Below are 72,089 nucleotides of genomic sequence, written 5' to 3'. Positions count from 1 at the left end.
TTGTTTTCTTCTATTAATACTGCTTGTTGTTTGACCATGTGCCTGGTGGGCATTTTTGTGAAGGCACCCAGTGTTTTTTTCAGGCCTGCACTTGTTCTTTGTTGTGGCCATGTCTCCTTGCTGGTTTTTGCTAGACCATGTGGCTGACGGCCATTTTGTGTAGGCAGCCAGTGGGCCTTCAAGTGTTCTTCTTTGTTGTGGTGGCCATACCTCCTTGCTGGTTGTTGTTGTTTGACCATGTGGCTGGTGGCCATTTTGTGTAGGCAGCCAGATGGCCTGTATGTGTTCTTCTTTGTTGTGGTGGCCATGCCTCCTTGCTGGTTGTTGTTGTTTGACCATATGTCTGCCGGCCATTTTGTGTGTGATACTTGGGGCCTAGTAGGTCAATGCTCATTACTAAATGTACTGTATGAACTATGTTTTATAATTAAATTATATACTTTTTTAGCGTTTTTCACCTGCCCCACTCCCTGCCTCCTGAATGCCAGTGTTTTTTCATGGTAGTCCACTTCCCCTAATACTTCAGCAATTGTATATTTTTTTTTAATCATTTGTTTCACAAACAGTATTTCATTAAATTTAATAATAATAATAATAATATTTGATATATTTGTTAAATCATTTTTAATGTATTTTTTTAATTAAATTTTTTTAACACTTTAAATGTTTTCCCATTTTCACCCTCAGCTCCATGTCTGCCTTAGACACACAGCTGCGCAACATTATTTAAGGATTATTCCTTTTGTAACAAGCAACTCTTTGACTGCCACATGCCATCTTGATGCACATCAAGCTAACAGTTACATTCTTCATGTTATGGTTGTTGCTCTTTCTTAACCTTCCTGAGTGTACATGATGATGAAAGTTAATGTTGGTGTGGTTTTACAAATGGATACACTGTACTCTTAATTATTATTTAATTAAAATAACCACTAAATGATATTGTTTCTACTATTTCAACTGCACCAATGCCACCTTTCAGTGATGTTCTTCTTACATGTTTTCTTTGAGGTTCACCCACAGTACTTCCAGATAGAGGGCCTGTGCACATTAGACACATGACCACGCTCATAACATGGTCATCTCTTCAGCTCATAAAGCTAAGTGCTACTGCCAACTGACAGCTTCAAGCTAAGTGCACAACGTGACACATGACCACGTTCATAACATGGACATCTCTTCAGCTCGTGAAGCTAAGTGCTACTGCCAACTGACAGCTTCAAGGTATCCCCAAAGAAGGGTGCTATCAAGAAAGAGGCCAGTGAAAGAAGGAGATCTTTTTCAGGCAAAAATGTGTGAATGACACATTGGTGTCTGGGGAGCCAGCTGAGAGCAACAAACCCACATCAGCAACCCCACTCCAATCTAGGCCAAGTCCATGTCTTTCACAGAGGCAACCTCTCTAAGCACGGCAACGCCGGCAAGCAGTGATGTTCAATTGGACTTATCTCTTTTTCAAAGTAGTAACCAGTCATTGCCAGAAACTGAGCTCAGTTGACAACAACAGCCAGCACTAGTAGTTCTCCCTGAGTAAGAGCACATCAGGAGGATATTGAGCTTCAAGCTGAGGAAGTTGAAGAAGCCCCTACTTCACAAGATTCACTGTCTTACATATTCCCGCCATTTTTGGAAAATGGGTTATTGGTAAGGGCAGGTAGGTACCTATACTTAGCAATAGGCCACTAACCTCCACTTAGGCCCAGTTAGGTCTCAGTAAATTAAACCCAGCTCAACCCTTGGTAGCTTGGCAACGAGCGACAAGGCTTAACTTAGGAGACAGAGTGTAAAGCATTTAAATATCACAAAACAGAAATTAAATCAAACACAAGAAACAGTTTAAAAATGCAAAACCAATTTATACAAATAGATTATATTTTTATCTTTAAAATGACACAAAAACGAATAAAACCGGATAAGGGGAACCAGAGATATGAATTTTTAAAGAATTATAGTTTTTTTACCGCCTAGAAACAAAAAGCATCAATCGGGTCATCTGGTTGCACCTTGACTGGGGCAAAGTCAAAGTTTAAGACCGACCGCGATGGAGCCCGACTCGGCTACAGGCTGCGGGAGGCCTCGGTCAAAAGTTTACATTCGCACTTAGTCATTTTTCTGAAGATTTTCTTCAGCAGGACAAACCTGCCAATCCAATCCAACCTCCTGGAACCCTTCTCCAGATACGCACCGCGGGAATCCTCGGTGGAGATTTTTACCTTCGGACGGAGTCATTTTTTCAAGGTGAAAATCCTTTGACCGGGGTAAACCTGGATCTTGAGCCGACATCCTTGGAGCCCTCCTCGGATATGCTGGCTGGGAGGTCCTGGTCAACTTTGTACGTTCTGACTTAGTCTCTTTTTTGGAGATTTTCTTCACCGGGACGAACCTGCGAATCAGGCCGGGTTGCAGTTGAGGCAAGCCGGCAGAGTTGCCGCAGCGGGTGGGTCCCTCTATGGAGCTTTTTTTCAAAAGTTCTCCAAAGTTCTCCAAACTTCTGGATCTTCTCCCAGATGTTCATTTAAGTTTTTTGTGGGTCCACAGCTCACTTCAAGGATCCAGAAGCTCTGAGATGATCCTTGGGGGTGTGGACTACAACTCCCAGAATGCACCTGGCCCAAACTACTTTTTGACCACTGGGCAGTGGTCAGCTGGTTGATTTCTTCAGGATTTGGTGCAGGGGACTCTGCTTAGCAATTTTTCACCTGTAGCAAACAGGGAGTCCCTTCTTGAACCAGTTGAAGCCAGGCAAAGTCCTTCTTGTGGTGAAGCCCAAGTGTGCAGCTGGTGCAGTCCGCCAGAGTGCAGGTTCCAGGTGCAGGCCAGGGGTCCAGCAGGGCCGTCCTTCTTCTCCTTTGGTTCTTCCTTGTTGGAATCTGATGTGGATCTTAGGTGTGGGTGCAGATCTTCCAGTTTTATCCTTGCTCCTGGGTGAAAAACAGGGGGGGGGGTCCTGATTCTCCAATCAGGTGCAGGGTCCTTCCCCCTGTGATGACCACTTCCTGGGAAGTGTGGCAAAAATGAATCCCAGGAGGCAACATTCTTCAAAAATCCGTCATGCTGAAAATGATTTTTGGAGGTTAAATCTGGCTGAGCCCACCCACTGGTGTGGCTAAAAATCATAAACACACCCCTCTCCTGCCCTCTCCTAATCTAATCAAGGGGGCACCTAGTTGTCTGGGGTTGCAGGATGTTGGGGTGTTGCTGGGTTCCTCCAGATGTCCTTCTCTGCCTTTGAAGACCAGTTTGGCAGCCCTCCCCTTCCTGCCTCACCATCTGCTGAGGGGAGATACCCTCTCACAGGCACATCTATTTGTGTGCAGCCAGGCCACTTCACACCTCATCAAGTTAGCCTGGCCAGGCTGCCAGAGGCTGGCCAATCGGAGCACAGCAGCAAAAACAATGCAGGGCTGAAATTGGCAACTTTTCAGGTAAAGTTGAAAACTCTTTACCTGCACAAGTTATATTAAATCCAACAACTGGAAGTTGTGGGATTTATTATAACAATAATTTTGATACAAAACTCTTTGTATCTGTCATTTAAGGGGACTTTTAAAATAAAAATAAAGTCTCAACATTCCAGCCTATAAATGCCATTTACTACAATGAGGGGAAAACAAATGTGGCTGTTTTTCCCTTACCAGGGCTTATAAAAATACTTTTATAAGGTCCCTGCTTATAGTTACATGGCACCCAGCCCTAGGGTCATATACGGCACACCTTAGGGGTGACGTATATGTAAAAATAAGGTTGTTTAAGACTTTGGAACTACTTTTATTTCTAAAGTCGAATTTGCATATAACTTTAATTTAAAAGCAGCCAGCAAGGCAGGCCTGCCTTTATAATGACACTGGGCACCTCAGCAGTGCACCTACGGGTGCACAACCTATGCTGTGGTCCCTAAACCTACATGCCCTACCATATGCTAGGAACTTATAGATAGGTTAACTTAGCCAATTATAACTAGCCTAATTTGCATATCCACTTTACACAGAGCACTGGCCCTGGGACTGGTAAGCAGTACCCAGGGCACAGCCAAGAGTCAGTAACCACCAGTACCTGTCCAAAAAGTGTGGGGGTGACCAGGGCAAAGAGGATGACTTTCCTACAGCCATCTTCTTCTTCAAGCTCCCCTTCTGATGATCAAGACTCCACTTGGATGCCACCTCAGTCTGAGACAAGCCAGGAGAGGCAAGGAGTGTAAAGGAAGGTTCCTGAAAGCCGTAGATGTGTGGATGAAGAAGAAGAGTATGACGATGAGCCAGTCATCATGGATGTTAGCTCAACTCCAGTGAGTCCAACATTACCCCATCTTCTCAACCTGCTCTGAGGGACGTGGCATGGCTTCCACTACCACTGCCAGCCTCCATAGTTACAAAAAGGCCCCAGCTGCGATGTACATCCACAGCCACCTCAGTAGAAATAGGCACTGAAGAGAAACAAACATCATCAAAACACTCACCTACTGACACTTCTTCCGACATTGGCAGTGGCACTAGTATTACAAAATTTACCTCCCCAGTTTGGGACTTCTTTACAGTTAGTGAAAAGGAGCAATTGCAAATGTTAGTCAGGGTCAGCTTGGTACAAACTATGGTTCTAGAGGTCAAACACCTCATTTGAGAAAACACCATGCCATCTGCTGGAAGGTGCACCTTAGCGGCCAAAAACCTGCAAGTGGTGTTGATGAAGGTGGTGAGACCATGGAATCTGATCTGATCATGGTGGAAGGTGAAGGTGAAGAAGAGGGTGACATTTCCATTACACAAATCAGCCCTGTCCCCTGCAGTGCAATAGTATTGTCGCCAACATCAGCAACATCGCAATGGGAAAAGAAGACTCAGAGCCAGGTCATGACACCAAGGCAAAAACATACAGCGGCTGCCTGCTAAGACACACATAGAGCATACCACTACCTTCTGCTCTCAAGAAGACATCTGCATTAGTGGCACCAGTAAAATAAAATAAAAAATCAGGTTACTGTTAATGTCATGATTAGGCAGGAGGGGCAGTACAAACACAACCACCCAATGGTAGGTTTGTAGAACTGGAAGCTTGCTAAAATGTCAGCCCTGCACCTCCTCCCTTTATCTTTTGTGGAAGGAGTGGGTTTTCTAGAATTTGGGGAGGCCATCTGCCCAAAATGGAAGGTTCCCAGCCGAACCTATTTTGCCAGAGTTGTTATTCTAGTGCTACAACACAATGTGCTGGAATTGGATAAGCTTCGCAACAGAATACTGTCCACACAATCCACCTGGCGACAGATATGTGGACCAACTGCCAAACCACTGCACACTGGATTTCTTTTGTGGGGGTTAGCGAAATGATGTCTGCAGGCATTGACACTGCTGAAATTTTTAATGGTTCTTGGAAGCATGCAACGATAGCTATGTTCACTATGGAAAAATCTCATACAGCTGCAAACATCCTTGATGACTTTAACAAACAACAAGGTATTTGAATAGCTGCACCCCAGAGGGCTTAATATTGGATTTGTTGCCACAGACAGTGGCAGTAATGTAGTTAAGGCAATGTCAGATGGTGGCTGTTTCAAGGTCCTGTGTTTGGCATATTGCATCAACATCATTGTATAGGACTTTTTTAAAAAAGAACCCCGAGTCAGCAACTTACTGTCCACATGCAGAAGAATCTGCACTCATTTTAGCCATTCTTTTAAAGCCTGTAAACTGTTGAGGATTATGCAGCGCGACAAACAAATATCAGTTACAGCACTTAAACAGGAGGTGCCAACATGTTGGAATTCAACTTATTACATGTTGCAATGTCTGTTTGAGCAGTACAGACGGATTATTGAATATGTCATGCAAAGAGGAGTGCAACTGTGAAAGGTAGGATCATTGAGATTGACCAATGAGGCCTGGTCAAATGCCTGACAGAGATGCTGCTTCCTTTTGAAATTTTCTCACAGGAAGTCAGCAGGGAGGACTGTACCATGGGACAAGCTATCCCATGGCTGCATATGCTGTAGAAACAGCTAAAGGAGGTGTCTAAAATATACGCAGATGTGGATGAAAAACAGATGCACAGGAGTTTGCCGAGAGCTCAATCCTTTGCTGATCTGTTAGTACAAGGCTGCAAAGAGACATAGGGCCTCATTACAAGTTTGATAGAGGAGATTACTCCATTACAAACATGACGGATACCCTGTCTGCTGTATTGCAAGTTCCATTATATCCTATGGAACTTGCAAGACAGAGGGTGGGATATTCGTCACATTTGTGATGGAGTAACCCCCGCTGCCAAACCCACAATGAGGCCCATAATACCAACAAAACATTGCATCTGTGCCACAATTCTTGACCCATGGTACAAACAATGACTGTTCACTTTCATTCCTTTTTCGGACAGAGATGTTTCAACCTACAAGACATGAATTGCTGGTCAAGCCAGCAACATAGAAAAAGAATGGCTTGGAATTAGAGGTCCACTCAAGGGCAAAGGTCTAGGATGCAGCCTACAACTTCCATAGAGCCTGTGGACAGTGCTGTTGGGTCACAGCAGCCAAACCCAACACCAGCAACAACAGGAACAGGACCAGCAGCCCTAAAATCTGTATGTGATTGCTTTCTAAAGACAGGGCTTAAGTCCATTGCAGAGGCGAAGGCAAAAGAGGTCAAGCAAGGTGGAACACCAATGACTATTGAGAGGATGTTCTAGGCCTACCTGGATGACCCAACGGAGGTCTATCTGGATCAAAATCCATTGGTGTATTGGAATGGGAAGAGGAACCAATGGTCAGTGCCATCAGCATGTGTTCAGTGCAGCCAGCACAAGTGTCACAGTGAGAAGGACTTATCTCTCACCCCAAAATATCTAGAGGTTGACCATGATCAAAATAAATCAGCACTTTATACCCCCATATTACATCATACCTGAAGTACAACAGGAGGCGGATGAGGGTGATTGGTCAGACTCAGGTCATGGTAGTGTGTTAACTGACCTACTTCTGGGTAAACCACCTGAGTTTGAGGACAAACTCTATTTCCCTGAAAGCTGAGCAGACCTGGGCCACCATAGAACTTTCTTTTTTCTTTTAATGCCGAACTGATTTCAGTAAATAAAAAGATATAGCTAACTAGGAGAACATTATTATTATATATATTTTTGTTTCTGTCTTAGTGACTAATGAGCTGACACCGTTGTAGACACATGTATGGCCGGAATGGAGTTGGACCAGTTTGCTGTGAAGAAGCACCTCTACCCCAAAATCACTTCAATGACATTGGAGAGACAGTTCCTGCCTCCATCTTGTGTCGATCCTCTCTTTTATCCCTAGCAGAACTGTCCCAGATATTTGATGTACAACTTACTGGCCAATGTGTGTTTTGTTTCGTGAATTAAAGAGGATCAGCAATGTACTACCATGCTTGATTGGAACAGGCAAGTAATGCTATGCCCCAATGAGTGATATGAGGGATTCTTGTTTCAGTGATGAGATGGTTCAAGTTACTCATGTCTAGTGGTGGCAGATGGTAAGAGTGGGTATTTTTTTCCTTCTCCTTTGACACTTAACAAGATTTGTTTGCTGGCAGTTTCACACTGCTTTGTTTTCTGGTTCCCATTTGTCAAAGACCCAGCCAGTCCATTTAGCTAACAACTCACATCTAGTCTACACAAATAAAACCTACTCAATGTTTCTCTTGTTGTTAAACATAGCAGTGCACTACAGGTCACTCTAACTCAACTGGGTTAGGAGAATGTGACTCTCGGGGGGAGTTGTTAATGAGTTGGACATAATCTTTATTCAGAGTCAGGAGGATGATGGAAGTATTCAGAGCCTGAAATGACAACTTAAACAACTGCCAGAAGAAGGAAGTTATCAACTTAATGGAAATCAACATGGTTGATGATGAGTCTAAGAGGCCTACTCCAATCTGTGGACCGGTGTGAGGTGTGTTGATTGCTTGATTTGGGAAAAGCAGTACTGCTGCTGTGTGTGTGCTGGCTGTCTCAAATTTGAAACTATGTGTTATTGTAGGTAAGTGGAGGAAATAGACATGTGATGGATGATGTCACATTATGCATGTGCTCTAGGCCAAATGTTATGATGATCATGACAATTGAGAGTTTGATCTTGATGATACATGAAGTCACTTATCTGTGATTGTTGGATGTTTTCATTACTCTCACTTAATAGATTGCACATTAGTCATTAAATGAAGGATTGCAAAGGAATTTGCTCTTGCTCTGTCACCTTTGAGTCTTCTTGGTAAACTACTCCTCATAAAGCTTACCTTTCATTCTATCCTTCTTGATATCATGAAAATCATTTCTGATTTACAATTCCCAGGCCTTCTTATCTCTTCTTCTACACCATAACACTCATGCTTACCTCATCGGACCCCTTCAGACAGGCACTCAAGACTGACTGGGCAATCCAAGAGGAATGTACCATCCAATTTGCCAATACAGTGTAGTTTAATTTTTCTTTCAATAATCTAATTTCAGAACTATGGGGGTCATTACAACATTGGCGGTAAAAGCCGCCTACCGCTGTGCAGAAGACCGCCAACACAGCGCCGCGGCCGCGGAAATCTGCCACAGCTATTATGACCCACACAAGTCCGCCACACCAAAGGTCAGTGATAAACTGGCGAAAACAAAACCTCGACCATCACGCCAACTGAAATACGCCCACACTATCACAACACACGATTCCACGCGGCGGTCTTTCAACCGCGGTATTCCATTGGCGGTACACACCGCCGTGCTCAAAACACACACACACATACAAAACACAGCACATTGGACAATTCAAAATACACACACCTGATACATATACACACACAATACAATATAAAACACACACCCACATCACCCACAAACCCCTACAACAACAATTGAGAAAGAAGCACAGAGACACCACCATCAACAATACTAGCATCCACAGGCACACCAGGACATCACCCACATAACTTCCACGCACCTCACACAACACCCCACTACATGTCAGCACACTTATCACCACACACACCACCCCACACATCACCCACACCACCCCATGGCACGGCAAAGACACCCCAGGGTCTCGGAGGAGGAGCTCAGGGTCATGGTGGAGGAAATCATCCAGGTAGAGACACAGCTATTTGGATCACAGGTGCAGCACACCTCCATTGCAAGGAAGATGGAGCTATGGCGAAGAATAGTGGACAGGGTCAACGCAGTGGGACAGCACCCAAGAAATCGGGATGACATCAGGAAGAGGTGGAACGACCTACGGGGGAAGGTGCGTTCCGTGGTCTCAAGACACCACCTTGCGGTTCAGCGGACTGGCAGCGGACCCCCACCTCCTCCCCCACAACTAACAACATGGGAGGAGCAGGTCTTGGCGATTCTGCATCCTGAGGGCCTCGCAGGAGTAGATGGCGGAATGGACTCCGGTAAGTCAAATCTTTACTATTATATCCCCCACCCTACCTGCATGCCATCACATACCCCCACCCTCACCCCCATCACTCCAACTCCTCACAAATGTCCCAACAATACAAAACAAACATCCCAACACCAAGCCCTGCATGCAACACCAAAGCATGGACACCCATCACCAAAGCATGCCCACTGCACAAACCCATACACCCCCCTGAACCATCATCAGACAAGGTCCCACACAGGAATGCAATCACTGGGGTACACGGTCACACACCCATTGCACACCATGCCACACACAGATGTAATAAACATCCTTTTATACCCCTGCAGGACCCCTACCCAACGTCACCGGACAGGAGGGTCCACACATGTCCACACCACCAACAGAAGAGGACCTGTCCAGCAGCTCTGTCCAACTGGATCTAGATGACCAGCCCGGCCCATCGGGGACCTCTGGACAGTCGGTTCCCATCACACAGTCACAGGCCACTACAGACCTTCCCCCCTCTGGAAACACCAGCACAGCACCCACCCAGCAGGCCCATACCTCTGTCCCCAGTACACGTCAATCAGCAGTGTGTCCACCACTACAGGGAACCCAGGCTAACCCACCACCCCAACAACAACAGGGAACTGGGGGCAGTGGCAGTGGGCACACGGTCCAGGGGACGGAGGCCCAGGAACACAGGGGAACTGGGAGGGCTGCTGTGCGACAGGGGGAGGACAGGCCCAGGGCGCCCACTCTCCACAAGGCCCTCTCCTCAATCATGGGAGCCTACCACCACTCCCAGGGAACAATGGCAACGGTACTGGCCAAGTTTCAGGAGACCCAGCGCCTGCAGGAGGAACAGTATTTGGGGTTCAGGGAGGAACTCAGATCCATCAATTTCACCCTGGGCACCATTGTAGGGGTGCTGAAGGAAGTACTCAACACCAGGAGGGACACTGTGGCACAATAAGGGGCCCCTGACACTAGCCTGGACGATGAACTGCCCACCACCTCTGCCGGTGCTAGTGGACAGGAGGCACTGCCACAGGACCACCACACCAGCACCCCACCCCCTGCACAGGGAGAACCACCCCGCAAACGGTCCCTGAGATCCAGGACAAAGACAGAAAACGATGCCAAGACCCCCGCCAAGAAATGAGACCACCCTGGATGTCACCCTGTCCATCCTTAAACTGCCCCAGCTCCACTTCCTATGCCCATTTAGGCAATGCACCTGTGAGACTAATAGACTGGACTCTGCCATGGACATTCCTCCACCATCACCCCTCACCATTTTGCAACCCCCTCCAATATTTTGCACTTAAATAAACACCCTTGAAGCACAAAACAATCTGGAGTCAGTCTGTGATTTCGGAATAGTGTATTAGCAATTACTGTGGCAAAAAGGTCTTTCAAATGTAATGTCAACATACCTATGTCACACAGCTCTAGTCCATGAGGAATCAAAGCATCGGTGAAATCGTAAGGGAAAGTGACAACTCAGTGACCATACACTGGGTGAAAACGACAGACAGTAGAAAGGTAGTAGTGTTAAAGTACATGTAGTAGGCAGGTTTGTATTCTTACCTGTGTCTCACTGGAAATATTGCAGGATCACTGAGTCCCTGTTGTCCATGTCCTCTTCTTCTGCATCCTCGTCTTCACTGTTCACAGGCTCCACAGCTGCAACAATACTGTCATTTGGACCATCCTCCTGCAGAAAAGGCACCTGTCATCACAAAGCTAAGTTGTGAAGCATACAGAAGGCCACGATGATCTGGCACACCTTATTTGGTGAGTAGAATACAGATCCACCTGTCATATGGAGGCACCTGAAACTGACCTTCAGGAGGCCGAAGGTCTGCTCGATTATCCTCTGTGTTCGCCCATGGGCCTCATTGTACCGTTCCTCTGCCCTTGTCCTGGGATTCCTCCCTGGGGTCAGTAGCCATGACAGGTTGGGGTAACCAGAGTCACCTGCAAATGGCGAGGGACAACTGTTAGACACACACTAACCTGTAGGGATAACCCCAGACCCAGACAATCATTCCCACTGTCTTGCTTCCAAGTGCTCACCTAATAGCCACACACAGTGCCTCTGGAGTTGCCCCATCACATAAGGGATGCTGCTATTCTGCAGGATGTAGGCATCATGCACTGATGAACCAGGGAACTTGTCATTCACATGGGAGATGTACTGGTCTGCCAAACATACCATCTGCACATTCATCGAATGATAACTCTTCTGGTTTCTGTACACCTGTTCACTCCTGCGGGGGGGACCAAAGCCACATGGGTCCCATCAATGGCACCTATGATGTTGGGGATATGTCCCAGGGCATAGAAATCACCTTTCAGTGTAGGCAATCCTCCACCTGAGGGAAAACGATGTAGCTCTGCATGTGTGTCAGCAGGGCAGACAACACTCTGGACATTACGTTGGAAAACATAGGCTGGGACATCCCTGATGCCATGGCCACTGTTGTTTGAAATTACCCACATGCAAGGAAATGGAGCACTGACAGCACCTGCACTTGAGGGGGGGATTCCTGTGGGATGGGGGATAGCTGACATCAGGCCTGGCTCCAGCTGGGTACACAGTTCCTTGATTGTGGCACGGTCAAGCCTGTATGTGATGATCACATGTCTTTCCTCCATTGTCGACAGGTCCACCAGAGGTCTGTACACCGGAGGATGCTGCCATCTCTTCACATGTCCCAGCGGACGGTGCCTATGAAGGACAACAGCGAGCACAGAGTCAAACAACTCAGAGATACGTACCCACAGCTTACACAGAACACAAATCCTAATCTGATAAGTGGCCTGTACGTGTATTGAGTCTAGGCTTAGGTATGTGTGACACAGTTAAAAATAAAGCCATGTGGGCCCCTGAAATGGCAGCTGTCTGACCTCTAAAGTGGGACAATGGGATGTGAGGTAACTGCGCTGGCGTTGTACACCATTGCAGTAGGCGGTCGAAGACTGTGGCGCAATGCTGCATTGGTTAACATTGGACCCTATGGGTCCCAGGAGCCAATGACGATGTACGCTGGTGGTGACGGTACGCACCGCCACGGACGTGACCACCATTTTCTATCTGTTCAATCACTCGATACCTGATCTTCGACAGGAGAGGACCTACACTGCAAGTGCTGCTGTGACCTTGGTCTGGAAGAGACAATGGCTCGAGTGTCTGGGGAAAGGGCCCCTGCCTTCACATCGGAGGAGTTAGAGAAACTCGTGGATGGGGTCCTCCCCCAGTACACGCTACTCTACGGTCCTCCAGGTAAGTACACTGGGAGCATGCTGTATGGGCTATGCCTGTGTGGAGTGGGGTGGATCTAAGAAGGGGTGGGGAGATTGCGGCGTGCATGAAACGAAGGTGAGTGCATGTGCCACATGGCAAGGATAGGGATGGGGGTGAATGACTGTGATGGTGCAGTTGGTAATAACTTTTCTTTTCCCCATGTACAATTCATGTAGGTCAGCGCCCACCAGAAAAAAGATATTTGGCGTGCCATCGCCAAGGACATCCGGACCCTGGGGGTCTACTACAGACGGAGCACCCACTGCCGGAAAAGATGGGAGGACATTCGCCGCTGGAGCAAGAAGACGGCGGAGGTTCAGCTGGGAATGGCATCCCAACGTGGAAGAGGTGCCCGTCGCACCATGACCCCCCTGATGTTCAGGATCCTGGCGGTGGTGTACCCGGAGTTGGATGGGCGCTTGAGGGCATCACAGCAGCCACAAGCGGGTGAGTACACCCTCATCCTGCTGATTTTCCACGCAGTGGAGGTGTCTGGTTGGGGGAGGTGGTCTGTGGGTTTCCCTAGGCCAGGGCGAGTTTAGTAGGCAAGGCCCCTCCGTAAGGCAGGCCATGTGGCACCCCACCCCACCTCTGTAGAGTGCCAAGTACACCTAGTCATGCCCCTGTGTCATCCATGTGTGCAGATGTCGTCCATAGCCTAGTAGGCCATTTCCCAGGAATTGAACAGTGGAGCCCAAGAGCGCGGCGTAGTGCAGGGGGCTTCTGTGTCTGTCGTGTCCACCAACGGTAGCGGTAATGCATGCACTGAACATGTCTTTCTTCTGTCGTCCCCCCCCTTTTTGTGGTCTCCCTGTTCTTGTGTGCATTAGCATCATCAGACGGAGGATCAGTGGCACCGGAGCACGAGGGAGCTGCATCCACATGGCCCTGGAGGGCGACACTACGGAGTCTGAATTCACCAGTGGGATGGAGGGCGAGGGGAGCTCCACAGCAGGGACAGGAGCTGAGACCAGTGACACGGACTCGTCCTCTGATGGGAGCTCCCTTGTGGTGGTGGCAACATCTGTGCCCCCCGCATCTACAGGTACAGCCGCCACCCCCCCTACCAGCACCGCCCTCCAAGCAGCCCCTTAGCCTTTGCCCCATGCCCACTCACCCAGGAGGGTGGGCATCACCTTCGTCCCAGGCACCTCAGCCCCTGCCCCAGTCACCCCTGCTGCCCTCAGTGAGGAGGCCATTGACCTCCTCAGGTCCCTCACTGTTGGGCAGTCTACCATTTTGAATGCCATGCTGGGTGTCGAAAGGCAGTTGCAACAAACCAATGCATTCCTGGAGGGCATTCATTCTGGTCAGGTGGCCCTTCAGCGAGCTTTTCAGACTCTGGCCTCAGCACTGATGGCAGCCATTGTCCCTGTCTCTAGCCTCCCCCCTCCAACTTCCTCCACCCAGACCCAATCCCCTGTACCCCAGCCTATCCCAAGCACACCTTCAGACCAGCATGCACACACGTCAACAAACAAGGGAAGCTCAGGCAAACATAAGCGCCACACATCCGACAGGCACTCACGCAAGCATCACATACATGCAGACACACCAACATCCACTGCCTCCACTGTGTCCCCCTCCTCCTCGTCTCCCTCCTCCCTCCCAGACTCGTCTACACTCACACCTGCATGCACTACATCTACAGCCACTACTGCCATCACCAGCACACCCACCACCACACCCCGCTCACGTGCAGTCACCACCACACTACCATTCACACGTCCCCTATGTCCTCTCCCAGTGTGTCTGTGACACCACCTCCCAAAATACACAAACGCAGGCACACACCCACCCAACAGCCATCCACCTCACGACAGCCTCCAGCACATGCACCTTCACCCAAAGTCACCAAAGTCCCAGTGTCTCCCAAAAACTTTTCCTGTCCAACCTTGACCTCTTTCCACACCTCCCCCACCCCGTCCGTGTCCTAGGGCCCGACTGTCCAGATCCCAACCTAGCACCTCAGCCACATCTCCGGGACCAGTGGTGCCTGTAGTCACCGGAATCTGCAGTGCACCAGCCACCAGGGCAGCCAGTGTGGCACAGAGCCACAGCACGGACAGTCCCCCACCTGTCAAGCATCAAATGTTGGCCAGTGCCCGGTGGGAGATGGGGAAGACTCCAGCCACCAAAGCCGCTCCCAGGGGTCCCGGTGGGAGTGTGGAGACAGCTGCGACACTTTCCAAGGTGGGGAAGGGCCACAAGAAATCCAGAAAGTCTAGGAAGAGCAACATGGCGGAGGAGACCGCCATCATCCCCACTGCCCAGGAGGCCACTGCCATCATCCCCGCTGCCCAGGAGGCCACCACCATCATCCCTGCTGCTCAGGAGGCCACCGCCAGCACAAGCCCCGCTGGGCTAGAGAGGTCCGCCAGCACAAGCCCCGCTGGGACAGAGAGGACTGCCAGCACAAGTCCCGCTGGGACAGAGAGGACCGCCAGCAGCTGAGTCACTGCAAAGGAGGCAGCCACCTCAGGCACCGCTGAACAGGGCACCGCCACCTCATGCACTGCTGAACAGGGCACCGCCGCCTCAAGCACCGCTGAACAGGGCACCACCGCCTCATGCACTGCTGAACAGGGCACCGCCGCTACAAGCACCGCTGAACAGGGCACCGCCGCTACAAGCACCGCTGAACAGGGCACCGCCGCCTCATGGACCGCTGAACAGGGCACCGCCGCTACAAGCACCGCTGAACAGGGCACCGCCGCTACAAGCACCGCTGAACAGGGCACCACTGCCTCATGCACCACTGAACAGGGCAACGCTACCTCATGCACAGCTGAACAGGGCATTGCCGCTACAAGCACTTTTGAACAGGGCACCGCCGCTACAAGCACTGCTGAACAGGGAACCACAGCCTCATGCACCACTGAACAGGGCACCGCCGCTACAAGCACCCCTGAACAGGGCACCGCTGCCACAAGCACCACTGGCCCATGAGCACCAAGGGCACTGACGCTACTGAGTCCGTCATGAGCAGGATGAGGCACTCTAAGCACCATGCCGCCTCCAGAACCAGTGGAGACTGTCATTCACTACCTCTGTCCTTAGCAGGATGAAGCACTCTGGGCACCATGCCCCCTCCAGAACCAGTGAAAAGATACATCCACTACCTCTGTCCTTAGCAGGATGAAGCACTCTAGGCACCATGCACCCTCCAAAACCAGTGGAGAAAGACATCCACTACCTCTGTCATTAGCAGGATGAAGCACTCTGGGCACCATGCCCCCTCCAGAACCAGTGGAGAAAGACATCCACTACCTCTGTCCTTAGCAGGATGAAGCACTCTGGGCACCATGCCCCCTCCAGAACCAGTGGAGAGATACATCCACTACCTCTGTCCTTAGCAGGATGAAGGACTCTGGGCACCATGCCCCCTCCAGAACCATTGGAGAAAGACATCCACTACCTCTGTCCTTAGCAGGATGAAGCACTCTGGGCACCATGCTCCCTCCAGAACCAGTGGAGACTGTGATCCACTACCTCTGTCCTTAGCAGGAAGAAGCACTCTGGGCACCATGCCCCCTCCAGAACCAGTAGAGAGGTACATCCACTACCTCTGTCCTTAGCAGGATGAAGCACTCCGGGCACCATGCCCCCTCCAGAACCAGTGGAGAAAGACATCAACTACCTCTGTCCTTAGTGGGGTGAAGCACTCTGGGCACCATTCCCCCTCCAGAACCAGTGGAGAGATACATCCACTACCTCTGTCCTTAGCAGGATGAAGCACTCTAGGCACCATGCCCCCTCCAGAACCAGTGGAGACTGTCATCCACTACCTCTGTCCTTAGCAGGATGAAGCACTCTGTGCACCATGCCCCCTCCAGAACCAGTGGAGACTGTCATCCACTTGAGAGACTGTGGCTTTGCACTCCCCAGGATGGCACAGTGGGCAACCCACCCACTGTAGAGACTTGAGAGACTGTGGCTTTGCACTCCCCTGGATTGCACAATGGGCAACCCACCCACTGTAGAGACTTGAGAGACTGTGGCTTTGCACTCCCCAGGATTGCACAGTGGGCAACCCACCCACTGTAGAGACTTGAGACACTGTGGCTTTGCACTCCCCAGGATTGAACAGTGGGCAAACCACCCACTGTATGGACTTGAGAGACTGTGGCTTTGCACTCCCCAGGATTGCACAATGGGCAACCCACCCACTTTAGAGACTTGAGAGACTGTGGCTTTGCACTCCCCAGGATTGCACAGTGGGCAACCCACCCACTGTAGAGACTTGAGAGACTGTGGCTTTGCACTCCCCAGGATTCCACAGTGGGCAACCCACCCACTGTAGAGACTTGAGAGACTGTGGCTTTGCATTCCCCAGGATTGAACAGTGGGCAACCCACCCACTGTATGGACTTGAGAGACTGTGGCTTTGCACTCCTCAGGATGGAACCGTGGGCAACCCACCCACTGTATAGACTTGAGAGACTGCGGCTTTGCAATCCCCAGGATGGAACAGTGGGCAACCCACCCACTGTATAGACTTGAGAGACTGTGGCGTTGCACTCCCCAGGATGGAACAGTGGGCATGTGGCCCCCTCGTGGATTTGGCATCGTGCACTCAACCGGCTGAGGTGCCTCCCCTTTCCCTCCCCCTGAGGTGCCTGTTTTCTTGCTCTCTGATGGCCCTGCAGTGTTCTCTCCATCATGGTCGGGGATCTTGTGTGGGCCTCGCCCATACCGTGTAGGCCCAGTGTTCCACGGACTTCATTGGAGCACTACATGGACTACTAAGCTTGGTGTATATTTTGTTTATGGTGTAGATATATATTTTTGCTTGCTTGATTTTAATATATTACAATGGTTACACTCATTTGCTTTTGTCTTTGCATTCTTCCGGGGGGGTTGAGGGGGTGTAACTATAATGTATAAATATGCATTAGTGTGTGTGTTGTAGTGGGTGAGGGAGGGGGTGGGGGAGTTGCGTGTGTGTGTCTCTGTTTTTTCCCTCCCCTCTCCCCTGTGTCATAGGTGCAGTACTCACCGTTGTCTTCGCCGCCGGCGTTCGTGCTCCTGGTTGAGGAGCAAGAAGATGAGGGCTGGCAGGATGTGCAGCTCGGGTTCCATGGTGTCCGGATTCCTCATGGGGTGTGTAGAGGTGAGCGTTTTCCCTTCGAGGTCCTGTTTCTGCCCTGTTTTTGTTTGTGGGGAATCCGCCCCAGAAAAAGTGGCGGATTGGTAGGTTGTGATACTGTTGGCGGTACTTGGTATTCCGCCTGTCTGTTGGCGGTGACTGCCAAGCTGTTTGTCTGTACCGCCATGGCTGTCGGAGTGTTAAAGTTGCTGTCTTTGTTGGCGGTTTCCGCCACAGTCGTAATTCCAATTTTTTTACCGCCGGCCTGTTGGCTGTCTTACCGCTGCTTTAACACCATCCACCACGGTTGTAATGACCACCTATGTGTGTTAGCTTTACTCCAACATTATATTGACTATTTTGCAAACCTGAGTGAAAGAACATTTTTAGATGTACAATAACTTGGGTCTCTCTGCGGCTGTCGTAATGTTAAGTTAACTGTCCCATACTCATTTCTTTCTCTAATATTTCCACAACAGGTTGCTGATCATTGCCCAGATGTGTTTGTGTAGTGTTTGTCTTTTTGTCACGTTTCACCAAAACCCTTTCCCATCCATTCATCAAATCCCTAACCATTTTCCCAACGGCTATGTGATTTTTTGAGATGTGACAATAATTTACACCATTGATTAATCACGTACTTGGTGGGGTAGATGTGGTGGAAGTAATGCCACCTCAGCGTGCAGGATCTTCATTTGAGTTCACCTAGGTGGAGTGGGACCTTGTGTCCGATGACTTTACTGTTAGTGTGCTAGCATGCTACTAATACACCACCATGGCACCTTGGGAAACCAAGCAGTGCACACTTCATCTATTCAGGTACAGAACTATAGAGCATTATTGTACTTTTAGGCAATATAATAGGCTATGGCAAATCTCCCCCCCACTCCTTATGGGTCTAATATAGTTGCAGAATACAGTACAGAGACTCAGAGAGTAGTAAGACAAGGATACCTAACCACATACGTAAGTGTTATACACTATCAGCAGATTTGGAAAATACGCTGTGTTAAAAGGAAGCAGCGCAAAGTAAAACACCCCAAAATATTTTAGGCATAAACATTGTTAAAATAATTTTTGTATTGACCCTGTCCCTAGCAACAAGAATATAAACCCACAACTGGCCCATCACTCTCCCCAAACAAATCTCCCTGTCCCCAACCAAAGTCCAAAAAAACTATAATGTCCATGAATAAAAGAAAACAAAGTCCAAAAGTCCCAGTCCCAAAATCCTATTCCCACCATCTCCACCCACAACAAGTCCCACCCACCAAAACAAATATTTAAAAAGGGGCAGAAGAGGGCACTAACTGCCGACCAGGAGTTGTTTGAGGAGCCCCTCTATGCGTGCCTGTCTGGTTTCTATTTGCACCAGTCTTCTAAGGATGCAGCATTGAAAAGCAATATCTGGGGGGGCAGCAGTGAATGAGTGGTGGCTGCCCTGGAACCGCATCGCTTTTGTTGACCATGGGCTAAAGGCATTGGGGGCTGGCTGGGGCTCTGGGCATTGGCAGTGGCTGCCGCCTCCTCCTCGAGGACCAGCAGCTGCAGACATTCTGCCCTGATGGCCTCCGACACTTATTGCCACAGCCAGGCTGCTATTTCCTGCTAGATCAAGAAAGAAAAAAGATAAATTGTAAATAATGCTCTGTGCAAAACAATTGTTTAAAATCATGTAGTTGCACAGTAACAATACATTTGCTGGTAACCCAAGTTCATTCGATTTTGAAGTAATTAGAGTCACAGCCATTATGCACCGTACAAGTATTCCTCTTTCTCATACTGTGTTAAATTAACGGAGGCATGCTTGCTCAGCTGGTGCCCTAGTCGTACTGGTTACTGTCTGCAGCTTAGGCAGCTGTACTAGAAAATTATCTTATTCCAACGGCCCTGCTCTTCTCCAAAATTCCTTTCAATGTTACCCTGACTATTAGGCAGATGAATACAAAGAATGATACATGCCACATGCTATAATGAAATCAATCAAGCAGACATCCTGTCTGCCTTAAGTAGATGGTGGGAAAAGCGATGTACTTTAGTACATCCATCCACCATATTATCACGCACACATACACACACACACACACACACACACAAAACCGACAGAAAACAGCCACAACCACATATTCGCCAGACCCACTGAACGTGATAAACTGTTGGTACCACTACCCATACTGTTAAGCCACCAAAACAACGCCCACCAAATAATGACACACCAATCACCACAGCGGACATTCAATGACGGTAAACCATTGGCAGTGAACAACGTTGCGGCAGATAAGGCCATCCAAAGACAAAAAAGACAACATTGGCCAGAACCAGAAACCCACACCTGACACAAATACACACGCCCACCAACAGCACTATAAAACACCCACCCACATCACCCACAATCCTTTGCAAGCACGAGAAGACTGCTACACTCTGCTATTCCAATCCTAGAGGCAATGGCACACACATTTCACAGCTACCCATTCACACACCACACACACCATCACTTCACACATCACCCTCTGCACAACACACCCCACACAACACACATGTCCCCACAAAGGCAGCCCAGGTTCACTGATGAGGAGTTGTGGGTCATAGTGGAGGAAATAGCCAGGGTAGAGCCACAGCTGTTTGGAGCACAGGTACAGCAGATCTCCATTCCAGGAAGATGGAGCTATGGCGGAGAATTGTGGGCAGGTTGAACCCCATAGGACTACATCCAGGCACAAGGGACGACATAAAGAAGAGGTGGAATGGCCTATGGGGGAAGGTGCTTTCCATTGCAGCAAGGCACCAGCTCGCCATCAGGAGGACTGGTGGTGGACCCCCGCCTCCTCCCCCACAGCTGACAGCATGGGAGGAGCAAGTCTTGACAATACTGTATCCTGAGGGACTCACTGGAGTAGTCGGAGGACTGGACACTGGTGAGTCAACATTTACTACCTATCACCCCCCCCATACCTGCATGCCACCACCCTCACCCTGACTCCCATCACCCCAATCCATCCCACACAGTGCACCACCCAATTACCAAACCTAATGCCAAGCCCTGCATGCCATTCCCAATGCATGCAAGTTGCTTCCAGCTCTACATGCACACCCACCACCAATGCATTCACAGCATGTAGAACTACCTATCCCACAATCCATCACCATACACAACCAGTGTTAGGAGGGCAACAGCAATAACAGTGGGAAAGCTAACAATGCAGAATATTTCACAGGCATGTCTCATAATACACAACTTATGTCCCCACAGGTGCCCCAGCCAATGTCAGCGGCAAGGAGATGCCACCACTACCCAGTCTCCCCCCAGAATATGCCCCCAGTGATGACAGCAGTTCAGGAGCTCTGGATTTGGAGGAACTCCATGGCCCATCTGGGACCACTGGCGCTTCAGCTACCTCATCCCACAGCCAGTCCACCACAGGGTCCCCCACTCAGAATCAAGCACCACAGCAGCCAGCCAACGCCCCCACACCTCTGTCCCCAGGACACGTCAATCAGTAGTGTGCCCACCTGTACATGGACCCGAGCCCATACCACAAAGGCAAGACAATAAGGGCCCGGTGTCAGTGGGAGTGGGCACACCGTTCAGGGGACATAGGCACAGGGGGCCAGGGACATACGCAGGACAGCTGTGCTCCAGGGGTAGGACAGGCCCAGAGGACCCACTGCCCAGGAGGCACTTACAAATGTCCTGGGTGCATACCAACAATCCCAGGACAAGATGGGCCAGGTGATCAACATCATGCAAGAGTACCAGCGGCTGCAAGGGGTACACTGCCAGGAGGTCATGCAGCAGTTGCAGGGTCTAAATGCCAACATGGCCTCCATTGTAGGGTTGCTGAGTGCATGGCCAACACCATGCGGGAGGACAGAGCACACCAGCTACTTCCCCTAGCCACTCTACCCAGCAGCCATCAACATATGCTGCAGCTAGTGGACAGGAAGCCCCGCAGGCCACCAGCACACCTCCCCCTGCAGAAATGGACCCACCTGCAAACATTCCCTGTGACCCAGACAGACACCAGAGACAGTTGCCAAGACCACTGCCAGAAAATGAGCCCCTCCTGAATGTCCCCCTTGTGTTACACTGTGTCACCTTGTCCACTTTGAACTGACATTGCTCCCATTCCTATGGGCCTTTGGACACTGGACCTGTGAATTAAGCAGACTGGACTACTACACTGGACTTGTCCCAACCACCAACCCACTCTATTGCACTTTGCATTGTATACCAATTTTTAATAAACACCCTTGGACACAACTTGAGTAATAGTGGTTTATCTGAAGTAAATGTACAATCTATTTTACTGTAATAAACTGCATGATCCTGTGCAAATGTCCAATAATATGTTGATCCATCATACAAATGTGTCTCAACAGTCTGTACACATCACAGCATTACACTGTTGTAACCACACCAACTTCTGCAATAAGGGAAGGCATAGGTGACAGTCAGGTAGATGCAAAGGTCGTGACTGGCATTATGCTATAACCACACAGCACAACACTGAAATGGAGAAATGTGTAGTTCAACAGTCTTACTTGAGTGTCATTGGAAGTACTGCTGTATCATATGTATCCTGTAGTCCACATCCTCCTCTTCTTCCTCCTCACTGTCCACTGTTGCCACAGGTGCATTGTCACCCCCCTCCTCCTGCAAATAGGGCACATGGCGTCTGAGGGCCAAATTATGCAACATGCAGCACACAACAACAATCTTGCAGGTCGTCTCAGGGAAGTAGCATAGGGATCCACCTGTTAGATGGAGGCACCTGAACCTGGCCTTCAGGAGACGGAAGGCCCTTTCCACAATCCTGCTCGTACACCCATAAGCATCATTATACCTATTCTCAGCCCCTGTTCTCAGATTCCTAACAGGGGTCAAGGTCCAGGACTGGTTTGGGTAGCGGAGTCACCTGGAAGAAGTGAGGGACACACATTAGCCTTGCAGTATGACTCCTGAAGGCATACGCTCACATACGTTGGGTGGGGACTCAGGCTCACCTATAAGCCACACTCTGTGCCATCAGCTGTGGGACGCTGCTATTCCTCAGGGCAAAGGCATCATGTACCGACCCAGGATGCTTGGCAGTGACGTGGGAGATGTACTGGTCAGCAAGGCACACCATCTGCACATTGAGTGAGTGGAAACTCTTCCTATTCCTGTACACCTGTTCATTGGCCTGGGGGGGAGGACTAAGGCAATATGGGTCCAGTCAATAGCCCCAATCACAAGTGGTATGTGTCCCATTACATAGGATCCAGCCTTCACAGTGGGCAATTCATCTACCTGGGGGGATGTGATGTAGCTGCACATGTGTTTGAGCAAGGCTGACAAAACCCCTGCAAGCACAATAGAGAACATTGGCTGTGACCTTCTTGTAGCCAAGCCCACTGTCACCTGGAAAGAGACAGTTGCCAGGAAATGAAGCACTAATAGCACCTGCACAAGAGGGGGTATTACTACAGTGCAACAGATAGCAGGTAGCAGATTAGGCTCCAGTTGTGCACACAGCTCTGTGATTATCGGCTTATACACACAATAGGTGAGTACGATGTGCCAGTCCTCGAGTGTAGCCAAGTCCACTAGGGTTCTGTACACGGGCGCTTGCCTCCTCCTCCTATTCCTTCACAGTGGTTGGTACCTAAGTGACCAAAAAGTAAGAAAGGAGTAACACCTGGAACCATGGACACACAACATCAATGTACAGAGAGCAAGTTCATATGTTGGACACCAGAATTGTCTAGGTGTGTACATTCGACACCAATGACGCACTATATAATCAGTACATGTGTACTAGCAGTAGAAAATGGCAACCACCTGTCCTGTATAAAGGGACAGGTGGAAGTGACCACACTCTGCTGGCGTTAGGCGTGATGGCGGGAGGCGGTCTGCACTGCTATGCAATTCCCCATTGGCTAACATGGGGCTCTATGGAGTACAGAAACCAATGATGATCAATGGCTGCTGTGACGGTGTTCACCGCTGTGGACTTCACTTGATTCCTGACTTTCCACAGGACTAGATCTCCACTGCATGTGCTGCTGGGACCTGTGTTTGGAACCTGCGATGGCCCGTGCAACAGGGAAAAGTGCCCCAGCCATCACGTCAGAGGAGTTGGAGAGGCTCATGGATGGGGTACTACCCCTGTATGAGCAGTTGTATGAGCCTCCAGACCAACAGGTGAGGTCATGATGGGTACGTTGCATGCGACATGGCTGCATGTTGATGTGTGTGCTGTCAGTGTGTCATTTGGGGGGGTACGGCTGGTGACAGTGTTAATACAGGGGTATGGGTCATGTGTGTGCCTGATGAGGGGCACATGCAGTATGTAGGCCATATGTGTGACAGGCTGGACTGTGTGGTTCATGGTGTCCCTCTGTTTATGTTTCCTCTGCAGGTCAGTGCCCATCAGAAGCAGGGGTTGTGATGTGCCTTTGCAAAGGACGTGCAGACCCTGGGGGTCCATAGCTGGCGGAGCACTCACTGCAGGAAACAGTGGGAGGACCTGAGACACTGGGCCCGGAAGACCGCAGATGCCAAGCTGGGGATGGCCTCCGAATGAGGGACGGGTGCCCATCAGAACCTGACCTCCCTGATGGCCCGCATACTGGCGATGGCCTACCCAGAGCTGGATGGGTGCTTGAGGGCAGTACAGCAGCCACAAGGAGGTGAATACAGTGCCTGCCATGAGATTTGGGTGTATTGTGCTAGTCAATGGATGCACCAGTATGCCAGCTTAGACATCGCTGCATCATCCAGATTAGGTTTATTGTGTGTAATGCATGTTTTTGATAGCTAAGTAGCTGTCTTTCCATGACAGACAGGGCTTAGTTGGTCCCAGTTGGTGTGTAGATGGCAATGTTTGGCTCCTACCTGCTGTGGTACTGAGCCAATTCTTAGTCTTAGTGTGTAACAATGATGTGTATGCCATCTCACTGTTGGTGCTGTGATTGACCCTGTGCTCCCTTTCTTCTTCCCCCTCTCCTTTTGTCATCCTGTCCATGTGTGCATTAGCATCATCTGGCAAAGGAGCAGGTGCACCGGTGAGTGAGGAAGCTGCAGCCCACGGCACCCAGGAGGCAGAGTCCACCCGACACTGATGGGACCAGTGGGACGGAGTGCAAGGGGAGCACCACGGGGGGACAAGAGCTGAAACACCTGACTCTGATACCTCCTCCGATGGGAGCTCTCTGGTGGTGGTCGACCCCTCTAGGATCCCCCCAGCTACAAGTTCTACTGCCACCCCCAATACCAGCACCGCCCTCCCAGTAGTCCCCCACCAAGTTGCCCGTATCCGCTCACGCAGAAGGGTGGGCATCTCCTTCGCGCCAGGCACCTCAGGCCCTGCTCCAGTCAGCCCTGCAGCCCTCAGTGAGGAGGCTATTGACCTCCTGGGATCCATCTCTGTAGTGAACCATAGTGAATGCCATCCAGGAGCTGGCATCCCAGATGCAGCAATGCAATGCATTCCTGGAGATCATTCATGGTGGCTTGGCGGCCCTACAAAGATCATTTCAGGCTCTGGCCTCCTCTCTGATGGCAGCCAGTGTCCATGTTCCTTCGGTCTCCCCTCCTAGAGCCTCTTTTCAGTCCCTGTCTCCTCTCCCCCAACTGATCCCATGCACACATTCTGACAAACACGCCCCCAAAACAACAGTCAAGTCTCGATAAGACAAACTCAGGCAGCACACTTCAGTCCACGAGCACACACACAGCCAATACACAGATACACACACAACATCAGCCACTGCCTCTACTGTCTCCCCTCCTCCTCCTCCCTCACAGTCCCATCAGCACTCACAACTGCATGCACAGCAACAACCGTCCCAGATCCTGTCACCTGCACAGCCTTGCCCATAGTCACCACAACAGCAGACCGCAGACATGCACCCCACTCACCACATGCGCAGTCGCCACCATCATCACCACCTCATACAGCACACCCACCACACTTACAGACACCACCACAACATTCATCCACACATCCTGTTTGACCTCCCTCACCCTGTATGTCCTCCCTTCAAAGACACACAAATGCTCCCACTTAGACCCCCAGCACCCATCCACCTCACACATGCACACTGTTCATGCACCTGCACCCAAGTCCAGCACACCTTCTCCTCCTACAACCACTCCTTCTACCTCCATTCCCATACCTCCTCCCACAGCCCCATTGGTCCTAAGAAGCTTTTCCTTTCCCGCCTTGACCTCTTCCCTCCCCAACCCCGTCCTGCCAGTTAGAGAAAGGTCCCACTACCCCTCTGCCCAGTACCTCCAGCAACAAATCTAGCCCTGTTTCATCCCCTAAGACTTCAGCTGCCACTAAGGGGCACATGAGTGGAACTCTGGCCCCTGCCCCAAGCCCACTACTCCACCCCCAAAAAGGAAAGGCAAAGAGCTTACCCCTCTGAAATCCAAAGCCAAGGAACCCCCTCCGAAATCCAAACCCAAGGAGCCCCCTACCCCCCTACCCTCCCTGCCCCCTGAGGTGCCTGCCTATTTCCAACATGATGTCCCTGCACAGTTGAGTCTAGGTGTTGTCAGGAGTCAAGTTGGGGCTTGGACTTTGCCTTGTGGGCATTTTCAGACTTTGAACTGGCCAATAGCTCTGCATGTATGTATGCAATCCTGTATTTGTTTGGCTTTGGGCTTTTCTTCCTACTGGATAACAGTGTTTGGAACAGAGGTATGTTCATGGCTTTCTTTGCTCCTGGGTCCTGTTAATGCTGATTTACCCGGCAGATGGCAGATGGTTCTGGGTGTATGGTGTGTGTGTATGGTGTGTGTTGTCCGTGTGTATGTAACTCTCTCTTCCCTCCCTCCCCCCGTCCCTCCATTGTGTGCTAGGCGGCTGTACTCACCATCATCATCTTTGTCGGCGTTTGTGATACAGCATCAGAAAGACTTCCAGTTCTGGTTCCATGGCAACTACAGTAACTATACGTATTTCTTAAAGAAGTATACATATCTAGAATAGACACAAAATCAGATTATAAATATTTATCAACACAGGAATATGCCGTCCATTGTTAATTGGATATGGTGGTTATGAAGGAAAGAGTCAACTCTTGAGTAGCCCTCTGAAGACAAGATAGTTATCCCAGGACCTTATATTTGGGGGTAATGAATTCCATACATTGGCTGCTTGAACAGTTAAGGATGTACCACCTATTGTCTTTTTCTTGTCTGGTGATGTTTTAAGGCAGGGTGCCAATCTTGAGCAGAGGTTTCTTTGTTGAATATATTTGGTTATTTTGTTTCTGATGAAAAGTGGTCCTGCTCCATGTAAGGCTTTGCGAGTAATACAAAGCAGCTTGAAGGTGGATCTTCTGGCAACCGGTAACCCGTTTAGTGCTCTCAAGGCAGGGAAGATGTGGGCTTGTGGCTTTACATGTAATAGTAGCCTGGCAGCTGAGTTTTGAATGTTGTAGTTTTTTCCTAATAAATAAAGACGATCCATGGTAGAGGCCATTGGCAAAATCTAGTTTAGGTAGTACAGGAGAGATGGTATCCTGTATCTTGTGTGGAAATCTGAGGTGGAGTAGTCTTCAAGGTGTTGACGCTTGATCTGGCTAATTTGTCCACTTGAGCAGTCATTGTTAACTTGGAGTCCACGGTAATTACAAGGTTTTTAATTTCCTTGGATACTTGAGGAGGAGGTCCCAGATAGTCAGGCCAGCTGCACAGTAGGTCATAATTTTTCCAGTCGTCACATGTGAGTATTTCCGTTTTGGAAGCATTCAGTTTGAAATGGCTCCAAGTTATCCACTGATCAACGGCTCTGAGGCAACTGAAGATTTGTGAGTGTTCAATGTCTTTGGGGCATTCCAATTTAAGTAGTATTTGTTTGTCATCTACATAGTTGTTGCATATGAGTTGAAAATCATTCATCAGTTCTGATAATGACATCATGTAGATGTTGAAAAGCATTGGTGAGATGATTGATCCTTGGTGGACGCCTGCATTTGTGAGGTAGGGTTTGGACGATAAGGGGAGAGACTAGATAATATTATTTCTATGTTGAAGGTAGGATGTAATCCAGTTGAGAGCAATTCCTTCTATTCCAGCTTCGGGGAGTCTTTGAATTAGGGTGTCCTAGTCAATAGTATCAAAGGCAGCCGAGAGGTCCAAGGAAAGTAGTGCAGCAAGTCAACTGCTGTCTACGGTGTTTTTAAGATCATCTCAGATTGCTATGAGTGCCGATTCAGTGCCTCTTCTTGGGCAGAATCCAGGTTTGTAGTTTGAAAGTATGAAGTTGTCTTCAATGAATTGTTACATCTGAGCAAGTGCTGCTCTTTCTATCAGTTTGCCCAGGAATGGTCCATTTCTAATTGGTCTGTAGTTGTTGTGTTAATGCAAGTCTAGGTTTGTATGCCTTTTTCAGGTCTTCAGAAAAAGATCCTGTATTTAATTAAAAACGTTATTGGTGATTCTTCTTGCTGGTATGGCAGCAGAAGTAGATAAAATAAGGTTTTTGAAGATGTGTGGTGGATAAGGTCAGAAGGGCAGCCTGAAGGCCTGCTTGTTTTGACGAAATCCATAAATTCACCTTGTGATATTTGTTTGAAAGTGAAGAGGCTGGTTTTTTTCACTCTTGGAGGGGATTTTAGGAAACAGGTTGGTGCTGATGGTTTTCTTCTGTTTTAAATAGGAGTCCAATGTGTCTGTTTTGGTTGTGTAATGAGTTGCCAGTTTGTGAAAACTCGAGTAGTGGGATGACTTCCTTCCATGCATTTAGATTTTCTAAATTCATTGAGAATTTGATAAAATTCTTTAGTTGCAGCTTTAGCACTTAAAATTCTATCTGAGTAGTCCCTTTTTTAGCTTTTTTGATTGATGATATGTATACTCTATTAAATTTGTCGTGAATGTAGTTTGTTGTTGTTTATGCCAGGTCCACTGCAGCCTTCTGATTTTTTTATTTATCTTTTTAAGTTCTGTATTTCTCCAAGGTGTTGGGTTACGTTTGTCCTGTTTATTTTGAGTGGTATTAGGATGTCCAATGCTTCCTGTAGCCATTCAAAGTTTTGGAACAGAATTAATTGTGTCTAGATCTGTGTTGGCTGTCAGTTGCGTTTCAAAGTCTTCAAAATTAAGTTTCCATCCTTGGTCGATAGATGCATGTATGTAAGGTCTTATGTGGTATGTTAATTTGTAGTGTTTTATGTCAGAAAGCTACAAAATTGTGGTCTAACCATGTGATTAGTGAGGTGCTTTGAATAGTAACTAGTTCAGGGTTTGCGAAAATGACATATAGGATGTGTCCAGCCATGTGTGTGGGATTGTGTAAAATCAGATGTAAGTTCAATGTGACTAGGCCAGTGGTGATAGCTTTTGGATGGGGCATATTGGGTTTGTCAAACCAAATATTTAGGTCCCCAAGAATGCATAGGTTTGAGTATAATGTTTAGGTTTGAGACTGTATCTAGAAAAGTGTCTGGGAATGTTGAATTGTTAGGCGGAGGTGTGTAAAGAAAGAAAAAGTTACAGGAGGAAGTTGTTGTAGGGTTGCATCTGGTGAGGAGGGAATCACAACCTTGTATGGAAATGACTGTTTTAGAGAGATTTATTTTTTGGTTGAATATAATAGCTAGTCCACCTCGTCTCTTGCGTATACGGTTTTGTGACAGTTTAATAGCTAGGAGGATCGGCTTCATGCAGCACTGGGGCCGTGTCATCTCCGAACCATGATTCTGTTATGAATAGTAAGTTAGGTTGTGTGTCAGTGAGAAGGTTGTAGATGTGGTGCTTGGTTTTTGAGAGTGATCAAGCATTTATGAGCAGGCAGTTTAGAAAATGTGTGTTTATGGCTGTGTTGTTTTTGTTTTGTTTGTTTCACACTAGCCAAATTTTTGATACTTCCGTCTAAAGAAACACTGAAGAAGAGCTAAGCTGAATAATTATATACCTAATAAGGAATACAGGATATGACAAGATGACATCATTGATGTTGCTTACCAAAGAAAATAAACAGATATATACATTATCCTTAACCCCTTCTCTGCCAGGCCTTTTCCCCTCCTGTGCCAAGCCTTTTTTTGCCTTTTTGGGGCAGTTCGTTCTTAGGCCCTCATAACGTTTTGTCCACATAAGCTACCCATGCCAAATTTGCATCCTTTTTTCCAACATTGTAGGGATTTTAGAAGTATGCAGAGTTTGCGGGTTCCCTGGGAGGAGCCCAAGAAATCAGCAAAAATACAGCTAAAATGTTTTTTTTTTTCAGAAAAATTGGGAAAAAGGGCTGCAGAAGAAAGTATGTGTTTTTTTCCTTGAAAATGCCATCAACAAAGGGTTTGCAGTGCTAAAATCACCATTGCCCTAGCTTTCATGAATAGGCAGACTTGAATCATAAAACCACATTTTTTAACACAATTTTGGCATTTTACTGGAACATAGCCCATTTTTACTTTTTTTGTGCTTTTAGCCTCCTTCCAGTTAGTGACAGAAATGGGTGTAAAACCAATGCTGGATCCTGAACAGCGAAACATTTCTGTAGACAAATTTCTGAATTTAGCAAGGGGTCATTTGTGTAGATTCTTAAAGGTTTTCCTAAGAAAGTAACAGCTAAAATAAAAAATATTGAAATTGAGGTGAAAAAAGAGGCATTTCTGTTCATGTTTTCTTCTATAACTTTTTCCAGCTATGGCAGATTTTTTAAAACAATGTACCGTTATGTCTGCTTGACTCTTCTGGTTGCAGAGATATATAAGGCTTGTAGGTTCATCAAGAACACTAGGACCCCAGAGCCAATAAAGGAGCTGCACCTTGCAATGAGTTTTCATTGTATACTGGGCACACAGCAATTCATTTGGTGAAATATAAAGAGTGAAAAATAGGTATCAAGGAAACCTTTGTATTTCCAGAATGGGTGCAAGATAAGGTGTTGAGAAGCAGTGGCTATTTACACATCTCTGAACTCCGGGGTCCCCATACTAGCTTCTGAATTACAGGGCATTTCTCAAATAGACTTCTTTTTTACACGCTGTCTTATATTTGGAAGGAAAAGATTTAGAGAAAGACAAGGGGCAATAACACGTGTTCTACTATTCTGTAGTCCCCCAAGTCTCCTGATAAAAATGGTACCTCACTTGCGTGGGTAGGCCTAATGCCCGCAACAGGAAACACAACATAGACAGATCACATTTTTACATTGAAATCTGACGTATTTTTTTAAAGTGCCTAACTGTGGATTTTGGCCTGTAGCTCAGCTGGCATCTAGGGAAACCTACCAAACCTGTGCATTTTTCAAAACTAGACACCTAGGGGAATCCAGAACGGGGAGACTTGTGGGGCTCTTACCAGGTTCTGTTACCCAGAATCCTTTTCAAACCTCAAAATTTGGCAAAAACTAAATCTTTTCCCTCACATTGTGGTGATAGAAAGTTCTGGAATCTGAAAGGAGGTAAAACATTCTTCCCACTCAAGTCTCCTGAAAACAACGGTACTTCACTTGTGTGGGTAGGCCTAGTGTTCCTGACAGGAAATGCCCCAAAACACAACATGGACACATCACATTTCTCCAAAGAAAACTGACCTGTTTTTTGCAAAGTGCCTAGCTGTGGATTTTGGCCTGGGGCTCAGCGGCATCTAAGGAAACGCAGCAAACCTATATATTTAGAACTAGACTCCCAGGGAAATTCAGAATGTGGTGACTTGTGGGGCTCCTGCCAAGTTCTGCTAGCCAGAATCCTTTGCAAACCTCAAAATTTGGCAAAAAAAACACCTTTTCCTCACATTTAGGTTATAGAAAGTTCTGGAATCTGAGAGGAGTCACAAATTTCCTTCCAGCCAGCATTTCATCAAGTCTGCCAATTAAAATGGTACATTACTTCTGTGGGTAGGCCTAGTGCCCACGACAGGAAATGCCCCAAAAGTTAACATGGACGCATTACATTTTCCCAAAGAAAATTGACCTGTTTTTTGCAAAGTGCATAGCTGTGGATTTTGGTCTCTAGCAAATCCAGCACCTAGGGAAACCTAGCAAACCTACATATTTTTTTAAACTATACACCAGGGAAATTCAGAATGGGGTGACTTGTACAGCTTTCCCCGGATTCTGTTAACCAGAATCATGTGCAAACCTCAAAATTTGTAAAAAAAAACACTTTTTCCTCACATTTCGATGATAGAAAGTTCTGGAATCTCAGAGGAGCATTAAATTTCCTTCCACCCAGCATTCCCCTAAGTGTCCCGATGAAAATGGTAACTCACTTGTGTGGGTAGGCCTAGTGCCCGCGACAGTAAATTCCCCAAAACACAACATGGACACATCACATTTTCAAAAGAAAACTGACCTGTTTTTTGCAAAGTGCCTAGCTGTGGATTTTGGCCTCTAGCTCAGCCGGCACATAGGGAAACCTAGCAAGCCTATATATTTTTACAAACTATACACATAGGGAAATTCAGAATGGGGTGACTTGTTGGGCTCTTGCCAGGTTATGTTACCCAGAATCCTTTGCAAACCTCAAAATGTGGCAAAAAAACACTTTTTCCTTACCGTTCGGTGATGGAAAGTTCTGGAATCTGAGAGGAGCCACAAATTTCCTTCCAGCCAGAATTTCCCCAAGTGTCCTGAAACAAATTGTACCTCACTTGTGTGGGTAAACCTAGTGCCCGCAACAGGAAATGCCACAAAGCACAACATGGACACATCACATTTTCCCAAAGAAAACAGACCTGTTTTTTGCAAAGTGCCTAGCTGTGGATTTTGGCATCTAGCTCAGCCGGCACATAGGGAAACATAGCAATCCTATATATTTTTAAAAACTAGACACGTAGGGAAATTCAGAAAGGGGTGACTTATGGGGCTCTCACCATTTCTGTTACCCAGAATCCTATGCAAACCTCAAAATGTGGCCAAAAAAACACTTTTTCCTCACATTTCCGTGATGGAAAGTTCTGGAATCTGAAAGGAGCCTCAAAATTCCTTCTACCCAGCATTCCCTGAGGTCTCCCGATATAAATAGTACCTCACTTGTGTGGGTAGACCCAGTGCCCGCATTAGGAAATGCCCCAAAACACAACGTGGACACATGAACTTGGTCTATTACAAAACAACCTGTTTTTCCAAGGGAGGGCACCTGCGTTTTTTGTCCCAGGTGTGGCAGTCATCAAGGGAAACCTACCAAACCCAGCCATTTTTTCAAACTAGACACCCAGTGGAGACCAGGAAGGTGCTGAACCATGGAAAAATAATTTGCTCCCAGGGCAGCAACCCTTGCCGAATGGGTCGCTGCCCTAAAATTAAAAAAAAACACACAAATCCCTGGTGCCTAGTGGGTTTCAACCACCCCTCCTCCCCCGGGGGAGCAGATCACCTAAAAGAATGTTGGATCTACCCCCGGGGGGCAAAACACAGATTGAATATTGCCCCCAGGGGAGCGACGCTTGCCTAAGGGGTCACTCCCCAAAATAAACAAAAAACATCCCTGGTGCCTAGTGGCTTGATTCATGCTCCATGATCGTGGGTCTCGCCCAAGATCGTGGAGCAGGAATCTATTGAAAAGAGGCACAGGGGGAAAGGAAAAACTTTTACTGAACATATTCAGACCTAGCAGGATACAAACATGCATAAAAAATAAACATGGGGGACTAAGACACCCAGGCACACACTGAGGCATACACCTACACATACAGACATTCTGATGCATGCATTGAGACACCCATGCACCCACACTTGCATACACTAAGGCACCCAGGCACACACTGACCCATATACTAACACAACCAGGCACACACTGATGCATGCATTGACACACCCAGGCACACATTGATGCAAACACTGACACACCCTGACACGCATTCATGCATATACTGACATACCCAGGCACACACTGATGCATACACTGACACACCCAGGCACACACTGATGTAGTCACTGACACACCCACAAATACACTAATGCATACACTGAGAGACCCAGGCACACACTGATGCATACACTGACATACCCATGCAGATAAAGATGCATACACTGACACACCCAAGCACACACTCATACATACACTGACACACCAAGGAACACACTGATGCATACATTGACACACCCAGACACACACTTATACATGTGCTGACACACACTCATGCCTACACTAACACACCTAGGCACACACTGATACATGTACTGACCAATCCAGGCACACATTGACACCTATGCTGGTACACCCAGACAGACATTCATATATAAACTGACACACCCAGGCACACACTGAAGGATGCACTGACACCCAGGCACAAACTGACACATACGGTGACACATCAAGACACAATGATGCATACACTAACACACCCAGCCAAACACTAATGCATCCTATCTCCCACTGTGAGGAATTGGGTTGTTGGCTGACTGGGGTGTAACCTCTGGTCAAGCAACAGCCACAATCCCTTGCAGGGTGAACCACAAAAAGTTAATAAATTAACCTGTCCCATTCAGGCTCTGCTAATACCCCTATTGTGTGACTGTCTCTGGTGAATTCACAAAGTCCCACCTGTCAATTACACCCAGTCATGTGGCCTAAGGCAGGCTACAGGCACAGAGGGCTAAGGGCAGGAAAATACAAATTTTTTAAAAGTGGCATTTTCAAACTTGTGATGATAAATCTGACATTACCATTACAAAGGGTTTATCATTACAAGTTCATAGATACCATACATGACATATCTACCACCTCTGGTTTAGGAATTACAACGTATTATTTTTAATAAAGAAACCCTGATGTCACCCTATGGGAGGGGTTAGGCCTCTCAGTAGTGAGAACATAAATTAGGGAGGTTTTCACTACCAGGACATCTAAAACTAAAATGTACATGTCCTACCTTTTAACTACACAGCGCCCTGCCCCATAGGCTAATTAGGGCCTATCTTAGGGGTGACTTATATTTAATAAAAAGGTAGAGTTCAAGGCTTGCCAATGATTTTTTAATGCCAAGTCGACATGTCAGAGGGAAACACTGCCTTCAGGCTACAGTGGCAGGCCTGTGACAGGTTTTAGGGTACCACTTAAGTGGACAGCACAGTAAATGCTGCAGGCCCACTTGTAGCATTTAACTTTCAGGCCCTGGGTATATGGTATATCATACTACATGGGACGTACATGTAAATCAAATATGCCAATTAGGTATATGCCAATCAAACCGGTTTAGGGGAGTAAGCACATGCAATTTAGAACTGGTTGGCATTGGTAAAGTGCATAGAGTCCTAAGGCCAACAGAGCTGCGGTCCTGTCCACCACTATGTAGCTGGCAGTCTCATGACTGCCACCCTCAGAATCAGGCCCCCAGAGTCAGCTCTTTGATTGATCAGATGGTGGTTCTAAAAATGGCCCTTTTCCCAATTGTTTTTTTAGCCTTTTTTTTTTAAAAAACAGGGTAGAAAAACTGTAAAAAAATGAAACTGTAAAGAACCAAATTGTCGCGTTTCCCAGAAAATATTATGAAACAATTGGAGGAACAAAAAAGTAAAAAATAAAACCCAAACAGCAATGCTTTTTGATTGCATCCAAAAACTCAGGAACAGAAGATATTTTAATTGCAGCAAGCATAGGTCACTTTGCACAGTGAGTGACCATGCCATTGAGTTCTACACAGGTAGCTGGTATAGTTAATTGTGGAGGAGACTATGATTGTCAAAAAGATGCACCTGAGCTAGATTCTCCTGATGCACCTTCTAACTCCCTCATTATCCTGCTGTACACTCTCTTGTGTATTGTCTTGCGGTGTCTCCACATGGTGCTAGCACAATGAGAGTACTTTATTGCGGTCCCTCTTGACAACTGCTTCTCAAAAATATCATTTTCCCATGAAGGGATAGTGAAATGCTTCCACATATCACTGCCTTTTGTAGGTAGCTAGAATCTTCCTCCTCCTCCAGAACAGCTTCTGGATGTTCTTCCTGCTGAGGTGCTACAGTTTCTGCCATGTTTGGAAAAAAACAGAGCCACTCCTTCTGGATTCTCTTTCAACAGAGTTGAGTAGAGAAATAACTGTTTTGGGTGTGGCTTAAATGTACATCGGTGGGGTATAAATGTACCCAATAAAAAGTCAAGGTTTGTCTGTGTCATCAAGCAAATTTGTGTATCTGGTCCTTAGGTTTGCAGGTCTGCGTAACTAGTAAAATGACTAAGGGTCTGATTTAGTTCTTGGCGGACGGAAATACTCTGTCACAAATGTGACAGATATCTCATCTGCCTTATTAAGATCCCATGATATCCTATGGAGATTGTAATAAGGCAGATGGGATATCCGTCACATTTATGATGGAGTATTCCCTCTTCGAGGATGTAAATCAGGCCCTAAATATTTTGAAAATAAAATATAGGGTACCATATATATTTTTCTTTGTATGTTTATCCTGATGTAATTAATGAAAAGAAAGGTTCCTTTATGTTAAAAAAAAAGAAAAGACAAATCCAGGGTTCTGAATTCGCAGATTCATTCCAATCACGTGATTGGAACAAAAATCCACAGATTTTGTCTTGAATATGTTAACAAACTGGCACCTCAGATCCCAAAAATATTTTTTTTTAAAAAAAAGTTATTTTTACCATTTAAAATGTAAATACAGTTCATTTAGAACACTTGGAAAAAAAGTCTCTGATTCAAGAAAACAAATTAAAAACCATAATAGTTTGTACTATACTTAATAATATAATCTACATAAATTAATGGAAACAAATAAACATTACATTTACATAACACTTTAAAAATAGTTTTTGAAAAACCCAAGAAATTCACTGAAAATACCAAAGGTCATATGGACTTCCCCACCATGTACAGTTTTTTTTGTCACTAATTGAACTGCAAGTATTACATTGGTATTATCAGTGATGTTATCAAACATGTCATGAGTGCTGTCATTTGTGGTGTATTTAGTAGTGCATGGTGGGGGTGAGAGTTATAGTTACCTTAGGGCACAAGTTATAGCTACTTGTGAGAACTCTAACTATAACAGGTGAATTTCTATGGTTTTATACATTTAAAAAGTGAACCTAACTATAACGTCCCTGTAACCTTTGTTTTTTAATTGAATTTCTGTTTTTTTAAATTCTATTTCCTAACTATAACTCCCATCTAGCCTTCATTTTTTTCAGTGAATTTCTATTTTTTTGAACGGATAGTAATTTTCATTACTAATTGGTAATCTAACAACTGCTGCTCATGGTCTTTGGCTGTGTGTGGCAGAGGTTTGGCAGGCCAGGCCCTGAGGCTAACCCCCTATAAGCACCCGACCTTGTACGTGCACTGCTTTCACCCATACAGATAGAACAGTGGTTGCCAGCAAGGATTGCCCTGCAACAAGTCCCTGCTGTCAACCCTGCTAACCTCCCAACCCTACTCTGTACACAGCCCTTCAGCCCTTCAAGTTGGGAGTTTGCCGCACCCTCTCTCTCTGGGTGTGAGAATAGGTTTAAGAGGGCGTATCTGGGGCGGGAGTGGCTGAGAGAGTCTCTGTCTGGGTGTGAGAGTGCATGCATCAGTTTCTTTGTGGGTGCATCAGTGTCTGCTTGGGTCTGTGAGTGTGTGCATGAGAGTTTCAGTTGATCTGTGAGTGGGTGTGTGAAAGTCTGAGTGGATCTGCAAGTAGGTGAGGGATTGTGTCTGAGTGGGTTTTTGAGTGCATGTGTGAGGGTTTGAGTGGGGCTGTAAGTGGGTTCACAAGGGTCTGCATGGGTATGTGATTAGGTGCATAAGGGTCTGAGTGAGTGTATGAGTGGAACAAAGAGATTGAAATTGAGAAATTGGGAGAGAGAGCAAGAAAGAGAGTGTGAGGGAGGGAGAGTGATAGAGAGTATTTTAGGCTTTGATGAATGATACACTTAGAATTAGATATTTCTGGGAAAATTGAAAAGAAAAATATTTTTGCTCATTTAAAAGAGTGGGAGCACCTTTCATTATGGATCTTATTCTTTTAAGTTAAAAAAAATTAAAGTAGAGAAATAACTACAGACACTCCTGGACTAAAACCGTCAACTCTTTGCAAGAGGGTCTGAGGCCTTAACCATTGGACCAATGTTTTTTTAATTTAATTTGGTGTCCTTTATGGGCTATCTGGGACGGCGGGGGAGCCTTAAGGTGTCCCCGAGGTCCCAGCCAACTCCCACCTCTTGCATGAGCCGGCATTGCTCCAGCAAGGAAGGAGCACTTTTTAATAGAAGCTCCTTGTTTGCTCGGGCAATATTTTCATCTGTCTGTCTAAGAAAACAAAATGCCACTTTCTGACAGCTGGCCCTGGAGGGTGGCGGTCCCTGCCATCAGTGGCTCCACAAGGAGGGTGAGCGGCCCTCCTCCTGCAAACAATGCCCTGGGGAGGTTCTGGTCCAAACAGACCCTGTGTCATTATTTTAAATATAGCCCTGTGAAGGTGGTGGTCCCAGGGGCTATGGGGTGGGTAGGGTGCCCCCTGTGTTTTAGTTGTTTAAAGCTCTAGGGAAGTGGTGGTCCCTGGGGCTGCAGGGGAGCCACGGGTCCCCTGCATTAATGTTGCTTATAGACCCAACCAGGTGGCAGTCCCCTAGGCTCTGGGGGAGGCTGATGGGCCTCCGTCACACAATTTAAATATAGCCCCAGGGAGGTGGTGTTCCCTGGGGCTGTGGGAGCCGCAAGCCCCCCACATTATTGTTGCTTAAAGCTCCAGGGAGGTGGCGGTCCCCGGGGCTGTGGTGGCTGGCCGATGGGCCTCCCTCACACAAATAAAACATATAACCATGGGGAAGATGTGGTGCCTGAGGTGCCGGGGTCTGCAGGAATATATATGTATTGTGAAGCACAGACTCGGTTACCATAACGCTTAGCTTCCCAGTAAATGACGTGCACTGTGGTCCAACATACTTACAAAACACCTTTTTATTATAATTGCAACTATTTGGATTGGTGAACTATATGTGAAAGAGAGGACTTACATGATGTCAGGGTTATTCAGCCGCAAGTGGTAGTGGCTGGAGCTTGATGTTCAAACAGTTGGCTCTGTCTCTAGTGTGGCTGGGATACTTACATGAAGACAAGGCACATTTAGCAATCACGCTGATTTTGGTTATTTGAGTGTGGGCATTCAACAGCAACATGGATGTGGAGGAAGTAACAAGAAGGATGAAAGCAGAGGAACTATTCTCAGGCCAGTTTATTGAGACTAACCCTGGGAAGGAAGTGGCAACTAGTTTACCGATGAGGCAAAAACATATTTTCCTATGTAGTCAGTATGTATGCTGAGCAGAATAGTTATGCTTTCACGCATCAATTAAACCTTGAAAATGTAACCTGCAATTCTGGGGTGGGTGCTCCAGTGATAGATCTTTGCCACTGGAGAGATATCTCATGTAATCACAGGGCGATCTTAGGTACCGTATTGACCGCTGGGGAAAGAAGAGAGGCAGCTTTTGTTGCAACCAAGGAGTTAGCTATGATGAAAAAGGCAGGAGATCGTTAACTTACAAATTTCGACTTACAAGGATGATACTGGCCGTGCACTGGCTGCCACTCACTAAGTCAAAAATCCTATTGATTCATACACTTAGGAACAATCACAACATCATGGGGAGCCAGGTTCAACATACAAACAAGTAAGTGAAAATAATAATAATGTTTTATATTATTTAATACCCCTATATTTACTACAAAAACACATAAATAGAAGCAGTATTTTTGCAGGAAATTATGTTACACATTTAAATTATTTGTTTTATCCTTTGTATCAATCTTCAAAAGATCTCCATGGTGTTTAGTCATATGATCATCTGTTGTTATTGTCAGGAGATGTTAAGCACCATCGCCAGTAACAGCAACAGCCCACCAAAAAAATCACAGCCAACACATATTTTTTGGTAGTAAATCGCTTCTTTAGTGCTGTATTAAATCAATATTGTACTTGACATTAGCTCATACCCATATGTATACATTTATTTTCATACTACAAGCTTCTATGAAATAGTTATAAAACATGTATTATTTATGCTGTGATCGAACGTGAGAAAAACACATTATATTGGAATCTCTGGAAACTTTCCCCTTTATTCGATGTGAATCTATGACTTATTGACTCAGTAACGAGTCTTAAGTAGACAATGGAAATGTGAATATTGCAACCACTTCCATTGCAAATAAATCCCCATAAGTAGAGCAGTTCTACAAATTGTACTTTAATACCACTTGACCTAATCTGTTCTGATAGATCTGAATGTGCTACTAAAGTCCTTAACTTTCAGGTTTCAAATTTTGTCCCCCAACGTACTATCAATACATATTAATTCATTAATAGGCCTCCATGGGCCAGATTTACAAGGCCCTAGCTCCACATTAGCATAATTATTTTTATGCTAATGTGGCTCAACCAGGCAATTTCCGTCTCAGCAGATGTACAAAGTGGCACAATGCATGCATTTCACCACTTTGCCCCCTCCTTGCGCTACATTATGCCTGTGCCAGGCATAATGTATGCAAGGCGGGTGTTTTGGCGTTAGGAGGCCCACAAAAATGGTGCAATGAAATCTACAAGATTTCATTGCACCATTTTTGGTGTCAATGTTAATGCCTGCTTAAAGCAGGTGTTAAAAGTTAGCGCCCATTGAAATCAATGTTCCTCCTTGCGCTTTGCTGCACTAGTGTCAACATTTTTGATGCTAGTGCACCAAAGATCCCCAATAGTGTCCAAAATTTTGATGTGATTAGTCTAACGTGCGCCATGGTGCACCACATAGTAAATACGGTGCACCCATGGCGTTGTTAGGTGGTGGTGGGACGATGTAAGAAATCTGGCGCATCAGTAATGATGCACTATATTCTTGTAAATGTGGGCCTACATTGGATGTGCCCTATTATCAAAGCTCCCCATTGATGTGTGTGGTACTTATTTCCAAGGTGGCAGTGAAAAGGCAGCTCACCTAAATAGAAGTAGTGGATAGTTGTTATTAAACTGGTTTTCCAAACTGGCACAGTCCAAACACCTCTGATTGGAGATTCTATTACAATTGGGAATACTTGTGTTTCTTTAAAGTAAACAACATCACAGTCTTAAATATTATCCCATCTTTCAAAATTCATATGCTAGCCTTTCTCATAACAAGCCTTCTTCGCCCACCTCACCACTTCAGAAATTGGATATCTTTATATTAGAATACAGGACACTACACAGGATAATTTGCTGCAATCCCCAATTTCACTCACGACCTTCCACTTCGTATTACAATGCCGTCACGTCCTGCATGTCACTGCTAAATAAGCACCGTTGGTTAGATGCAGGAGTTGTGGGATGTGGCTTAGAGGACACGAATTTCAATATACATTTGTGTGTGGAGAATACCGATATACAGAATATTTAGAGATGAAAGTGAAAGTTTGATGAAAGTGTCCAGATGGACACTTTCATCTCTAAATATTCTGTATATCGGTATTCTCCACACACAAATGTATATTGAAATTCGTGTCCTCTAAGCCACATCCCAGAACTCCTGCATCTAACCAACGGTATCATATTCCTGTTTCCCGGGCTGCCTTTCCTGATACAATCAAAATATATACCAAAAAAACGAAAGAGGGAGAATTAAAAAGCACTATGTAACTAGGTAAGATTCAACACCTCACATCATTATGAAGTGGAGGAATGACTAGCGTAGGTACCCCGTAGCTGGTATGTGAATCTCTGGAGCAGGAGTTAATGAAAACTACTTACTACTGAAATAATGTTTTAAGACCTGAGTTCAAAGTAAAAAAAGAATTCGTGTGAACAGATATGCACAGGTATGTATAAAAGATACTGATTTTCTCACCTAGTTTCCTCCTATCTGTGTCTGCTTTAAAAATTACTTTGAAAATTATGGGTTATTTTTTGTATTTTTTATGCAAAACTCACCATCAGCCTGTGTAGAGCCATATGAAGTGGACGGGGTTTGATTCTCATAAGGAATCACCTTTCCATAGTTGCAAAAACAACATAGGCATAATAACAACAAAAACAACAGCAGCAATAATAATGATAATGATAACAGCAACAACAATAATCATCTTCCTCATCTGCAAAAGTTCGTCCTTTCACTTTTGTATTCTCACTTCTGCATTCCTTCACCTCATTTGGAGTGCGAGCACGGCAGTGTAAATTATGCCATCAGCTTTGACATAATATGAATTGACCGTATTTAAAACATTGACAACACACTTTTTTTTAGATTTTATCAATGTTTGGCACTATAGTAGTATACGTTCGATTTATAACTGTTATAAATTGCAGCCTTTTCATAGTCACTTATTCAAAATGTATGTGATGAAATGCCTTTTAATTACGTTACGTTGTTTGTAGTTGAAATTCACGTTTTTAATTTTACACGTGTTTTGAGTTTCAATTGTTTAACACAAGATTCACAAAACATACCATCAACAGTCTGTGCCGTTTTGCTGTTGACATGGTGAAAACTCCTTTGCTTTTTGGAAGCAGAGAACAATTGGAACTTTTTTTCGGACTAAAGTGAGGTCAGAGTAGAAGAAACCTGTTTGAGTCGCCACAGTTGGACTTCAAACTAGCAAAAAAATGAACTTTGAAGAGTGTTGTTGATAACTTCGGGTTATGCGTGAAGTGAGCCTCTGTTTTTAGAAAGTGGGAGACAGAAAGGCAGTGCTTAATTTGTGCTTGTTGTTTCGGGTGCAGAGCATCAGCAGCACTTACTTTTGAGGGCCGATGCTTATTTTTCTGCCAGCAAAAGACACATATGGGAAAGACAGACGAAGATAAAAGCAAAAGAGCGTCACAATGGAAGAAAGCAGAAAACTGCAAAAGTGAGCTGAAGGGGAATGGATTGAAGAGGCCCGAGATGGCTTTAGGATTCGCTGTCTCAGCATTCTGTGTTCGCACATTTAATTGAAGCAGCCTCTGTGTTTAGGAGGAGGGATTTGCGGGCACTTTTGTTTATTTACAAATCAAGCATGGGAGGTAGGTAGTCAGTTTTAAAGTAAGCATCTCATTTTAGGACTTGTAACTTTAATGTAACTTTAATTCATGTTTATTTACTTGTCGGAAAAAAGGAACGACTTCCCAGATACTCTCAGCAGATTATCTTTTGCAAAAGAAGCTTCGTGAAACTGATAAAAAAAAGTACTGAAATGGTGAAAAAATAGAAAAAGATGAATGCTTTGTTATAGAGTAATTTCCAAATGCACTCACCTGGAAGCAAAAGTCCTGCACTTTTGCCTATTGCTTATTTCACACTTTTAGTTATTTCAATTTCTTTGTAACTTTCAATTTTTCTGTTTGGGCTTGCATTCACTGTGATGCTATCTTCTTTATTAAGTTAATATTTGGAAATTTTGTTCGGTAGACAAATACTTGAAACTTTATTTTTCTTTTAATTTCGAGCGTCTTGCATTTACAATTTGTTGCTGTTTATTAGACGATGACGATTTTACAGTAAAGGATGGGAACTGACATTTGATTATCGTTTTCTGAACTGTTTGTGCAATTTTTTTTTTAAAAGCGCTCTACTTTAAATCTTTTCAACTGTCAGGTCGAATCTAGTCAATTGTCTCCTATTTGTCTGTACCACTGAGGGGCACTTGACTTCATACTATGGGCCATATTTATAAGAAAGTGGCTCATCAACATTGATGCGCCACTTTTCTTCCGGCCCCTAACGCCACCATGATAGCACTGTATTTACAATACAGTGCACCATGGTGCATGTTAGGGGCAATAGCGTAATTTTTTTGACTTTATTTTAACGCTCTACAGGATTAGCGTAAAAAAATGATGCTCATCCAGTACAGTGTTAAGATGCCCATTGAAATCAATGGGACCCTCATTTTAATGCCTGCCTTAAGCAGACATTAAAATTGACACTAGAAAGGGTGCAATGGAGTCATGTAGATGCCATTGCGCCATTTTTAGTGACCCTCTTTTGAGGGAAACCCCGTTTTGCATAAATCCTGCATATATTATGCATGAAGTTGCACAAGGGGTTTACAAGGTGGTGCAAACCTAGTTTGCGCCGCCTTGTAAATATGGTGCTATGTTAGTGGCCAGTTAGTGTCACATTTGCAGCACAAATTTTGCTGAAACGTGGGACTAAGGGGCACAAGGGCCTTGTAAATCTAGCCCTGAGTGTGTAACAATTTATCTATCCCATGGTGACTAAATCCCTAGTGTGCAATAGAGGATATTTTGAATGTGGTTGTTAGACTTGGCATCCTTGGCGTGGTCTCCCCTAACTTTTTGCCTGTTTCCCAGGTTGTTGATGTGTGCTGGACTCTGTTTTTATTGTTTTTGATACTCCGGGCACTTTACCACTGCTAACCAGTGTTTAAGTGCAGGTGCTCCTGTGTAAAATGTATGTATAATTGGCTATCCATGATTGACATATTTGATTTACTAGTAAGACCCTAGTAGAGTGCACTCGAGGTGCCCAGGGCCTGTAATTAAAAAGCTACCAGTGGGCCTGCAGCACTAGTTGTGCCACCCACATTAGTAGTCCTGTAGAAATGGCTCAGACCTGTCACTGCAGTGTCTACGTGTGCAGGTTTAGACTGCCAATTTGACTTGGCAAGTGTACCCACTTACCAGGCCTAAGCCTTCTCTTTTTATACATGTAAGGCACCTCTAAGGTATGCCCTAGGTATCCGCAGCAGCAGTGTGCAGTACCTGTTAAAGGTGGGGCATGTACTGACATGTTGTGCATGTCCTAACACTGACATACTGCCAAATTCAGTTTTCACTGTTGCATGGCCTATCTCTCTCATAGGTGAACATGGGGGCTGACTTTAAATACTATCAAAGTGCAGATTCCTTTTAAAAGCAGATAGAAATATGGAGTTTGTGGGTCTCTCAGATCACAGTTTAAAAATACATCTTTTAGTGAAGTTGGCTTTTGGATTGCAAATTTGAAAATGTCAATTTTAGAAAGTAGGCATTTTCTTGCTTAAACCATTCTGTGACTCTGCCTGTTTGTGGATTCCCTGTCTGGGCCAGTTTGACAGCTGGACTGTTTCCACCTCTCCTCTAGATAGTGACACAAAAGGGAGCTGGGATGTAACCTGCATATCCTGCTGAGCTACCTGTGCTAGGAAGGGAGGGAGGAGTGGTCACACCTGAAAGGGCTGTGCTTGCCCTCACACAATGCAGACTCCAACCACCTGGTTTGTGTCTAGGGCCTGGCCTGGGCAAGGCAGAATCTTGAAAACAAGAGAGACTTTGCTTTGAAGTTTACCTACTTCAAAGGCAGAAAGGGGTATAAGTATTTGACCAAATACCCCTGCAAATCAGATTACTTCAAGGATGCAAGAGTAACCTCTGCCTGGAGAAGAGCTGAGGAGAAGTGTTGCCCTGGCCTGTGACAGTGCTGTGTTGGGCTATCCTGCAGTTGATGTTTCTGCCTGTGCAAGGGGACAGAGACTTGTTTTTTTCATTCTTCCTTTAGAGGTATCTCCTAGGGCTTGAAGTAGAGCTTGCCTCCTGTTTTGAAGCACCAGGGACAGCAAAGGCTTCACCACCTAGTTCTGAGCCTGCCTGCTGTGGACTCTAGCTTGTCAGTGGGTGCCATTCCAGTTCCTGGGCCCCTGGAAGTGAATTTCTGGAGAAAAACCTGTCTAGCGACAGCGGATGACACCGTGCAACTCGTAAAGGACGCCGGTGCCCGTAACCGCGATGCCGCCTGCCCAAGGCCGTGGACTTCACAGAAGTGCGATGACCCTGTAGGCTTTGCATCGCTGCAGCCGCTGACCCCACCCAACTTTGCTGACTTCGGAGTATGGTAAGTCCGACGTCCGTGGCATCCGATGCCATTGCACTGCCTGCGGCCCTGTGACATTGTGAGCCTGTGAGGTTGCCCTGCAGCATCGTGACTTTGCCGGACTTCGGACCTGCTAGAACCAGGGGACTGACTTTGCAAACGATGCTGCTTCACCTCCACCTCTCTGCAGTAAGGACCTGACACCACTGCACAATGCCTCTGCCTTTCCACCCCATAGCACCAGAACCAATGCCGCATTGGATCCAACGACACCTCGCTCCCTGACTCTGTGCAACAGCCTGTTTTCTATTTGTTTGCTAAGGTACTGTACCTGGGGGGTCGAACGACTCTGTAAACGGCGTCATTAGCGTTGCACTGTAGGAAACTACTCCTTCACTATGCCACTAAATACCAACTTGCAGCATTTGTGCCTCTAGCCACTATTTTTGTGCTTTTAAATGCTAAGTTCATATTTTAAACTGTGTATTGCGGATTTCTATCATATTTGGTCTTGTTTATTTAGATAAAATAATAAGTAGTTTTCTCAACCTGTGGTGTGTTGTTTTGTAGTGGTTAACTGTATTACTGTGTGTGTTTTTAGAAATACTTAACACATCATCTCTGAATTTAAGCTTGCCTGCTCATGCCAAGCTACCAAGGGGGTGAGCGGGGATTTACTGAGCATGATTCTCCTTTACCTTGACTAGAAAGAGGTTCCTTGCTTGGACAGGAGGTAACCTAACTGCCAACCAAAGACCCCATTTCTAACAATGGTCGTTAACAGGTTATGTTAAGGTGATTTATGCAGTGCACTAATCACCCAAGAGGGCATGCTAGCACTTGGAAAAGGTGCACATGTGTAGTCCCAAGGTGCTTATATGAAGAACCGAGTCTTCTGCTTCTTGCAGAACTCAAGAAGTGAGGAGGATGCCCTGATATGCTGAAGGAGGTCGTCCCATGTCTTTGGTGCAATGTTGGAGAATGAGCAACCTCCAATTTTTATTCTTGAGATGGGAGGAGTGTGTACAAGTGGAAGTGAGGCAGAGCATAGGTGTCTGCTGGGTTGGTGAAAGTGTATGCGGCTGCTCAGGAATTCTGGTCATGTGTTCTGTAGGGCTTTGTATGGGTGCCTGAGAAGTCTCAATTGACTGCTCTTGTGAATTGGGAGGCAGATAATTTTCCTGAGGTGCAGTGTGATGTAGGTGCCGCCTGGGACATTGAGTATGAGTCTTACAATTGCATGCTGGATGGTCTGGAGTCTATGTGGGAGTTGTTCCAACTTAAAGACTGGTGCCATAGTCCAGTCTGCTGCTTATGAGTTTTCTCTTGCTCCATTGTCGTCTGGTGTTCTGAGGCAGCCATTTAAACATCCTTCACAGAATGCTTGTCCTTTCTGATGATCCCTAGATTTCTTTTGTGGTCTGTGACTGTGGGTGTTAATCCTACCTCAGACAACCACCAGGTGGAATCCCAGAGGGAGGTATTGTTGCTGAAGACCAGTACTTCCATCTTGCCAGAGTTGAGCTTCAGGTAGGTGGCTCGCTTTCAGTCTGCTACCATGGTCATGTAGTTGGTGAAGATGGCTCTTCTGGTATTTGTTTTGTCTGTCATGGAGAAGATGAGTTGGCTGTTGTCAGCATAAGAGATGACGGTGATTTCTTATTATTGGATGATGTTGGCGAGCAGTCAGGTATATGTTGAAAAGAGTGGGGCTGAGCGATTTCAGTTGTGGGACACCACATCATTTTCTTGGAATGGTGGCAGCCTGGCCCTCTAGATTCTTCCTGCCAGGAAGAACCAGATCCATTTTAGAGCCAACACTTGTATGCCAGTCTTGTGTAGTCTTCTGATGAGGGTGTTGTCGGAGACACCATTGAAGGCTGCAGAGCGGTCCAGCAGGATGAAGGCTTGGTCCAGGAAGTTTTCAATGTCATCAGTGGCCATGATAAGTGCTGTTTTAGTGCTGTGGGTCTATCTGACTCCTGATTGTGTGTTATCAAGAAGAAGATGAAGTTTGAGGTGGGATGTGAATTGCTTGTTAATGATCTTAACAACCATTTTGGCGGATAGAGGAGCAGAGACGTGGGTCAGAAGTTGCTCAGTTTATTCAGGTTGACTCTGGGCTTCGTGAGGAGGGCATTGATTTTCTGCAAGTTTTTATTCATCTGGGAAAGTGATGGATGTGATGAAGGTGTTGATGATGTGGGTCAGGGAGGTACTAATTGATGATGTTCCCAGGTTGTAGATGTGGTGGGTGCATGGGTCTCTTGGGGCCCCTCAGTGGATGGTCGCATGATTCCTTCTGTGTTGTTTCTGGTGAGAGTGGTTCATCCGGTCAGGTGGCCATCTTGGTTGGTGATGGGAAGTTAGCAATGAGTTCTCTGGGGTTAGATTGGTGTGTGACATTTCTGTAGATGTTTGCTAATTTGCTGCGAAAGAAGTTGGCTAGGGGTTTGCAGAGTTGTTGGGAGGAAGCAATGTTGATGACAGTGGCTGAGGAAGTGGTGAAATCCTTGAAGATCGAGAAGATCTCCTTGCAGCTGTTGAAGCTTCCTTCAAAGCAGACACTAGTGCTTTTTTGTTTGTGTCTCTAATTTGCTGGTAATAGCATCTGACTGTGACCTTGTAGGTAGTACTGTCATTTGTGTTGTGCCTAGCTTTCTATTTTATTTCTAGCTGTTTACAGTGTTGTTTGATGTCTCTGAGGTCTTCTGTGTAGCCTCTGGCATGGTTCTTTGATCCACCATGCTTGTTGGGTTTGAAGGTACAAGGGCGCCCCCACAGTTCTTAAGCCAGTTGTTGAAGTTTTTGATGTCCTTGTCGAGGTTGTCTCTGGGGCTAGGCAAATCAGTGCTGAGGGAGGTGAGCCAGTTTGCTTCTGTGATTTTGCCCCAGCTGAGGCTTGGAGTTCAGAATCTGGCTGGGGTATTGGCTTGAGATGTGTAAGTTTAGAGATGAATGATGGAATATTCGCTCCATGTGAACTGTGTAGTTGAGTTGTATTTGATGCTGCCCCTTGTGGAGAAGATTGGGTCCAGTGTGTGTCTTGCAGTGTGTGTTAGTTCTGTGATGAGCTAGGTGAGTTTAAAGTTGTTCAAGATTTCAAGGTGTGCTGTGGAGCTGGGGTCATTTCAGTGTTCTAGGTAAAGATTGAGGTCATCAAGGAGAATGTCTCCTTTGGAGTTGATGATGAGTGGAGCAACAAAGTCAGTGATGAGGTTGGTAAAGGTGGGTTGTTGTCAGGGTGGTTGGTAGGCAAAGTTTCTGTTCAGGGTGAATTTTTGGGTAAATTGTAGCTTGAGGTGCAGGTGTTCCATGAATGGGGTGGCATTCCCTGTTTGAAAGAATTCTTAGAGATGATTGTACGGCTTCCTTCTGGGTTGTGAACGTGATCCTGACCAGTGATCTTGTAGCCCACTTAGATTTATGTAAGGATGTTAGGAGCCACTGTGGGATTGAGCCAGGTCTCTGTGATGAATAGAATGTTGGGTATATTACCAGAAATCCTTTTTCTAATTTTATTAATGCTTTCTTAATGTTTTGCATACTAACTGTTGGAGATGGGTATGAAACTAACTAAAGAAGTCAGTTGTCCTTTTTGCGCAACATTTTGAGGTCCCAGAAATACATCTATATTCAGCACAGGATTCTGTGATAAAATGAAAAAATTAAGTTGGGACTTTTCATAAAGGTAAATAATCAACCAAAACATCAAATAGGATTGCACATAAAAAAGGAAAAAAAAACTTTCTGAATCATTCAGCTCCAGAAACAAAATATCTCAGCCTTAAGTAAAGCTCATAGTCTTGAAAAGCAGAACACATGTCATACATGCATCAGTAGTAAGTCTGCCATCATTGACAAATGTGAAATTTCAGTATTCTCGCTGTATTTTGGCAGAAGACCTCAAACTCACTGATCACTAACTAGAAAGCCACCATTCATTCTAAACAAAAATCACTAAGCAGCAGGGGTGAAAATTATGTAACATCCTACAGACAATTGTCCACAACTCAGCATTGAGGCTGGGGGTGAATTGTTTAGGTACTTTGTATGTTGTGAAATTCTAGTCTGAAGTTCAGCAACAGTGGGAGGAAGAAATGAATAGATGGCGTGTGAGAAACTGGATAGTTAGCTGAAGGGTTGTTGAAATTCTACTCAAGCAACAACCACAATCCTTGTCAGGGTGAGCAACAAAATGTTTCCAAATTAACCAGTGCTTAACCCTCTCGCAGCTTGGCACAAAGCAGTCAGGTTTAACATAGTGTAGAGTATTCACGCAGCACTCAAAAAGTAATAAAGTGAAAACAGAATAAAATAAATAATTGACACAAATTTTGAAAAATAAAGTAACATTTAACACATTTTCTGAAACCACAATGACAAAAATCCAACCAATATAACCCGAGTTATTAATTTTTGAAGATTAAAGTGAAATAAAGCACCTCAAATGTCAAAGCTCCAATCATGGACATCGTGTCACGTGAGGCTGGGGAAAAGTCAAAAGGTATGGTCAACTGTATTGGAGTGCGGTTCTAATACATGAAGTGGATTAGGCCTGGTCTCTGATTACCTTTGGACTTTGATGAATTTTAAAGAAAAATTACTGAGAAGGTAAAATTCAGTGGGGTGAGGCAGTTGGCAGTGTATGATGTTAAAGTATTATCTTTGGGGAGCCACTGGACTAAGTTGTGGTGAAGATTTCTATTTTCAGACATTTGGACTTAGTCTGTTTTATTGGAAGTCAAAATATCTCCAGTGGGATGAAGCTGCAGGCTCTAGCAACAAAGGGTACAGGAGGCTGGACACACTTCTGGCAAAGAGCTACTGACCTGGATTTGCTGCTGTGGAGAAGAACATAACAGGAGCTACTATGAAGTCAGGCTGACTGGTTATACACCTTGTGAGTTTGCCCGCATAGACAAGCAGTAGTTCACAAGCTTTGGGTTTGAGCTTTCTGAGCACCTTTAGCACCACTTCCCAAGTTCCAGGGCTTGATGGGTACCACTTGGAGGGTCAGGATTCACTCTGTCCCTGAGGCTCTGATCAGAAGGACAGCCAAATAGGCCTTGGAGTCACTATGAAAGTCCTGGGTTCCAGCAGAAGAGGCAGGTCTCAAGGAGCATGGCAAGTCCTCTGAGGGCACAGGGCTGGCTTCAGGCAGGAGGGCAGTCCTCTTAGAACAGCAGGACAGTCCTCTCAAGAACACAGCAGGCCACAGGTAGTAGGGCAGTCCTCTGAGAGTCCTTCCACTGGTCCAAGGATAAACTTAAGAGTGGGTATGATTGTCCAATTTTTTACCTGTTGCCAGATTTGAAGTGGAAGAAATGTACGGAGTTTCCCCCCACAAATGGTTCTGGAATTTCCTACCTACTTGCCCTGGCTCCACTAGGTCTGGGGTCACAAAAGGTTAGTGTGAAGTTATTTGTGTGCAAACTGAGGCAGCTCCTTTGAAATGTAAGTGGGGATTTACACAGCTAGCTCATTCTGGTAGGGTGGCCTATTCTGCCATCAGCTTGCCTCCTCTTGTGTTACTGTCTGGGAGGAACACACAAAGGCCAACCGCCAACTACACCTAGTCATGTGACCCAGAAAACACTCTGAAGGCACCAAATAGTTAGGGGGATAAATGTCAACTTTCTAAACGTGGCATTTTGAGAACTGTGACTTAAAATCTGACTTTACCATTAAAGAGGGTTTCATATGAGAGTTCTTGAGACACCAAACAATGACATTCCTTCCTGTTTCCAAACAAAGCTTAGCACCTATTAATTATAATAAGGTAAACCAATGTTATCCTATGAGAGCGGTAGGCCTCACAGTAGTGGCAAATTAATTTGTGCATTTTTCACTACCAGAACAAAACATAAAAGCACATGTCTAGCAGTTTAAGCATAATGCAACCCTGGCCAATGGGCTGTTTAGGGACTACCCTAAGGATGACTTACATGTAGTAAAAAAGGAATATTTAGGCTTGGCAAAAAGGTCTGGTTTGCCAGGTTGAAACGGCAGTGTAAAACTACACACACAGACTGCAATGGTGGGCTTGAGGCATTTTTTAAAGGGCAATGAAAGTGGATGCCACAATGAGTGCTGCAGGCCCACTAGTAGCATTTAATGTACTGTCCCTTGATATATGTTATAGCACTGTAATAACGATGTATACATAAAATAAATATGCCAGTCAGGTGTAAGCCAATTTTACCATGTTTTAGGGTATGAGCACAAGCACATTAATACTGGTTAGCATTGGGAAAGTGAACAGAAACCAAGGTTAACAAAATAAATTTCAGCCAAACAGGAAGTTTGGGGAAGACCACCCTAAGGATGACAGGACTAACAACATGCTTTTCTTAGGCATCTTCACAGAAGCAATATGCAGCAATAAGGAGCAAGGAGAGATTTTTTAATGACCTCAGCATTTTTGAGTTCCTGAGAATCCTGTCATCATTCTTCAATTACAGTAGGGATCTTGGGGAGTATATGTTGTTTTATTTTCATGTTTGGTAGCAGCCCATTTACTGACATTTGATATCGCTCCCTTCTTTGGTGAGTCAAGTGGCTGAAAAGATTTGGAGCCAAAAATACTAACCTTTGCCTCTGATGAAATCAGGTAAAGTTGGACATTACATGGGCTTAATATAGTTTTGAGGGAAAAGGTAAAAGCTATTAGAACCTTAATTTGGAAAGCAAAAACAGGAAATACAGAAATGTATGAAGTAATTTGAACCACCAGCAATTAACAGTTAATTTAATGTCTTTGCTTATTAGGTCATCACTATGCAAATCAATTTTGACCCAGCCCTACAAATGACTATCAAATCAGGACTGCCTGGACACCTAGAAGACTGAGCTCATACGTTCTTAAGTCAAAGGACACCTCACCTGTCCCTTTCATTTCTCTTATTTCATTAGGCCTGCCTCCAATGTCAGCCCCCCAAAATATGTTCTCAGTTTAATAAAGAGCTTTCCTTCCTCAGTAAGGAAATGCTATTACCTAGAGTTTAGAGCTCCCTCCACCACTTGTAACTACTATTGGGCACCTCCCCCTCTTTTGATTTTCCTCCAAAAATGTACATGAGGGCTTGCAGTAATGAGTGTTTGCTCCACAAATTGCAAGCACTTGTGTATGTAGTTCTCTGAGAAAATGAATGGCAATCAAAATAGGCTTTGGAACCATGAACTTTGACTGAGTTGTGGCCTACGGAAAAATACCATTTCACTTCTCTGCTTTTACCCTGACTCCTAGTTAGAGAGATAACTCAGTTTAAGATTCCGTTTTTTTTTTAATCATATCCCTCTCCTTAGTTGCAACAAAAGTTGCATTTCTAAAGTCTTCTTTAGATCAGCCTATTTGAATATTACAAGAAATATCTGTGAGAAAACAGGGCTGATTGCAGAGGCCCCATAACTTTTTGCCCCCATTTTCCTCTTTTTGCTGGTGTTTTCCTGACTTTGATGGTGCCCTGGGTACTGCTAACCAGTCCGAGGGCCTGTGCTCTGTGTTAAATGGATATGCAAATTAGGCTAATTATAATTGGCTAAGTTAACCTACCTATAAGTCCCTAGTATATGGTAGGGCATGTAGGTTTAGGGACCACAGCATAGGTGGTGCACACCTAGGTGCACTGCTGAGGTGCCCAGTGTCATTTTAAAAGCAAGCCTGCATTGCTGGCTGCTTTTAAATTAAAGTTGTATGCAAATTCGACTTTGGAATTAAAGGTACTTCCAAAGTCTTAAACTACCTTATTTTTACATATAAGTCACCCCTAAGGTGTGCCCTATGTGCCCCTAAGGCTGGGTGCCATGTAACTATAAGCAGGGACTTTATAAAAATAGATTTATAAGCCCTGGTGAGGTAAAAACAGCCAAATTCGTTTTTCCCTCATTGAAGTAAATGGCCTTCATAGGCTAGAATGGGCAGACTTTATTTTAAATTTTAAAGTCTCCTTAAATGTTACATACCAAGAATTTGGTATCAAATTGATTGTTATAATAAATCCCACAACTTCCAGTTGTTGGATTTAATATAACTAGTTCAGGTAAAAAGTTTAGACTTTACCTAAAAAGTTGCCAATTTCAGCTCTGCATTGTTTTTGCTGCTGTGCTCTGATTGGCCAGCCTGCAGCAGCTTCTGCCAGGCTACCTTGATGAGGTGTGAAGTGGCCTGACTTCACACAAAGGAATGTGCTTGGGGAGAGAATCTCCCCTCAGCAGATGGTGAGGCAGGAAGGGGGAGGGCTGCCAAACTGGTCTTCAAAGGCAGAGAAGGACATTTGCAGCACCCAACAACACCCCCACATCCTGCAACCCCAGACAATTAGGTGCCCCCTTGATTAGATTAGGAGAGGGCAGGAGAGGGTGTGTTGATGATTTTTAGCCACACCAGTGGGTGGGCTCAGCCAGATGTAACCTCCAAAAATCAGATTCATCCATGTTGGATTTTTGGAGACTGTTGCCTTCTGGGATGGATTTTTGCCACACTTCCCAGGAAGTGGTCATCACAGGGGGACGACCCTGTACCTGATTGGAGGATCAGGACCCCCCTGCTTTTCACCCAGGAGCAAGAATAAAACTGGCAGACCTGCCCCCACACCTCAGATCCCCACCAAATTTCAAGAAGAAAGAACTTAAGGAGAAGAAGGACTGCCCTGCTGGACCCCTGGCCTGCACCTGGAACCTGCACTCAGAAGGACTGCACCAGCTGCACACTTGGGCTTCACCACAAGAAGGACTTTGCCTGGCTTCAACTAGTTCAAGGAGGGACTCCCTGTTTGCTACAGGTGAAAAATTGCTAACCCGAGTCCCCTGCACCAACTCCTGAAGAAAGCGACCAGCTGACCACTGTCCAGTGGCCAAAAAGGAGTTTGCGCCAGGTGTATTCTGGGAGTTGAAGTCCGCACCCTCCAAGGACCATCACAGAACTTCTGGACCCTTGGGGTGAGCTGTGGACCCCAAAAGAACCGTAAAAGAACATCTGGGTGAAGCCCCAGAAGTTTGGAAAAGATTTGAGAATTTTTGGAAAAAAGCTCCAGAGAGGGACCGACCCGCCGCGGAAATTCTAGCCGGCTTGCCTCAACTGCGACCCGGCCTGACTTCGTGGTTTGTCCCGGTAAAGAAAAACATCCAAAAAAGAGACTAAGTCCGAAGGTAAAAAGTTGACCGGGACCTCCCAGCCATCGTATCCGAGAAGGGCTCCATGGACGTCGGATCAAGATCCAGGTTTACCCCGGTCGAAGGATTTTCATCTCGAAAAAATGACTAAGTCCGAAGGTAAAAGTCTCCACCGAGGAAACCCACATCGCGTATCCGGACAAGGGCTCCAGGAGGTCGGATTCAACTGGCAGGTTCGTCCCGGTGAAGAAAAACTTCAAAATAAAGACTAAGTCAGAAGGTAACTTTTTAACCGAGGCCTCCCGCGACCTGTAGCCGAGCAGGGCTCCATCGCGGTCGGCCTGAAAGTTTGACTTTGCCCCGGTCGAGGTGCAATCAGATGACCCGATTGGCGCTTTTTGTTTCTAAGCGCTAGAAAAGTAATAATTCTTTAAAAATTCATATCTCCGGTTCCCCTGAACCGATTTTAATCGTTTTTGTGTCATTTTAAAGATAAAAATATAAACTATTTTTATAAATTGGTTTTGGATTTTTAAACTGTTTCCTGTGTTTTATTTAATTACTGTTTTGTGATATTTGAATGCTTTACACTTTGTCTCCTAAGTTAAGCTTTGACGCTCATTGCCAAGCTACCAAGGGTTGAGCTGGGATTAATTTACTGAGACCTAACTGTACCTACGTGGAGGTTAGTGGCTCGTTGCTAGGTGTAGGTACCTACCTGCCCTACCAATAACCCATTTTCCAACATAATTGGAAGCAGCGACGGGATCCTGTACTTGTGTTCAATATCACGTTACAGTTTTAGGTAAAACAAATTAAAAATCCTTTAAATTGTCCTAGTGCAAAAATTGTTTTTAATTTTTAATTTGGATTAATTTCAAATATTGAATTTTTGTAATTTTTCTAAATTCTTGTTTCCAATTTTTGCAAAAAGTTTTTGTTGACACAAAACTAGGGAACTAATGAGCTTGATCTGGCTAGCCTACCCACACTGACAGTAGTCCAGCTTAGGGGGTTGTGTATTGAAAGAGGGTTGCCTGCAACCACTGATCTCAGGAAGCAAATCCTGATCACATCCCTGACAGCATGGGCTGAGGCCCAAGAGGTAGAGTCAGAAGAAGCTCCAGAGGAGGGAGAAAGAAGGGAGGATGCAAGCTCTAACCACTCAGGGGAGGGAAGGCATCTGAGCCCAAATGAGGATGAGGAAGAACGGTCCTCAGTAAATACAGTCAATAGGGGCAGATCCAAAGCTAGTGGTGGGAAGGGGGTCCTTTCAGGAGGAGAGAACCCATCCATCAGAGAAAGAGAGCTGGAGGCCCAGCTAGCATACATAGCTTTGGAAGCAGAGAAGCTGGCCCTTGAAAAGAAAAAGTGGGCATACAAAGAGAAAAGAGATGGAGGCAGCGATAAAGAAGCTGAGGTGTCCATGGGTGGGGGAGTTTGCCCCAGATTACCCAAGGGGGTGGTTCCTGCTTATGTAGAGGGGGATGACATAGATAAGTGGCTGGGGGCCTTTGAGAGGGCACTCCAAATGAGAAGGGTTAGGCCTCAATACTGGGGTTCCCTTTTGTGGGAGTTAGTTCCCAACTCAGGGAGGGATAGGCTTCTCACCTTAAGGGGGGAGGATGCAGATTCATACCCTAGTATGAAGAGGTGCTTAGCCAAGAAGTTTGGTCTGACCCCAGAGCAATATAGAATGAAGTTCAGGGACACCCAGAAGGTCAGTACCCAGTCTTGGGTTGACTTTGTGGACATTTCACTAAAGGCACTAGAGGGCTGGATTATTGGTAACAAAGTAGATACTTATGAGGGGTTATACAATCTGATCATGAGAGAGCACATCTTGACCAATTGTACCCAAGAAAGGTTATGCCAGCATCTAGTGGACTCTAAGCAGACCAACCCTAGAGAGCTAGGGGAGGCAGCTGATGAGTGGTTGAGAACCAGGGTGGTTGTCAAGTCCCAGGCGGGAGACTCCAAGAAGGGGGGGGCAGGTCCCCAAAAACCTAAGGAGGGAGGTGGTAAGCCCACCACAGAGACTCCCTCTGTACCCCAGAACCCTAAGAAGGAGGAGAGTAAATCCCACTCCCACTCTGACCAGCAGAGACAGTTAGACCCAGGGTTAAAAAAGCTCTTGGACAGTAGGGCTTGCTTTGACTGTCAGCAGACAGGTCACTTCAGAGGAGATGCAGCCTGTCCAAAGAAGGTGGTTAGCACTGGGCTGTCCAGTGTAGCCATAGAGGAGGATTCCTCAGATGATGAAGTCCTCCTAGCATTGAGCTGGGAGACAGGACCAGATGGTAAGCTGGTGATCCCTGAGGGTGGGAGTAGGCACTTCCACCACATTCAAGTTAATGGGATCCCTACCACTGGCCTGAGAGACACCTGTGCCAGTCACACTATAGTGAGTGACCGGTTAGTGACCCCAGACATGTATGTCCCAGGAAAGACAAAGAAAGTCAGGATAGCCACAGGGGAGGTCACCTCCAAACCTGTAGCCATAGTGCCCCTAGAGAGGGAGGGTATCCTTGACTGGATTAGGGTGGTAGTCAGTGCTGACCTTCCCCTAGATTGTATCCTGGGCAATGACCTCCCAGAGGTGAGTCTGGTCACAGATGGGATGGTCGCCCAGGGCGCCCCCCCAACCCAAAGTCCTGGAGAGTCAGTCCCTACAGTTAGGAGACAGGGGTCCCCAAGAAAAGGAAAGAAGAAAAGGAAGGGTAGGCCACTCTTAAAGAGAGTTCCAGGGAGCCAAGGGCCTTCTGCCACAGTAGGGGGGGAGCCCAGAGTTGGCACTGGTGAGGCCTCACCTGACCCCAAGGAAGTCCTGAGTAGTCAGGCAGCTGTCCAGATGCAAGGTGTTGCCCCTGCACTGACAGAAGGGAGAGTGGAAGGAGGGTGTCTGCCACAGGAGGTGGTAGCCCCCCACTCTAGACAGCAAGAGGGGTGCCAGGACCCCAAAGATGCCCCTAAAGCAGCTCAGCCACCTGTCAGTGGAGAGCTTAGGGTGTGGTTCTGGGTACTGACAGCTGTCAGTAGCCTCTGCTGGGTGCTAGCCTTCCAGGCAGCACTGTACTTGGCCTGGGAGGCAGACCCCAGGGCCAATAGCAAAGTAGGCCCCCTGACCCTATTGGTCATGGTAGGGTTGCTCAAGTGTTGGGTGACCTCTTTGGGTAAGCTAGGTGTTGCCCTAGCAAAGTTTGGAGTAGGGGAGGTGGGCACCTCACTACCCAAGTTGGCAGAGAGAAAGGAGGAAGACCCCCCTAGAGGGAAGTTTCAGTTTGAGTTGGGTCCTTTTACTGTTGGGATGGCTTCACTACCCATAGGGAGTGACCCTGACAGGAGGATATAAGGCAGAGTAGGCCCTGCAAAGGGACAGCCAGTTTTCTTCAGTGTCTTCCTCGCCTCACAAGCCAGGAAGACTCTCCCAGGGTTGGGCTGAGTCTCCTGGGCGTGTGGGCTGGGGGGGGGGGGTTGTGTGAGAAAACAGGGCTGATTGCAGAGGCCCCATAACTTTTTGCCCCCATTTTCCTCTTTTTGCTGGTGTTTTCCTGACTTTGATGGTGCCCTGGGTACTGCTAACCAGTCCCAGGGCCTGTGCTCTGTGTAAAATGGATATGCAAATTAGGCTAATTATAATTGGCTAAGTTAACCTACCTATAAGTCCCTAGTATATGGTAGGGCATGTAGGTTTAGGGACCACAGCATAGGTGGTGCACACCTAGGTGCACTGCTGAGGTGCCCAGTGTCATTTTAAAAGCAAGCCTGCATTGCTCGCTGCTTTTAAATTAAAGTTATATGCAAATTCGACTTTGGAACTAAAGGTACTTCCAAAGTCTTAAACTACCTTATTTTTACATATAAGTCACCCCTAAGGTGTGCCCTATGTGCCCCTAGGGCTGGGTGCCATGTAACTATAAGCAGGGAGTTTATAAAAATAGATTTATAAGCCCTGGTGAGGTAAAAACAGCCAAATTCGTTTTTCCCTCATTGAAGTAAATGGCCTTCATAGGCTAGAATGGGCAGACTTTATTTTAAATTTTAAAGTCTCCTTAAATGTTACATACCAAGAATTTGGTATCAAATTGATTGTTATAATAAATCCCACAACTTCCAGTTGTTGGATTTAATATAACTAGTTCAGGTAAAAAGTTTAGACTTTACCTAAAAAGTTGCCAATTTCATCTCTGCATTGTTTTTGCTGCTGTGCTCTGATTGGCCAGCCTGCAGCAGCTTCTGCCAGGCTACCTTGATGAGGTGTGAAGTGGCCTGACTTCACACAAAGGAATGTGCTGGGGGAGAGAATCTCCCCTCAGCAGATGGTGAGGCAGGAAGGGGGAGGGCTGCCAAACTGGTCTTCAAAGGCAGAGAAGGACATTTGAAGCACCCAACAACACCCCCACATCCTGCAACCCCAGACAATTAGGTGCCCCCTTGATTAGATTAGGAGAGGGCAGGAGAGGGGTGTGTTTATGATTTTTAGCCACACCAGTGGGTGGGCTCAGCCAGATGTAACCTCCAAAAATCAGATTCATCCATGTTGGATTTTTGGAGACTGTTGCCTTCTGGGATGGATTTTTGCCACACTTCCCAGGAAGTGGTCATCACAGGGGGACGACCCTGTACCTGATTGGAGGATCAGGACCCCCCTGCTTTTCACCCAGGAGCAAGAATAAAACTGGCAGACCTGCCCCCACACCTCAGATCCCCACCAAATTTCAAGAAGAAAGAACTTAAGGAGAAGAAGGACTGCCCTGCTGGACCCCTGGCCTGCACCTGGAACCTGCACTCAGAAGGACTGCACCAGCTGCACACTTGGGCTTCACCACAAGAAGGACTTTGCCTGGCTTCAACAGGTTCAAGGAGGGACTCCCTGTTTGCTACAGGTGAAATATTGCTAACCAGAGTCCCCTGCACCAACTCCTGAAGAAAGCGACCAGCTGACCACTGTCCAGTGGCCAAAAAGGAGTTTGCGCCAGGTGTATTCTGGGAGTTGAAGTCCGCACCCTCCAAGGACCATCATAGAACTTCTGGACCCTTGGGGTGAGCTGTGGACCCCAAAAGAACCTTAAAAGAACATCTGGGTGAAGCCCCAGAAGTTTGGAAAAGATTTGAGAATTTTTGGAAAAAAGCTCCAGAGAGGGACCGACCCGCCGCGGAAATTCTAGCCGGCTTGCCTCAACCGCGACCCGGCCTGACTTCGTGGTTCGTCCCGGTAAAGAAAAACATCCAAAAAAGAGACTAAGTCCGAAGGTAAAAAGTTGACCGGGACCTCCCAGCCATTGTATCCGAGAAGGGCTCCATGGACGTCGGATCAAGATCCAGGTTTACCCCGGTCGAAGGATTTTCATCTCGAAAAAACGACTAAGTCCGAAGGTAAAAGTCTCCACCGAGGAAACCCACATCGCGTATCCGGACAAGGGCTCCAGGAGGTCGGATTCAACTGGCAGGTTCGTCCCGGTGAAGAAAAACTTCAAAATAAAGACTAAGTCAGAAGGTAACTTTTTAACCAAGGCCTCCCGCGACCTGTAGCCGAGCAGGGCTCCATCGCGGTCGGCCTGAAAGTTTGACTTTGCCCCGGTCGAGGTGCAACCAGATGACCCGATTGGCGCTTTTTGTTTCTAAGCGCTAGAAAAGTAATAATTCTTTAAAAATTCATATCTCCGGTTCCCCTGAACCGATTTTAATCGTTTTTGTGTCATTTTAAAGATAAAAATATAAACTATTTTTATAAATTGGTTTTGGATTTTTAAACTGTTTCCTGTGTTTTATTTAATTACTGTTTTGTGATATTTGAATGCTTTACACTTTGTCTCCTAAGTTAAGCCTTGACGCTCGTTGCCAAGCTACCAAGGGTTGAGCTGGGATTAATTTACTGAGACCTAACTGTACCTACGTGGAGGTTAGTGGCTTGTTGCTAGGTGTAGGTACCTACCTGCCCTACCAATAACCCATTTTCCAACAATATCTATCTAATTGTTAGGATTTACTCCTTGTGCACTCACTATCTCCCCTTGAAATCCAAGGAGTAGTTTACAAGATTTGAATGAAGCCTGAAAGCATAACATTTGGGTTCAGCATACATACTGGCTTCATTGAACTAGATATAGTAGTCTCAGTCACAACCCACAGAACAGCTCACCATCATCTGACTGCATATCAAATACCTAAAATCTATATTTTACATGAACGTTCAATATGTTTGGCTACTTTATGTACTTTCTGCACTGAGAATAAATTTCAGGCCAAAAACACGTCTCCTACTGCCAGTATCCACTCTGCACTTTGGTCCTTTTGGAGACTGAGCAGATCTCCAGGAGGGGCAGAATGAGTGATGATCCTTCCCACCCTCTTCATATTCACTTCCCCGTATTTATTCAAAGCAAATGAAAGGTGGTATACAGTTCTTCATTAAGAATTCTTAGATGAATACATAAACACAATGAAGTTTGACAAAAAACTCAAATAGAGTACATGTAAGGTAAACACTTCCAGCAGGCCTCACATTTAGGGGGTCATTTTGACCCTGGCGGTCCGAGACCGCCAGGGCTAAAATGACGGAAGCACCGCCAACAGGCTAGCGGTGCTTCCAGGCGTATTACGACTGCGGCGGAAGCGCCGCGGTTGCACCGTCGGGGCCGGTGGTATTCCGCCACTTTTTCCCCGGCTGTGATAATCCGCCAGGGCAGCGCTGCTTGCAGCGCTGCCCAGGGGATTACGAGTCCCCGACCGCCAGCCTTTTTCTGGCAGTTTGCACCGCCAGGAAAAGGCTGGCGGAACGGGGAGTCCAGGGGCCCCCTGACAGGGCCCCATGCAGCTTTTCACTGTCTGCTATGCAGACAGTGAAAAGCGCAACGGGTGCAACTGCAACCGTCGCACGGCCGCAACACCGCAGGCTCCATTTGGAGCCAGCTCCTATGTTGCAGCAGTGATCCCTGCTGGGCCGGCGGGCGGAAACCAGGTTTCCGCCCGCCGGCCCAGCGGGGATCTCCAAATGGCCGTGGCGGGGGTGCGGCCGCATTGGCGGCCGCACAGCGGTCAGATCTTGGCGGGTGGCTGATGCCACCCGCCAAGGTGGTAAAGACCCCCTGAGTACGTTGTCTCACGTAACCTAATATCAGAGAATAAACATAAATAACATTACTCTATTAATTTGCATGCATATACCATCCTTCCAAAACTTCCAGCAATATAATATTGATGTTGGAGAAGCATTGCTTTCTTGCCCAGCATCCATTTCCGATGTGTTTCCCTCTTCATCCTCCTCCTTTCTTCTGTTACCCAAAATAAACCTGATAAAAAAATGAACTAAATCTATGAATAACCTCATGCTTACAAAAAAATTATACAAAATAAACATGTCTTGTAAGTCCGAGGCACAAGAGAGACACTACGCAACAAATTATGGATTAAGTTCTTACGCTCATGAGCATATGTCTCTCAAAAGGAAGAAGTGCTATCCTGACCATAGAGTGAAGTATGGAGCCTGATAATTTATACACATAATAATATAATTCGTAATCAAGACTGTTGATTGTTTGGAGAAATAATTAATGATTAAGGCTTTTTTGTTATCTTTCTTAGAAGGAAAAAGGAATAATACGTGTAGTCTAAAATAAATCGAGTTATGGTTTGTTGAAGAAAATAATGCTGTTAAAATAATACTGTTACTTCTAAACATATCTTCTGTGATTTTCGCACATTAACTTCATTTATGAACTTTCCAGTGCTGTTTAGAGTACAAAAAAAAACCACTCATTTTGCACACAGGAATTTAGATTAATCACACCTGCTTGCAACCAGCTAAGGGCCTGATCTCAAGTCTCGTGACAGGAAACTCTCTGACATATACAATGGAGTACCCTGTTCACCAAACTCTCAGTCTGCTTGACTCATTTTTCATTCTTCCAATGCCCTCAGAGAGTAGGGGCTCATAAGTAAGGTCATTACACTGTCCACTCTGCTTAGGGTGTATGGCGTTATGCCTATTTTTCCGATCTGTCAACATCAGGAAAAACCTGGCAGTGAAGGAGAGGAAAAACACTAATGACCCAATACCCTGGGAGAAAACTCTTAGAGATTGGGGGTGATTTGTATTTTTTTAATTTTTCAAATGCAAAATCCCACTTTCAAAAACAAAATAATTCACTAGTTTGGTGTATAGCCATCAAATGCAATATATACCAAACGTTCTGTTCATTGAAAGGAACCAGCATGATTGGGCTCCATTTTAATGTACAGGATTGTCTGCTGGATTAGCAGACAACTCTAAATTTGACAGAAGGAATACCCTCAAGTGGAGGAGGCAATGTCCTCTGCCATCCCGATGGATGCTACTTTGTGCATTAAAACTCCAAATACAGCCCCCAAATATTTCAGCTTGCCACATCAACACAATGCTTCTGATGTTTATGGACCCAAAAAAGAATATTAGTGTCATGCTCTTCAGCCACAATTCAGACTTTGTGGTCATAAGCCTTAAATGAAGGAGCCAAATTAAGATATTGCTCGCTGCCAATCATTATCACTTTTCACTGATTGCTCAAACAAGATCTATCCAACATAAAAGTAGAAAGGAAAACTCCGGTATTCTTGGTCTTCAGTTTAGAAAGAGCAAATCTCCTTATCTGGGAAGATTCGCCTCAGCCTGGAAGGGAGGCATGGCAAAGATGGGATAGTGGGTAGAGGTATGACTGCAGTGCTAGAGGCAATGTCCCCTACTTGCATAGACTGAATGGAAGCAGTGGTCCTGGTATAATTTTCAGAGTAAGGGTGATGTAGTCGATATTATGTCATTGAAGCTATCGGGTTGTGAAATATCCAAGTGGTACACTGTGTGTAACAAATGACCCAAGCATATTGGGCCAAAATTTGGTTGGCAAGTAGTGTGTGTCCAGTGGTTCATTTTGAAGCACATTCCCTTAAATAAATGATGAAAGCATGGTGCACTAGGGTACTGGATTTTACATAGTGAACACTTTAAACTCCTCACACACCTACAAACTTCTTCACAACACTGGCTCTGCCTACCTGAACAGCCAATTCACTTCCATCAACCTTCTAGACACCTCCGTTCTGCTGACCTCTCACAGTCAAACACCCCATGCATGCAGAAAGGCAAAGCATTGGGCTGCGAATCTTGACTTTTGCAGGATGAACTGGCTTTTTGAGTAAGTCCCCAGGGTTGGCTTCACACACCTGCTACTGAGTGCCTGGATACTGTCACTGGTGAATAGCACACTATAAAAACAATGGAAATATAACATAAAGAACAATTTCCATTGAAATTAGCGTTACATTTCTATACAATACGAAGCATTACTACTAACCCTTTGTAGAGTACAAGCAATATCAGACTGAAATTGAGTGTCAGCGCATGTGAACCATTTGTGCATTGTCTTGGTTTCTTTTGATTTTATTAAAATCTTGTTCCCATCACACCGCGGAACTACAAAAACTATGTGCTGCATTTGAAACTTTTTGGTGCTTTTGAAATAGTTGTAAAGATAATTTACAAGTATTTAAGTGCTGTGTGCTTGAAAACATTTGCCATTTGAACGCCTTTCCTTTCACACCTCTTGTACTCCAGCAAGATTGTGCTTGGTTCACATTATACAATTCCTTTATTTTGTTATGAAGGAAAGAGAAACTAAATATCAAGCTTCTTTTTAAGTATGCAGCACTTTGTCGAAAGACATTGCATTGCTCTTGACCTCTGTCATTAAACTTATATGAAATACAAAACAAGATAAAAACTAAAAATAAATGCCTCTTTATTCCTCATTCCCTTCCTGAACGTCTGCAGAGTTATCTTGGGGGTGCTGCAGAAGCTCCTGCAACCCTACTTCCAGTGATGTTGCCATTAACGAAGGTTTTGTTTTGAAGAGGTGCAATATAGGCAAATACACCTGTACTAAGAATGCAGGAACACATTTATTTTTATAGTAGAGGCCAAACATTGTTAGAGATAGAAATATTCTCTTGCCTTCAGGGTGTAGGCATGATGCAGTTTAATTAAAAAAATAAATACCATAAACGTATAAAATGTAAATATATAAGCAATCGCTTTTTGCCTACAATGATCCTAGCCCGCTTGTGAACATATTCATTTTTGCTTAAAATTACTTCATCCTTGTATGAATGAATGTATAATCGACATGCATTGCAAAATGCGAGTTTTTAATAATTTTAATGATTGCAATTATTACATTCCGCCAATATACGAACCAGTGGTAATAACATGGTGCACAGGGATCTCTCTGTCTGGCATAAGAGGTGTGAGTCTCTGCCAAAGAGGACTGAATCTGACTCTCCCACTTTATGATTGTCATTGAGAAGAGGAAGTATTTTGTCAATGTACGCTGCAAAAGTATTTTTTTTTGTTTTTTTTTAAATAAAAAATGAAGATAATTGTAATGCTTGGAATTTTCGATACCTTACAATGAAGAAATTTAATAAATGAAATCTTTTTACCTTATTGAAGGCTAACATTTCTGATTCTGCTAAACCCCATACACTATCAGGATTGCCTGCATTTTTTTCATGTAACAAATAGGATTTATTATAAAAAAATAAATAAAAAAAACGGAATATTTGACTTTCTGTATTGTTTCACTGATCCTATTAGAAATGTATTTCTTGCTGGCAACCTTTGATGCTGCTCATACTGATTTCTCCAAATAATGAAAATCCTTTATTTATTTACATTTTGGGGAGCAAAAGCCTCCACACCCCATTACATTTGTAGATTGCTTGTATGAATATAAAAGTAACTTGTGAGACATACCTTCCTCTTATGTCACAGTGACGCCACTTTACTGAACCATATGTTACGCACAGACATTTAAAAAAAACGTCTGGGCTAAGTTTATACTAGCATATTAGTTATTTATTTTTTCATTGTTTGGACTAGTCGCCCACTAGCTTACTATGTAAAACAGTAACACCGAGAAAGACTGCTCTGAGGACATGAATTTCAAGGAGATGTGGTCAACCTTCAAATCTTTCTACATGTTTTGACTCGCCCCCTTTATCTCTTGCTTAGCTCTTTCTCCTTTCATCCCCATTTAAACGTGATATTTGTGAAGGAAAAAACCACAGCATCTCAAATGACTGCATTTACTGATATTTTGAAGAGAAATAATGACATTTGAGCAGCTCAGCAAGAATGCTATTGCCCTCTTTTGCCATGGTACATGAAAGCAATAGATGTACATTTCTGTAATAGTAATGTTTACTCACTTTCCGCACTGATATAATGTATGTTTGTCAATCATGTAGAGATATTCCTTTGAGAAAAAAGATTCCATTGCTTCAGTATTTAATTTTTTACCTACCACAAGTCTTACCGTAAATGAACACTCCGAGTCAATAGCTGTTGCTTGAGCTTATTTCAGGGTCTAATTATCTTTTGTTTGCCCTTGATAATCCGGAGGTTGATATGCAGATACAGAACGCTGCAAAATCAACTGAGAAGTATAAAAAAACAATGGCATTGTCAATTCTGCATCACAACACTTTACACATTATGAATGCTAGCTGCATTAAAGAGAGTGGTAGAGTTTCGAAATTACCTCTGTGAATAGATTAAATTACACGTATTATTAAGTTGCACTTTATTAAGTGCGTTTTATATAATGATTAGACTAAAGGAATATATTCTTTCAATAACATTGAAAGTAAAATTATCCATCAGCATTCCAAAATGCATTATGCGATTTTGTATAATAATCATCCTAAACAATATTATTCAGTTTATATGAAGGCAATTTTTACCCAATGAACAATAGGAATTTGTTACTGGCGTATAGAGATCCATTTGAAAACAGGAGTTTTATTAAAAGCACTTGTTATGTAGGAGTGTTTAAAGTTATACACTTTTATTATACAAAGAAATGACAGCGTATTTCAACCACATACTGTACAATGTCCATACTCTGAACTAAAATTTCATGTTGTATTCTTTTTACAACGTTATTATTCTGTATGATTTGACAATACTTTGCCAAAAGAATTTCTCAAACGCACATTAGTGAAAACTGAGTATTTTACTTTGAATGTATAAGTGCATTTTGTAGCTGTTATTCATATCCAAATATAAGTGCTTCAAGCATCAAATAGTTTATGTAGTGTACGAGTATTGCTAATACACTCACCAATACCCTCCATACATTATCCTCCAATAATTCTAAAGTTACTTTTAACTGCTTCTCTGCTGTAGTATATGCAGCAGCTTCGACCAAATTATCTGCTCTATATTCTGTATCCCTGTCCAGTATGTTACTTGAAGAGCTAGACTTCCTCAAAAACTCCTCCATTAACTAATTTTTTTGATCTTTGTTTGTCTTTAGGAAAGGTACCTAGAATTTGAATGAAGGATTTGGATGCCTTCTTCTGAACTCCGCACATGGGTCAATTACAGAATTATCTGCTTCTTCCTGCTTCTATTCAGATCTCAGAAAACTTATATAACTTCAGGGTGTATCCCCATAATAGTTTTCCTGATTCACTCATGGCTGTAAAATTCCCAAAGCTCTTCCTGAGGCACTCTGGCCCACTCTCCCAAATCCTCGCTTCCTTTTTATGTTTGCTCGAGAACTATTTCAGCCACTATAACTCCATAAAGTAGTAGCCCAATGTCTAATGCTTGTTCTTTGATTTGCAAAATTGTTCCTTGACTATCTTTTCATTCTTGATGCCAAGTGGTCCATGCGTTCATCCTCAGCTGTATTGACTATTGCATTTCCCCTTTTCTGGGGACCACCAGGCTATGTATTCCAACACGGCCAATGGATGCAGAATGTGGATGTATATCTAACACTTGACTTACCAGTCAGACCTCAGCCTCCAAAACTCTTGAGACACTTCATGGCTACTGGGTGCTAGATTGCTTTTTAAACTCTATGTTGGATTTTTCAGGCCTGCCACTCTAATTGGCCCACCTATCTCCAACATAAGTGTCTATACTATTGCCCTCATTGGACCCTCAAGTCCTCATTCTCCTATCTGTTGATCATCCCCAAAAATGTTAATGTCAGATTTGGGGGATGCGTCTTTTCAGAACTTGTCCCAAGCATAGAATTTCCTGCCAGAGCATTTACTTGTTTGGGGGGCAATTCATTTCTTTGTGCAAGGCCCTAAAATCATGGCCCTTTCCATGCCTTTGAGTTACAACTGTTGGTTTTCTCCTACTCCCAGTCCAGGAAACCTTTAAGGTAAATCTAACCTATACAAAGCACATACATACAGGGTACTTGACAGTAAGATTGAAAAGGAGAACTCTAAAGAAGAAGGGCAAGTCTGTGGATGGAGATTTATGTTAATGGAATTATGATGGAATCAAAAGAGAGAGATTAAAGATAGCGGAGGACACTGAGAATTGGAACAGTTGAATGAGAAAGGAGACAAGAATTGTATGGCACATTAGGTAATAGGTATTATGTTACATAGTAATTCATGGGTCGATGTTAGATGTAGCATTCTTGGTGTGGTTTTTAACGTTTAGCCTTCAACCCTCCTGTTTTGCTGACTTTCTTTTTGCTGGCTTTAGTGCACTTCACCTGGTACCACTGTTAACAAGTGCTGAAGTGCCTGTGCTCTCTCCTTATAACATGGTAGAATTGGCTTATGTATGATTGGCACATTTAATTTACTTTTCGAGGATGAGGCATGCAGAGGCATTTTTTCTGGAGCTTGGCCGTAGTTCCAGCGTAGAGAGCATTGCCGTAGCCCAGTCTGCTGCTGACGAGGGCCTGGGTGACCGTCCTTCTGGTTTCAGTAGGGATCCATCTGAAGATCTTGTGGAGCATGTAGATGGTTTTGAAGCAGGAAGATGAGACGGCGTTGACTTGCTGGGTCATGATGAGTGATGAGTCTAGGATGAATCCTAAGTTGCGTGCGTGGTTGGTAGGCGTTGGTGCGGTTCCTAGGGTGGCCGGCCACCAGGAGTCGTCCCATGCAGAGAGGTTGGAGCCGAGGATGAGGATCTCCGCCTTGTCTGAGTTCAGTTTCAGGCAGCTGTTCTCCATCCAGTTGGCGATGGCCTTTATTCCATTGTGGAGGTTGGTTTTGACGGTGGCGGGGTCCTTGGTGATTGAGAGGATCAGCTGGGTGTCATCAGCGTAGGAGATGATGTTGAGGTTGTGGGATCGGACGATGTTGGGGAGCTGTGCCATGTAGATGTTAAAAAGGGTCGGGCTGAGTGAGGATCCTTGGGGAACGCCACAGATGGTCTTGGTGGCTTCAGAAAGGAAGGGAGGGAGGTGGACTCTTTGGGTTCTGCCAGAGAGGAAGGATGTGAGCCAGTCCACGGCGTTGTGGTGCTTCCATGAGTCGTGGAGGCGTGTGCGAAGGGTGTGGTGGTAGACGGTGTCGAAGGCAGCCAAGAGGTCTAGGAGGATAAGGGCCACAGTTTCACCTTTGTAGAGAATGGTCCTGATGTCGTCGGTTGCGGCGATTAGGGCGGTCTCGGTACTGTGGTTGCTACGGAAACCGGATTGAGAAGTGTCCAGCGTGTTGTTGTCTTTAAGGAAGCGGATCAGTTGGCCGTTGACGATCTTCTCGATGATCTTTGCCGGGAAGGGGAGGAGGGAGATGGGCCGATAGTTCTTTTGATCTCTTTGGTCTGCTTTGGGTTTCTTCAGCAGGGCGTTGACTTCGGCGTGCTTCCAGCTTTCCGGGAAGGTGGCGGTCTTGAAGGAGCTGTTGACCATCATGCAGAGTTGGGGGGCGATGATGGAGCTTGCTTGTTGAACACATGGTGGGGGCAGGGGTCGGAGGGTGAGCCGGAGTGGATGGTGTTAATGGTTTTGATGGTATCCTCGTCGTTGATGTGGGTCCAGGAGAGCAAGGGGTTGGTGTGGTTGGGGTCTAGTGCATCGGGGTTTGTGGTTGCAGTGGTGGTCATGGGGGTCGAGGTGTTCAAGCTGTTGTGGATGTCCGTGATCTTGCGGTGAAAGAAGGTGGAGAGGGAGTCGCAGAGGTCTTGCGAAGGTGGGGTGTTGTTGGAGCAGGACCTGGGGTTGGCGAGTTCCTTAACGATGTTGAAGAGCTCTTTGCTGTTGTGAGTGTTGTTGTCGATGCGTTCCTTGTAGAAGGATCTCTTGGTGGTCCGGATGAGCTGGTGGTGCTTGCAGATGGCGATCTTGAGGACTGTTTGGTTGCTCTCTGTTTGTTTGTGGCGCCACTTCTTCTCCATTTTTCGGCACTCCCGCTTGGAGGCCTGAAGGTCTGCGGTGGTTAGGAAGGTGGCATTCGGGGATGATGAGGTGAGTAGGTCCCAAAGTTCGATGGCATGCTTGTGGACGGAGCGGGTGTTGAGGAGGATGCAGCTGAGGTGGTTGTGTTTGGTTCTGGCAGGATGCTTGGCGGCTTGGGGGCAAGTGAAGCTACAGTTCTGGTAGGAGAAGTGTCTGTAGGTGAGCTTCGGGGTGGCTTGGAAGCAGGTGGCAGAGCGGTCTGTGTTGAGGGCGTGGAGGCTGTTGGCACTGTAGCAGCGTCAGGTGGAGTGGGGAACACGAGGGCCAGGGGGTCTGGCGCAAGGCGTGGTCCAGGCACAGACGGGCTCAGACTGGCTTGCCTCTGGCGCACCAGCGGAGGGGCCGCCATTAAGAAGGGGAGGTGGGAGGGAGGAGCAGCTGGGAGGCAGGAGAAAGTGGCGAATGGGGGCACGAAGGGAGCGGGGATGCAAGGGACGCAGCGGAGGGAGAGGGCGAGCAGAGTGAAACGGCTTAAGAGAAGCTGAAAATGGGCAAAAATAAGGAGGAAAAGGCAAAAAGGTTAACAGAAAGGAAAAAAGAGTCTAAAAAATGGAGATAAAGCAGTAAGAAAAGGCAAAGTAGAAAGACAGTCCCAAGACAGACATACAATACTTATGGCAACCACTAGACACCATGGAGGAGGTGCAGGTGAGTGCCTGCGGGTGGTGGAGGGCCTCAAACTTGCAGCAGCAGTGAGGGCGGGGTAGAGGGCATGGACGCAGTCAGGTGGAGCTGCGTGGCGTGGGGAGCAAATCCAGACCTTAAATCAGGTCAGGGGTCAGTCCTGGACTCTTTAAAGTGGGCCTGAAGGTACTTTTCCAGCCCATCTGTGGGTCCATCAGAACCAATGCTTCTCCTCTGCTGCATGGTGCAACCCCAAGCAGAACTTACACATCGACTCTGCTGCGTGGACTTTCCTGTCACAAGGACTTTTCATTTCATCCCACAGCCTCATCAGTACTGCCTCCTTAGTAATGCATCTCTGACATGGGTCCTCAGATCGCAAGCTTCCTCGTTGATAGCCTCCTGAGTGATGATGCAGGACCTTGCGTTACTTCCCTGTAGCTCCTCAGGACTGATGCTGCGTGATGCATCTCTAACAAGGACCTCACATTGCCTCAGCTGCTTGACACATCTTTAATGCGGGATTCAACAAGTCTTTCAACCAGTATTAAAGGCATTCATTCCAGTGGACCTAGCTGGGTCTCTGTAGCCGGCATGTGCTCCATCGCAGTTGGCATGAACTTCTGACTTTCTGCCGGTCAAGCGCAACCAGAAATCCACAGTTGGTGCTTTGTGCTTCAAAATTATTAACAGTCACTTTCAGTGTTGGTGATCCCTTTGCTGAGGATTTTAATTTTCCCCATAAGTCCTTCTCAGTCCCTGGTGTGAAGGGGTGGAAATTATTTTACGCTACACTTTTGACCTTTTCAAGTTAATTTCAATGCTTTTTTATCGCCATTAATGTGGCAAACACCATGTACCCACCATAGGAAATCCTTTTGAACATTCATATAAGGGTTCACTGAATAACTCTGTATGTAGATCTGCAAGTTTATTGTCCCGATAAAGACCCTGTGCTAAGGCACTGAATTTATTTTCTCTTTTTTGGGTAGAAAAGTCGACAAACTCTCACTTGTGTCCTGGACTCCAATATTATTCATTAGGAGGGGATTGTGTGATCATCAGCTAGCCATCACTTATGAATGCAGTCATACTTTGTGTAGTCGTCTGTGTGCACTGCAACTAATTTACTGTTTTTATTTGTAAATAATACCTACTTGTTACTTTGCGCAATCACTTTTGTATCACTGTCTTTACATTAGTGAACAACTGTTGCATTTTGTAATTATATACTATTGAGATATACTACATCTTTGCATTTATATGTGGCTGTGACGTGTTTTTCTCCTAGTGCTGTTAGTGATACTCTGAGCAATTAGTTTACTGTCTGAAGATTTATTCTTTTTCTTATGCAAAGCAATTGAGTGTGCCATCCATGAAGACCATCTGTTGATTTCATTGTGCAAAATGTTTGGAACTATTTTCACTGGATACTCTAAAACTGTGTATCTCCAGTTCTACTGACTGGAATTTTGTTATTGTAGTTTTGATTCATTCATTGACATGTAGTCTATGGTTCTAATTTGGTGTAACGGTCTTCTTGTGTTGTGTTTTTATGTTATTATTGTTTGAAGTGTTGACCACATACTGTACATATTGCCTCTAAATTAAACCTGCCTG

Source organism: Pleurodeles waltl, chromosome 4_1, assembly GCF_031143425.1.
Source record: "Pleurodeles waltl isolate 20211129_DDA chromosome 4_1, aPleWal1.hap1.20221129, whole genome shotgun sequence".
NCBI classification, from domain to species: Eukaryota; Metazoa; Chordata; class Amphibia; order Caudata; family Salamandridae; genus Pleurodeles; species Pleurodeles waltl.
Note: the sequence above shows the minus strand (reverse complement) of the source record.